Source organism: Hoplias malabaricus, chromosome 4 (genome assembly GCF_029633855.1).
Source record: "Hoplias malabaricus isolate fHopMal1 chromosome 4, fHopMal1.hap1, whole genome shotgun sequence".
Taxonomy (NCBI): domain Eukaryota; kingdom Metazoa; phylum Chordata; class Actinopteri; order Characiformes; family Erythrinidae; genus Hoplias; species Hoplias malabaricus.
The window spans coordinates 55,963,509-56,035,597 of NC_089803.1; the positions used below are offsets into that span (position 1 = coordinate 55,963,509).

Here is a 72,089-nt window from a genome sequence, read left to right on the forward strand (position 1 = left end):
CTACCATGGATCTACATTCACGGTTCATTTTATCAGAGCATTTTGGAGTCCTTCTGTAACTCTGCAAACGTTCTTATCCCCATTTGACTCTGCTTCTAAATGACCAGGACCCCCACTGAGCAGGTATGATGTGAATGGTTGATCATTCTAAGCGCTGAAGTGACACTGACGTGATGGTGATGTGTTAGTGTGTGTTGCACTGGTATGAGTGGATCACTGTGTTGACTCACTGCCCACTGTTAGACACACCTACATCATCAGTGTCATCACTGCAGCACTGGGAATGACCCACCACCCAAATCGCCTTTCCTAATTCACATTTGATGAAACATACTCCTTGCCTTTGTTATAGTCAGTGAGAACTAAGGGTTTATAATCATGTGGTTTGGAGATTGTTGTGCAATGATCTCAATTCTGGAAGGTTCAGCTTCAGTCAAAGTGATTTCCTACTAAATCAATTGCACTACATGGGCAAAAAACAGTGAAGGTTTAAACTGGGTTAGAAATTCCTCTGGGAGCAAACTAACTCATTATGAAAAAGTGTGTTCAGAGTTCAAAACTACATTGTATAGAACATCAAATGCCGTCCATCAATTTTTAATAGCGGCTGTCCAAAGCTTTGGGGTATGCCAGTGATTTAGTTACAGTACACAGCCTCAGTCTATGCTGAACACAAAACAAAACTGTCAATCCTTTCAGAATGACTCCAGGCCATCCAAGTCCTTCATTTAAGTAATGTTAAGAGCAAACAATCAAACTCCTGCTTTGGTATCCACAACACATCCATATCAGAGCATGACAAGGAGTGAAGGTGACATCTAATTTATAGCTCAAGGACCGTGTACAAGCAAATAAACAGGCAGTTCCGCTCCACACGTCCTTTTCAATTTGCCTCTCTTACGGTCCAATGAGTTTAAGAAGAAGAAGAGAAAAGTTGAAGGTGCATAACTATGGTCTAATGTTTTACTAACAGGGAGGATGACTAGGCAACTTCCCTCACTCTTGCCACGCTCACGCCTAAAACCCCCTTAGCACTGAGTTTTAATACTGAAGTAGGGCTGCACAATACACTGCTGTCCAAAGAAAAACATGCATCTCCAATAGAAATGCTCCAAAATTACTTGGAATAAAAACTTTTTCGATGACTTCCATTGAAATCTAAGAAACATTTTTTCCCTATAAAGTTACTATTTCTGAGATATATTATACATATATACCACCATATTTTTTGATTATTATAGCAATGTTGGTCTTTGGAATACTGACTATTTGAGGTTGAATATTGATATAATACATGCAAATAAACATTTTATTCAATTTTTCATTCTGTGCAATGAGTAGGGCTGTTCCACATACTGTTTTTAGGGCTTCGAAGCTTCGGCCGGGATATTCTGTGAATATTCTAATACTTGGGGAGTGGGGTGTTCTGTATTGTTGTCATTAACAAAATCTGCTTTTGATCCCTGCTTTAATATCACTCTCTCCTTGCTACATATGCGTTGCCTCACTTTGTTGTAAGTGTGTTATTTAAGCATGTTAGGCTGATTCATATGAAGTTTTAGGCCTTATTTGCAGAAAGATTTTATGTTGATGAGCCTGAATATAGGTGGAATGGGGAGAGCATTGTTTGTACTGTTGGAGCCTGAATGTGCGTTGCCTTTATTGATACCACATTTATCCAAAAAACTGAATATGCAAATCTCAAAATTAGAAACCGAAAACCTACCCAAAAAACAAATATCTGAATACCCGACTACTTGGGGCCAGCCTTATTTTTCAGAAAACCAGTGCTCAGCGCCCACTTTTAAATTGAGGCTGCACTGCGGCTCCCAGCATAGCTCCGCTCGCAGAGTCGTTGTGGACTCATTCGCCAACTCATGCATACATGGTGCCACTTATAGCGCATAGTGTACATAAATAAGCCAGAGCTTTGTGGACGTGTCCTAATTTAAGGTGTAAAGCTGACAAAATGTAGCTTTGCCACACTTCGTTGTAAGTAGGTTGCTGTAGCATGTCCGGCTGTTTTAGGCTTCGTTCAAGATTTTTATGTTGACAAGGTGGAGTGGAGGGTTGCCTTTATTGCCACATTTATCCAAAAAAAATTAATATCTGACTCTACATATTATAAACCGTATTCCTACCCAACGAATGAATATCTGAATAGCAATAGGCATCCGAATCAATGTTGTAGATCAACATAAAGCAGCCTTATGTTCACTGTTTTTTTAAATTAATTAATTTAATTAATTTAACATCTTTCTCCCCAACTGATTCATTACAATTTCCACACACTAGCTAGATCTTCCATTATCACACATTTCTACCAAACTGAGAATCTAAAGTCCAGCACATGCTTCCTCTGAGATATGTGAAGCCAACCACCACTTCTTTCTGACCTGCTGCTAACACAATGCCACTGGAGAGCTCAACACACTCTGAGGAGAAAGATAAACACAGTTAGGTTACGTCATCTAAGTGATGACTGCTCTGACTGACACCGTACTGTGTAATATAGAAAGGAGGGAAGGTCAGTCTACCCAACCAGAGACTCTAGAAATCCCAGCCCTGGATGACTAAGGAGTAGTCAGGGTTTAAGCTTGTCCCAAGCCTTACAGAGTTGTGTCACTAAAGGCCTATTGTGTGTTATTGTCTTATTTGTTCAAATTTGATCCAAAAACATGATTTGAACCTTTTCAGAATAAAATTATTGATTACATTCATTAACATTATTTACATCAGTTTGAACATGAAAACAAGTTGAAAAAGGTTTTCAGTTCTCACCAACATCAAATGAAAGCTTCTTAAACGTATGAATTGAGATATATTCATATTCTATATATGCTTAAACCTGTTCATGGTTGTGGAGGGTCTGAATCCTACCCAGAATCACTGTGTTCAAGAGAGACACACCTTGGACAGCGTGCCTTGGACCTTGGACATCACACTCACAATTCTTAGCAATTTTGCGTAGCCAAACCAACAATCAACCTGTGTTCTTAGACTGTGGGAGGTAACTGGAGCACCCAGAAGATACAAATACTCTTTGACCCAAGGCAAGTATGGGGACACAGGGACCCTGAAGCTGTGTGGCAGCAACATTAGCATTAGATATATGACTCCAACTTTGGTGCTGGAAGAATATTCTCATAAAGCCAAAAACAATGGTATTGAAGACACTTATTTCCAAGGTTAGAAGGGCACTGTGCACGTCCCACTGAAATAAACAGATCCTACCACTAGTTCATTCCAGGCCTTGCACCATTTCCATTCCCTAAACCTTGTGCTGCTAAAGCTCTATTTGGGAAGCTCAAACTTTAGTAGAAATTTAAAATATCGGTGCGTCTTATTCCACCCAATATCATTCAGCCCTACATAGAAGGTATAAAATAATACCCTCAAGCAAGAATACAAGAGGAGAGCTATGTACAAAATACATCTGAACACATCATTCATTTTTCTCAGGCAGGTGTTGTCACAGCTCGACTTCAAAAAAGGCAAACGTTTCAAACTTCGTAGGACTCCGTGCCCTGTCTGCGGCTGTGGGCTCGTTTTCTGATCTTATTAACCGCCGCTCGCTGTCATTACATCTCTGCGCTGCTGCTTCCAGGTAAAGCGAGATTAAACAGTATGCTGTGCCCTTGTAAAGCAGCGAAGATTTCTGGCGGAATAGGTCTTTAAATATTTAAGGAGAGAGTACAGCAACACATGGCTGAGAGAACACAATGCTAATCCACAACCTGGTAATCGTTTACGTTTCATTTGCTCTGTTGGTTTCGCAGTTAATACGCTTTCTAAAATCCAAAGTTCGGAAAAAGCATGCGTAAATAGAATCCTCTGTCGGGTGGGCGTGTTGTCAGGGGCCCTACATCAACACCGTGCTCTAAAATCAAAATGAAGGAGAGGCAATTCTGATCATTTCCATGTGAAATTGCAGGATTCATGCTGACTTTGTGAATCTGACTGATGTGGAAATAAACAGTGTCATCTCCACCTCTTTGCTGACATTTGGCTAAATGCTCATTTTGTTCTGCAAATTGGAGGTTTGTGGTTAAAGACCCCGATTCGGAATTTGGAGATGAATTACACGAAAATAAATATGAAGTAAAAAACACCCATGGCCTGTGTCACAGTCAATTAAGCTCCCCAGGTAATGACCCCATTTGCATTGTAAAGCGTCCCCACGCATGCAAGCATTAGCGGGGACAGGACCTGGGAAGATTAATTGAGAGTGACATTACTTGAACTCTATTTTTTCCTCCTCCTTCCTTGTCCTTCTTGTCTGTGTTTTGCTCACCCGACTGATGGATCCCGCGCTATTATTCTAATACCACGCTACAGGCCTGCGCATCGGAAGTCCTTCAAACTTTGACAAGTAGAAGAGGACGGAGTGATACATTATGCATCGGATGTTGGCTGAGGACTTCCTTCCTTTGTGAAGTTAAGCCTAGATTTATTAAGAAATGAATGAGGAACTGACGCTCAGGACTCCCCACACTGAAGGAGCTGGGTCTGTATGTACAGCAACAGTATTAGCTCTAACCTTATGTTTGTACTCAGAGATCCTTGAAAATGACCTTGTAAAGTATCACAGTGCATTATCGTTTCTTTCACATGCAGGGTCTCTATCTTGATTAGAAGCAAAGGGTGTACAGTAAGGTCATTATTTCCCCAGCTTTTGTGCACCATACATCACTGTATTAGTTGCTTAATTGCCACATTATACAACCAGGAACAAAATGTTAACTCATATCTATAACACGCTCATGCAAATGGCTGCCTGTGATGCAAGTGTGGTGTAACCAAGCCCATTGAACATGCCTTAGAGAAGCACCAGCAAAGATGTCATTTGTGTCTGGTGGCTGAGGGCATTGAGTGACATTCATTTCCTTCAGAGGAGGGCGAGAGAGAGAGAGAGAGAGAGAAGCAGGGTGGGGGTGGTCAGAGCCCACTAATGACCTATTTAATACTGTAAAGGAAATGACCCGAAGTTCGAAGAGTGCTGCCTCTGTCCAACCATAAAATAAATAAATAAATAAATAAATTTATTCCGAAACAATAGGACCACCTTAATTGTGACATTACAAGCGGCGACACAGAGAGGAACAGAGGGGGACTGATTAAAATGAAGAGAGGTGGGTGACTTTGTGAAAAGGTCACTGCACACTTACCTGGACTTTTCACTCTCCACCTCTTTCCCTTTCTGGAAAAAGGAAAAAAAATGAAATAATAATAATAAGAGGAAGAAAGAGGGGAAAATCTCATGATTAGAGTCTGTCAATATTTTCGCCACCGCCATTAGTGAAATAAGATGGTAATTTCCTGGCAGGATGTGTCAGAGCAGAAAATGATGACAGGAAAAGGGGATGAGTGCCAGCTGTTGGCAAAAGGCAGCACAGGTGGAGCAATGTCAGGGTTAATTGAGAGGTTAACAGGGGGGGGAGATGTCTGGCAAAGGTCAAAAACGACCACCATGCAGCACACAGAGGCTGCAGACTTCTTGCCTGTGTAGTGAGGACGGCCATATTGCAGGGCTCATTTCAATAGAGAATCAAAGAGAAAGTCACTGTTGAGTGACAAAAGCAAAACTCTCAATTCATAAAAGGGCTAATAAATAAATAGTAAATATAAATCAATATTGATTCATCAGTACCAGCAAATATATCTACAATATAGTTGAGAGACCCTTGCTTCTGGGTTCTTGAGTGAAGTGTCTGGTCCTAGAGTACAATATAATATACATCTATCATTAATATTATACATCTATCATTTTTCTCACCAGTGAATTGAAATCCAATAAACAATGTCTGACATTTGGGTAGCACTGTGTAAGCATAAAAATTCTATGTTCTACATGTTTATATAATTATGTGCAGATGTTCACTCTTATTACAGCAGCAGGCCAGTAAATTTGACCACAAAACATAATTATGGTTGAAACAGAAACATTTTATGTACTGTGGTGCAAATTAAAAATGTTATTTATGACTTAGAAAGACCCTGCTACTTTTTCCATGTACGCTTGCTGACTGACTGATAGTTGTCCATAATAACTGAGAAGAGTGTCATGTTTTATTAAGGAGTTAAATAAGTTATATTTACATACATAACCAACAAGTACAGAGGGCTTGGCTTTACATATGTTTTATTCAGTTTTACACTGAAAAGAGAAAACTGTAGTGTTGCTGTTCCGACAGCAAGCAAAGCCTGATACATCTCAGCAAGTTCAAGTCTCACTGAGGATCAACAGAGTAATAGAAAGGAAAAGGAAAATTTTCCTAAAATGTTGTAGCACAAAGATTACTGTCAAATATCACCTAATGCACTCCAACAAAGTAAATGATTTTACAACTCTATCAGAAAACTGAGCACGGGTTGTGCGTAGAGTACAACAGGGCAAAAGACAAATATGCAAAAGCTTAGAAAATAATTATTCACATTTCTTGCAATTTTCTTTTTTATAGCTCTTTCATCCAGTTTGAGTAACACTTTGTTCATTAGAATCATTTTAAAAGTCATTTTGAAAATGTTTGCAGATTGTCTTTGCAGCTGTGCTGTATTCCTCCAAGCACGTGATATACTGTGAACATTATGAGGGTTTCCAATCATACAGTAAAGTGGACGGAGTATACAATAAGCACCAGATTACAATACGTGTCCTCGGAATGCATTTTGTAGCAAACACAAATTAGCATCTTGAGCAAACAAACATTTGACCATTTTCCAAGAGTTGTACCCTGCATTGGCTCAGAGCTGAAACAGGACAGGTGAGAAGCTTGAGGTTGAATAAAGCTGTTTATAGCAGCCAATGTTGTCATGTCTTAATTCCAATCTCATTCCTATTTAAGAAGTGCAGTTTGGCAAGTATTCAAATAAACACTATGGCAGAGATGAATAAAAAGTCAAAAAAATAATAATTCACAAATACAAATGAAGTACCAAACATACTTTCACAAACATACTAATGAAAGCAAAACTGGTCGTCAGCCTCACACACCTGCTTTATATAATTTGATCTAGAGTAAGTAAATGTGACCTCAAAGGCTCAAGAAGATGGATTTTTTTTTTTTTCCTTTTTTTTTTAAATGATAATACTTCCAGTATATTCAGTTTATGGAAGACCAGAAGGTGCTTTGGTATAACACTGACAGAGGTTAAACAAGTAAGCTTTATAGTAGTTAAACTGAAGACAGTGTGTAAGAAAACTGTAAATCTAGGGTCTGTCTAACAATTAAGAAAATACAGTAAAATGTGTCGATTCAAAGTAATGAATGAGTGTTACTGGGAGTAGGTCTTGTTATTTGGGACTGCACCCAACCACAATGTTCTGCAGGGCAGGTATTCAGCTCTAATACGTGAAGGACGTACACTGGCAAATGTGTCTGGAAGAATATTACATGGGGAAATTGATACTTTTATAGATGACAAATTAACTAATTGGCAGTAACACACATGTCAATCTCTGATATGCTGGTCTTGGGCAAAAATACTTGAGACAGTAAAGTGTTACATTTCTATTTTCAATATTGGTAAGATAAATCACTTTTAGACATTTTCCACAAATCATAACACTTTCATTTCTTGCGTACAGTACCAGTCAAATGTTTGGACACATTCTCTTTAGTCATTAGTGGAATAGTGATAGTCACTGTATAGAACTGTGTACCAGCCCCTACCTCTGCACAACACAAGTTATGGTCTCAAACACATTAAGAAGGGAGCAGTTCTATAAATGAACTCTTGATGAGGCCACAGCTGTTCACTGAAAACCATTCCATGTGACGAGCTCATGAAGCTGATGGAGAGAAAGCAGAAAGTGTGCAAAGCTGTCATCAAAGCAAATGGTGGCTACTTAGAAGAATATAAAGTATAAAACATATTTCAGTTTGTTTAACCCTTTTTTGTTTATATCAGTTTTTTGTGTTCCTTCATAGTTTTAATGTCTTTCATATTCATTTACAATGTAGAAAATATTAAAAACCAAAGAAAAAACATTGAATGAGAAGATGTCCAAACTATTGACTGGTACTGAACATTCACAATATGTGGGAAATGGACCAAACCCAAGGAAACCCTCCCTGAGTGGGTGTGTCCAAACATTTGACTGGCACCGTATGTGTTGACTATTTATCTAAATTTGATGAAAAACACATCGTATGATAATATGGACCTGTAATAAAAGCAAGATACAGTAGACAATGCTTAAAGAATGCCTTACAAAAAAGGCCATCTGTGGTAAACAGTCCAAAATAAGACTCCCATATAACACCCACAAAACCTTGACCTCTGACAGTGTGAAAGAGCCATGTCTCTAGAAATTACAGTGTTGTACAGAGCAGAACTAAGACATATGAAGCCTGTCCTCATATTTAAGATATCTGCATTCCATAAATCTATTTACAATCCTATAGTAAGTAAGACTTGAAGACTTCTGGGAAAAAAAATGCTAAAATGGTGATTTTTCTTTTAAATGATAAAGGACAGATTGTCCAATAATACTTTTTCAAAGTAAAATAGCTAATAGCATATCTAACAGTCAGTCATGAAAACACTGAAATATTAAGTCTTAATTGTAACGTATTTCATCCTTTTAAGTTTGGAAAGCATCTGCTTTGACTAGTTTGATGAGACATTTTTCACTGGAGAAAGTGATTCTCACACAAACACACACACACACACGAATCACATACAAAAACACATATATATAGAAAAACATATACAGGCTTTAGATGTAGATGATCAGGATTTATGTGGGGAAGCAGATACCGCAGCACTCCATGCAGATTTCCAAGCAGTCGGAAGACTCACAGCAGGCATCCATAATGCCACAGTCCATATCGCAGGGGCAGTTACAGTCGTCTCCCAGGTCATCTGCACAGCAGCAGCAGCAGCAGGCTTCTGACGTGCAGGTGCCACAAGATGCCTGAGCCACCACCATGTTGCACAGACTGAGGAACTCGCAGAACAGGCAAGCCAGGATACAGTGCACACAGCAGTCTGCTCAAACAGCACCAGACACAGGGACACACACACAAAACACAACAGATGAACCAAAAGAATTTTAAATGGACAAAAGAGACATCTGTCCAGATTAAACATACAGTAACCTTCTATAAGAATCCAATATATTTAGAAGACAACCAACAATTTGTGCAGCAACAGATGACCTACTGTCTCTGACGTTACATCTAAAAGGTGGACCCAGGAGGTAAGTGTGTCTAACGGAGTGGACAGTGAGTTGACTGTGTTTAAAAACTCAAGCAGCACTGCTGTGTCTGATCCACTCATACTAGTCAATACACCACCATGAAAGCGTCACTGCAGTGCTAAGAATGAGCCACCACCCTTATCATACCTGCTCTGTTGGGGTCCTGCCCCCAACTACAAAGTGCTCCTGTATGGCCAGTGGAGCTGATAAAATGGAAAATAAGTGTAGGTGTTCCTAATCCACTGATCTTTCAATGTAAACACAGCACAAAAGTAAGGAAATTTGTGTTTGGAAGATTATTGCTTTGTTGTAGCAATGCTTCTTGGCAATAAATCATATACCTTTGGAAAGCCTGTGAATTTCCCTTTTAAATGGTGTCTCATTTGTAAGGAACATGCATTTGTGGGATGAGCAGTAGAGCTAAGTATGTGAAAAATTTGCTAAATCCTCTCTGCCAATGCCAAACAGCTTATTCTGCCATTGACAGTTTGTAATTTGGTGGACTGGATGATTGAAGTTTGAAGAAACAAGACATATTGGCAATTTAACAATTTATTCATTTAACAAACAGGAGCCTCAGTAGCATGTGGAAGAACCATACACAGCCACAACAGCCTGGCACCTCCTCTTTGTGTTGCGCACCAGCCTGGTCACACACTACTGTGGGATTTAAATCCCATTCTTCAGCCAGCATTTCTCGCAAGTCTGCCAACGTGGTTGTGTTGGTCACTCTGGCACGAACAGCATGTCCAAGCTTATCCCACAAGTGTTCAATGGGGTTGAGGCCAGGACTGCTGGCACACCATTCCATCCTCTCCACTCCCAAATTCTGGAGGTAGTCTCTGATAAACCCCGCTCTGTGGGGGCGAGCTTTGTCATCTTGAAGGGTAAAGTTCGGTCCAAGACTGTGGAGATATGGGATTGCCACTTGTTGCAGAATTTCATTTCGATATCTCTCCGCATTGAGATTGCCTCAGTGATGACAAGCCTAGTTTTTCCGGTGAAGAAAATGCCGCCCCACACCATCACACAAAATAAGCTGTTTGGCATTGGCAGAGAGGATTTGGCAAACTTTTCATGGGCACAGCCCACACATACTCAGCTCTACTGCTCATCCCACAAATGCATGTGACTTACAAATGTGGCACCATTTAAAAGGGAAATTAACAGGTTTCCAACGGTATAAGATTTATTTCCAAAAAGCAATCTACCAAACACAAATGTCCTTACATTTTGCGCTATGTTCATATAAAATCAACATTCAAGAGGTTTAAATAAGAAAAATCCAAACAGCAGACTCTCAACAGAAAATCTGACCCACATTTGTATATCCAGTAATGAGTTATAGACACAAGAATTTATTATTAATTTTTCATTACTGGTCATATTAGATGACTTAATCACAACATAACTGTATGGGTGGGTGTTTAAGAGATTAGGGAAAGAAACAGCTATACAGGGAGAACAGAGGGGAGGAATCAGAGAAATTCAGAAGAATGAATTCCACTTTTGGGTTGATTAGCAGCTTTGTGAATAATGGGGTCATCATCATGCAAAAGCACAGGCTTGATCACGAAAAGCTGATTAGCAGTGTCCAAGATTTTCACTGGCAAATTGCTGCACTAATGCTTCCATTTCTCTCAATCCTGATTAACATTTAACCTTTTACACAACCTCTTATAGGACTGTTGTGCACGACTACAAATTACTGTTGTTTAAGATGACACAGATACTCTGCTTTTCTGTAGAATCTGCTTTCAATTTGCTTTTATTCAGTTTCCAGTGTGATGGTGGCACCCAATGTGCTTTCTAATATATATATATATATATATATATATATATATATACACACAAATATAAACATTAAACCTTTAAACTTGACATAGAAAAGCAGTCATTTCTACCATTTAATCAGCTGTTCTGTTAGCCATGGAATGTTTCAACACTCTTCTTGCATCTATAATTTTAATGAGGTTTAGAATGTATTTAATTTTTACAAATCTCCAAGTCACATTATATCACTACTCTCATAACATTAAATAAGCACTCTTCAATCCAAATTGATTAGTGGTCATGAATGTTTTTTTTGGGGTTAGATGCGCAGACAGTTTTGTAGTTAGTAATTAGCCAAAGGCTAGTAAGATCGCAGGGTAGTAAAATAAATCTATTCTCAGCTTTGTAGGGGGGAAAAAAAGGCTTGTGTTTTCCTAAACAGAGAATAAGCAAAAAAGATGACTCCTAAAGCATTTCATCAGAGGCACATCGCACAGGGTGCTAAAAGTAGTATCTAAGAGACTAGCAGAGCACCCTGCCAGCCTGGACACAGCCTACTCTTTACAACTGCAATTAACTGGGAGCCAAATGAATGGACTTGATGCATAATTTGGGGGAACAAGCTTGATATGCATTAGTATCATTCCAAACAGTAAATTTGCATGGCTTTCATCAGTACACGGTGAGCTGTCAGGGAGAGACCTCAGTCTGATTGGAGCTGCTAAGAGAGGAAAGCACAGCCTTAAGACTGCTGAATGCTCATGTTTGTTTAATCAAAGTGAGTTTTTGTAGGCGGCAGAGCTGACCAGCAGTGCAGCAACCCAGCCTGGACACTGTTTGAACTTAAAAACGTGTTGGCATGCAGATCTACTGTAGACTAAAAATGCAACATCAGTGAGAAGATTTAAACAGTGCCTGACATTTACTATCTAGCATTACACTTTGACAGCATGATAGACCTGGAGCTTTGTTTTAACCATGTTTGGTCTATTAAAGCACTTAGAGCTATTCGGTCATACAGAGTGCAAATCAGACCCTACTACACCTCCTTAATTTAATTTGAAGTCAAAAAAGAGTCATTTGATAAAGGTTACTGATGAACTTTAGGTGGTTTTCCAGAGTTTTAGAAGACTTCAATTTCTTATATATCTTTGAAATAGAGTTTGGTATTGTCTGAATTTTCCACTTATATTTATTTGACTGTATTATATTTAAATGCTACAGCCATCACATGTATATAAGGTTCAATGAGCAATACATCTTCACTGCATCTTAACCACTGTGAAGCATTTGTCCAGAAGAACTTGCTACTGAGTTTTTTTTAACTAATAATTTCTACATACAGATTTATACAGTACTTTATGCATTCCCTTGGATGTATAATTTATCAGCGGCGATTACTAAGAATCTTAAAGAATGAGCAGCTGGGTAATGTACACAGGAGACATGCAGACTCGTCTCCATCGCAAAACTGACATCACCTCTAGGAGAGTGTCCATGCTTAATGTCAGCCATCGCTGAGGACGCCCAGAATCTGAGAGGGCCAAAAATCCAAAGCACCTCAGAGGAAATAGTGTAAGACATCTGGAAAAGCCCAAAGGCCAACATCAAAAAGAGGAGCAGCATGACATAAAACAAGCTGGAATAGGCTCAGACCAGTGAGCTGTGCAAAAACATTCAAATGAAGAAAGACTGAGTGCTGCCTCAGAGACCAAATGAGATGGATAGAGAGAGTGAAGGAGAGAGAGTGAGCGAGAGATGGAGAGATATATTAGCTTTGCTTAATGCGTAGTCAATAAAAACTTGTGCTGTATAGTATGCATAAAGAATCATGCTTCGATATGACAAAACACTGGCAGACACTCAAGAACTGTATGTAGGGTATCTGAAGATACATAATCATGCCAAATGATATCAATCGTATGCAACACACATTTCTTCAGAGAAGCACAGAGCACTTATTAGAAAAATGCTGTGCGTTTTGCATAGAACTGAAATTTTCGTGATTATAGGGTTTTTCATTTGAATATTTGAAATATCATTGAAATAAGTAAGATATATATATATATATATATATATATATATATTAAAAATTGGACAGGAATTTAAACATGACCCATGTTTTTAACCCAATGTTCAATGCTGTATTTATTGTGTATTTACTGAGAAGATAAATACCTTTCTTTATATGGCAATTCTTTCTTCTGTAACGCAACATAAACGAATACTTAATTTCTCCAAAATAACAGCATCACTAAAGTAATCCATATTTCAACATTTTATAAATGTTTACATATCCGCATCAGGTTTGGATCTGCACAAAATAATATTTAACATCAGCCTTCACTTCCCCCTTGATTTAGTGCTCCTAGTACAGTGATAATAATTAAGAAGTGACATACTGTGAGGCCTAGTAAAAGCAGCAAGAAATGTTTGGTTGAATCAAGGGGTTGAAAAGATGAAAAAAAAAACATACAAAATGCCTACTAATAACCACAGCAGCTTTTAAGTACAGTCTGTTGCCTTAATTAAATTTGTCAGAAGAACAGCAATAAGCACATGTTTACAACACAAACACACTATCATTCAAGGTCCTAACCCACCCACGGAACAAAAGATCTCTCAATTAGATGTCTTTCCAGCAGCGCTGCTGTTATCACAGTCGAGTATTAGTGCCAGAGACGCGAGCCAAGAATACAAAAAGCAGAATACCCCAAGCGGAGTTCTTGTAAAGCTTTATTCTTTGGCTTTCCAGGCTGTTTAGAAGCTAATTTCACAGGCAAACAGATTATGGTAATCCGTGTAAACATTAAAACACAAGAGCGTGCTGTTTTCCAGAGGGAAATAAATACTTGAGAGTGAATATATTGATTTAGAACACTATTCTACAAATAACAGAAACAAAAGCTGTAATGAGGCAGACTTATTGAACTGATTTTTTTTCATGCTCACCAATTAAGGATTTAAAAGCATGGTGCTGTTGAAAGAGTCACACTTCTGTCAAATCAATAGGGACATAATATGCAAACCATTTTTTTTTCAAGCATCATCAAACTGCTTAGTTTGAAACCGGTAACGAAGAGCCACTCTTTTACACCTATACAGAAAAAACAACACTTAACATGTTTGAATATTATTTCATAGTGATTAAGTCTCAATTCTCAACTTGAACTAGTGATGCATTAAACTCTCAGTAATGCTCTGCAGAAAAACAGAACCTACATTAGTTTTGCATGCATAAATAGCGTTTAAAAAATATATAAAAAAGCCTACAATCTCAACACATGCTGTACAGGTTTGAGAAGTGTTAGTATAAAAGCTATAAATCTAGAAAAACAAAGGCCGGTATGAAGACAGAAGAGCACAGGGAGAAAGAGCAGATGTCTTTGTGTGATCAGAGGAGGATGGGCTGCAATAGGCAGAGGTGTAGGCTGCAGAGCCGGAGAGCAGCTCTTAATGAGGGGACACTTTGAGATAGGAGCGCGAGGGCCCATGCAGAGGTGGGGTTGACACATGGCAGACCCCCCACTCTTCACAGCCTTGTTAAAAGGTCACACCTTGGTGACCATTACTAATGCACCAGTGAGATCCTTCATTACTGCATTCACCTTATCATCGTATCTGACAACGTGCAAGGTGCTTTTTGGATTATCAAAGACCTTTGGCGCTCTTACCTTATGCTTGTGGGTAACAACATGCGGCCAGAAAAATTTAAATCCAGGATGATGTTTGTAATGGAACTTACAAAATGTCATTGATAAATGCATAATAAAATGTTGATTACGGCTGTGGTTTACTTTGTGGGAAGTGGTTCCTGAATGGGGTGGGGGGATAAAACCATAGAAGTTGGTGTATGTGTGTGTGTGCAGTGCTATTTACCCTCTGGAGAGGAGCCGGGTTTGTGTGAACCCGTGGAACTGCCTTTGCTCCTCCTGCTGCTGTCGCTGTTGACGGACAAGCTGGAGCGAAGCTTCTTTTGCATGCGCTGAGAGACGGGAGAAGAGTGTTTTCTGCACTGCGAGGGGGAAGTAGCTGTGACGGCTGCTGCAGATTGTGAGCCCCCGCGGGGCATTCTGTGACCATTACTTAGCCCTGCATGAAGGCCATTGTGCAGCCTGGAAGCGTCTCCTTCACTGGGCTGCTGAATGCACACGGCTGGGTGAGGCAGTGGCTGAGGTTGGGCTAGAAGAGTCGGAGAGAGTGGAGTGGAGAGAGAGAGAGGGAGATTGTTATGTCAGAGTTTTCAGATTCAAGAGTATAACATATTTAAATTTCAATCTTGAAAAACTGCTGGACATGACATCAATGATTCAATCTACTCCTCGTTTCATTAAGAGACGTCAACAAGTATTCAGGTATACAGGTATCAAAGATTAATAAACAAACACTTTGTACAACGAAAAACACAATGTACACATCATCCCACACAGGCTTTCACTGTTGAGACCAATGTTTCTGGCACAGACACTACTTTACCACAACAAACTGTAGTACTACTAGGATAAAGTTCTGATCTCCGTATGAATCCATTACCATATACTTATGAAATATAAAATGGCAAATTTCATTACCATTCAGTTTGACAATACTGGATATTTAAAACACAAATACACAGTAGGACAACATATATGCACGTAAATAAATAAAATAAAATAAAAAAATGGTGTCTTAAATATATATCTTATTTTAAACATTTCAGCTAAGAGTTTGCCTCTAGAACATTTTTGGGAAATTTTCTAATTGTGATTTTTGTGACAGGTTCCATTTGTAAATTGATTTGTGATATAATTTTTAAAAAGTCATGCTTCGTTTCAATATTTACATCATTAGAGATTTAATGTATTATCACATGAGATGCCAGCAAAATATGAATAGCTGATCTCTAAACAAATGCGCTATATTCTCTCTCGTGTGGTCAGCAGGAGAGTACATGTTTTAATTCAGCGGCTCTTCGGCTGAAATTCATCATTTATGAAATGCATGCGGAGACTCTGGTACTACTTCACATCACACCTTTTTTTCCATGTACAGTTCTGGAAAGGTAAATTGAACAAATTATGTTTGGGATGGATCTTATTAATCGAGCATGCAGAGAAGTCGTAGAAATCCATCTTTGGTCGCAGCTCTAACAGACACCACATCTTTAGTGAGGTGGTATATTATGGCATTTGCTACCTCATGGTGCTGCGAGACAATTTCATAGGAGTAACACTAGCAAACGACTGTGAAATAGTTTGTTGACTGGACTGGGCTGGGCTGGGCTGGATGCAGGCACCTTAGGCCAACTCTGACTGACATCTAACTGATGAAGGGTACAAGTGGCCTACCACATAGAATTGTTTGTCAGATTCACTGCATAAGATTCTATAAACCTTTGATTTTTTTTCTATTCACACTGTTTCAAATTATGATTTGATTTAAAATTGGTTAAGAAATCTAGTTTTATTTTTGCAATTAAAAGGTCTGTAATACTGATATTGTTAAAGGCTTCAATATACATTGGGGCCCTCGAAGCACTGAATTATTGCTAGTATTACTGTTATTTATTTATTTTTGGGGGGTTGGTGAGCTGGGCACAAAGGCACAAACATAAATAATTTTTGTAAAACATAATGCAGGCCAGTCATTTCAAACCAAATCAAGTAGCCAGTAGTGTTATAAAACCTATAAAATAATCACAGCATGTGGCAATATAGAATTTTCCCCAGGACTATAGAGTTGCGAAGCCAAAAGCTGAAAGAGAGGACATGTTGGCTATGATCTATTATCAGAGAGGTCAGTCCATCTTAGAGGTTTGACTTCTTTCCTGTCTCTCCTCATCATAAAGCCTGTGCTGCCTTTCTGCGCTGGCTCGTACAGTCTTCACACGTGTGACAGGCGTGAGGAGGCCGCCCTATCTGATGAAACAGGAGCAGTGGCATTTTCAGCAGCGAGAGCTCCTGCGCATTCAGCTCTACTGGGAGCACTGCTTCCCTCTCCATCTGCATCAGAGAAGGAGCCGCTCCATACTCACTTATTGAGCTCCTTTGAATTATTCATCTCTTTTTTTTTTCCTGTACATTTCTGGGTTTCACTGTTTTTCTTTCCTCGATCTCTGCATTTTGCCTCATGTTCTTGTGTAAGGCAGCACCCCACGCAATTGTAATCACAGACCAACTTTTGTGACAGCTTGCAGTGAAGCGTTAATTTGCAAAACACCTGAACTTTCCAGAGCGGACATGAAAAGTCAGTTCAGGGATTTTTTCCCCTCTTTCTTTTCTTGATTTTTTTTTTTTTGTCAGAACACCAACAAGTGCAATTATTGTTAACAAGAGGGAAAAATCCAGCCTACTGCTTTTTAACAACACATCACCGAGGGAGATCTCTGACAGGAATGTAAATGTAAAACAATGCAATTAAACACAGGCAGTGTCTGGCTCTTCATCCTGCGGCCAATCTACATGCATGCTCTCCCAAACAAACAGACATTTGGGGCCAACCTTCTGTATGCATGTGCAAGCCAGGAATGTCCAACAGAGAGTGTGTTCAATGAGCTCCTGCATAATATTCCATGCATTTTAGTTATTCCTGTTTTAAATTAACTTCAAAGTCTCTGGAAAACAGTTCTAACTGGTTTGACACACCAAACTGACCACTATTTTTCCCCTTACTGATACAGGCAAACCACAATCAGGGGTTGCTCAAATAAAAGCTTGGTATCTAGAGACTCACTACGCTAAAAAATACTGCTTTTTTTGTCATATACTGTATATACAAGATAGAAACTTATTCGCCTTGGCAACATATCAACATATATCATTTGAAACACTATCAAAACAGTTTGAAGAACAGATTTAAGACCCCAAAGCTTCTAACCATTGGATTTGTTAAATTCAGCACACCAGCCCTCCTGATATTATTGAATAAAGCATTGATTTAGCCTAACAAGGAAAAATATGCCAACTAAATACAATAACAGGCTTTCGGTATTATTTGTAGATATTATACTGTGTTAGGATATAGTTAACAATTATAGTGCTATAACGGTCCTGAATCTCCTCAACCTACAGTTCACTGCATGTGATGTAAACTAAGGTATTCTACCCGTGGCCACAAAAGCAGCAGCATTAGCATTTCTGTAATAGCAGCAAACTGTCGTGAAATTTCAGAAACCCTTGTGTCTTTTGAAATCTCCAGTGTGGTAGTTTTTCAGGCTTGCTGTTAAACATGAAGATGGAAATTGCTTTTTATCAGTGATACAATTATCCAGAAGTGTCGCGCAAAAGCAGTTTATGCATCGGGACATATGTTGAATATGGCAGCTCATCTTCACAGGCATCACAACAAACACACCGATCTGGGAAGTAAGAGAAAACTACGACCCCCACTGCACAGCAAACTCTTCCCACAGTATTCAGTGCCAACCTCTCCCATACTTCAGATCATCCATTACATCCACATTGTTCAAACTGGATAAGCAATTTGTCTGTGTGTTTCTCAACTATTGGGGACATTCATTCTGCACAAAGAGTTGCAATCTATTATTACATTGATAATTTCATTTTTTTTTTATCAGATTTAAAATTTGCTTCCAATCTGAACTGTAAAACCATCTGAACTATGGCCCAAAATTGTGGTTTGATCCAATCCATGAATACCACCAAAAATACAAAATATATTGTCGCTGTCCAAAAAATATCACATCATTTGAACACAGCAGCTGTCCTTCACATTGTGGGAAATCTTCATGATGAATGGACCATTACTGGGAATAAATCTTTTTACATTGACATCCAATGAATGCTAAAAAAGGTTTTTTTTCCTTCTCCTGTTAAAGTTACTATTTTTGGAGATTCATTGGACAGTGCCGATTTATTACATATATACCACACAAACACACACATTTCCAACTCATCCATCTACGTCTGAACCAGGCCACACGCCCAGAGATATTTCCCCCTGCTTTTAAAAAGTCAATCTTTCAATTTACAACGCACAAATAGTTATTAGGAAACCACCACATAAAAGTAAATGGCAGTTTCCAGTTCGCAGTTCCAAGTACGACCTAAAAAGTACAAGTCTTTGCAATGCCTCAGCCAAGAAACAGGTTGCATACACATACACACACACACTTTCATATAATATTAAGCAATGTAAGCACAGAGAAAATATACAGTACAAACAAAGGAACTATGTAAAATGGATATCAATAAAGGCTTGAATATGTGACACCCAGAAGCAATGTAAAAAGGGCAAGGCCTGAAACAAGCTTCACCTACATGAAACATGAATAATGTCTTAAGCTTTAAAGTATAATAGGTGATTAAAATTGAAGAGATGCAGCTAACCAGAAAAACATGTAGTATGCTGAAAACTGTGATTGTATACAAGCTGACAGGCTGCATTAAAACACCATGTTATGGTGGAGGATGTGGAAGGAGGGGGAAAAACAGCTCAAATTGGACTTCTAACTGCTCTGTTTCCAACACATCAACAACTGTTGAGAGTGTACATTTGTAGTTGAATAATACATGGTATTCCTCTACACACTCTGTCAAACACATCACAGGCAAACTGGGGGTGAGTGCTTCTTGACTGTCTAAGCAGCATCCCAATTTGGTCCCCTGTATCTGACAGGCTGAAATATCCTGGGAGCATTTTTAAAAGGCCAGTGTTTGATGGATTCATGAAGAACACACAAATATAATTGCCATTTGTCACCGTGTGTTCGGTGGATACCCCACACAGGGACCGTGCAGCGAGGCGCCAGGAGAGAGCCACCAGTGCGGCAGCACCGCTCTCTATGTAAAACTGTGGATAAACACCCCTCGCTTTTGTGTCACAGAAAATAGCTCCGCTGGAAGAATTCAAAATTGTACCCCAAAGACACAGAGGGAGAGCGTCACAGACCTCCCAAGAACGAATATGTATGAACATCAACGGCCAGGAGCGGCATAAACAAGTCTGTTTAAAAAAAAAAAAAAATGGTCAGGTGGGAGGATGTAGGAGCGAGGTGAGACGAGGCAGGCACACACATTCATTTGCACTAGTCTCAGTGGAAAGTCTAGGGTAAAAAGAGTGCAGCACTGGAGAGGAGGGGGATTGGTAAATCCCTATATTTTAGCATTTATTTGGTATTACATCCTGTGTGTGGATTTTGCTGAAACTATTAGAATACTCATCGAAAGTAACATCCAGAGAGATATCATTCAGAAAAAAAGATATTCACTTTCTCATAATTGTTCACACAATGTCATGGAAAACCAAGAAGAGTATTCTGCTCTGATTATTCCTAGAACTCAAGAGTTAAGCATGTTTCAGTACCATATACATCACAGGTTATAGGTCATTTTGCTATAAAATTGAAAAGTAATTACATAACGATATATTTAATTAAATATTTAGATATGGAAGAGATTACCTTTACATTCAGCAATTCACATTTCCCTCATTTGTTTTGATGGCTTACAAATGTCAAACTGAAAGTGTGGTACATTCACTGTGAATTCTCTGCGTGTTTAAAAGAGCTACACAAGCAGAATAGTTCTTACTGAAATCAATAATGTTGTATTCACTGCTGAGAACTGCACAATCCATCACAGAAAAAAAGTTTCTACATTAGCGAACATTTCTACCATCACAGTGTCTTTCAAAGACACTGCTTTCAAAAAAGTGACCTTCAAAGTAATGCATTGACATATGCAAATGCATAACCTCAGAATACCTTTATTTGTATACAGACATCCAAAAACTATTTATTTCTTTGATTGAAACGTCTGGGAGAAATTGGGAATTGAAGAGCAGCACATAGCCAATAGGAATTTTTATGTCCTCCTTTTGGTGATGTTTCTCATAATATTGCAATAATATAAATACTTCATTAATGCTCCTGTGGGCCTAGTTCCCTGATTGAAATGCTAATTTGTAAATGTGCAGTGACCTACCCACATAGCTGCCGTCTTCTACAGAAACAGCCCGGGGTGGCATTTCTCCTCCAAACAAACACCTATGGCACGCTCACCTTTCAATCCAAAGGGATATACTTTTTCATTAGATACTATATACCGCCTGTCTATATTTATAGTAACAAAAGTAGGGGAATTATGGTGCAGAAAATGTAGAATGAATATTATTACACATGAAAATTTCCTTCGGCACATCAAAGCTCATTTATGGGCCGACCTTCCGACTCTGTGGCAAGGACTTCTTTTATAGAGCTGTGGCTTTAGAAGAGGAGGGAAAAGCTATTTCTGTCACGACAAACTGTCTCCGTCACTGTCAAAAACAAACTAAAACCGGACACTCACTGTCATATCTTAAAATTAATTGTATCTATTATTATTATATTACTGTTAATGTTAATTATCATTTGATAATGCCTCCAGATGTCCTATTCCCATTTTGAATACAAAAATATTCAGATATTAATCATGTTGTTGGCGTGTCAGTTAAAGGTAATATTGACGATTCTGGGAAACTACTATTTTCTTGTTTAAGTTCAGAAGCTCCGGGTCTTTTAAGGTGGAATTGCAATCATAAACATCATGTATAATTTGGAAGACCCACAGTCCCTTCCTACAACGTTTTTTTTTTTTATGCTTTAATTCTTAATGCTAAGAGCATTCTTCCATGTTTGGAGTCAGAACAATAGAAATATTTTAGACAAACCTGTGATAAGTCAATTCCAGCAGGTCCACATTTCCGACTCACAAAATCTCATTTATGAGAAACACTTCAAATCTTATTCCACTCCCACCACCACCAGATGAGGCCGTCAGTATTACTCAGCTGTTTTTGGCCCACGGAATATTTTTAATTCTCTGTGACAATCATTTAAATTTGGTTCTTCAAATGAAACCTGCTGTAGAGGTCTGACACTTGAGAAGGTGTTTGAAATTCTAAGTCAGCCTCATTCACAACCACTCAGTCAGTCTCTCTCTCTCTCTCTCTCTCTCTCTCTCTCTCTAACAATGACAAGGAGAGTCGGGCGTCTGGGATTTACTAATTTCAAATTTGGTAATTTGGCTGCTGATTGAGTGGAAAAAAATAACCCCTTCGGACCTTGTTCTGCTTAATTACATTTTACAGTGGAGAAAGCAACTTGAAAGACAAGAGCAGGGATTCTTGTGGAAGAAGTCTTTTGCTGCTCCAGGGGAAGTGGAGGCAATCATCAATCATTCTTTGATTTCCTAACTGTATTTACTATGATTAACATGTCTAACTGCTATAGAAATCATTACCTCCTTCAATGAGAGAGAATTTGTGTCAAATGACATTCATATTGAGAGAAATCACTTTTGGTTTTCAAGAGCCAGAAACCAGGCTCTGAAGTCTCTTTTTTGTTGTGCCATCATCATCGTCATCATCATCATTACGATGCTAACTGAAGAGGCTCCAAGAACACGCTGGGACAAAAGTCGATAAGAGCATAGTATTCAATGTTTTCCTTTCACCTTAATTCTTCTTTCATTCTCAGTCCCCTTTCTTCCAATGTGTTTCCATCCCTGAGGGAAGAGAGGAATGCAGTAAATGCAGAACTTCTTCATGACTGCAGTTATAAAGTGCACATCTTGTACAGATTTAGCCCTTTTACACAGCTACCACATTTTCTCAAAAGATCAATTATGACGTGACTCAGACCAGGCCTGGGGCCAGCTGCCAGGCTGTATGCTCCGAGTGTGCTCCACCCTGCCTCCTGAACGACTCAAAACAAAAACCCAGCAACACAGACTTGAGATCGGAGGAGAGCGGGAGGAGGGATGTATTTTCAGTTTCAGTTACATAGATGACTCACAGATTCCACCAAAAATTTCATACAGAGTTTTGGCCTTGCAGAAAACAAGCTGAGCTGAAAAGTCCAACTGTGCTGGGCATGTACTGAAAGCCTCACAAACAATAGCAAGCATAACGTGTCAGAGGCCAAAAAAGAAAAAGTGAAAAAAGAAAGGAAAAAAAAAAAAAAAAAAAACAATGCTGAGAGCAGGAGAACTGGGGAAGAAGTATTTCTCCCCAATCCACAAGGGCCTGGAGAGTTCATAAAAAATATCTATAGACATGGTTCCTTTATTTGCTCAGTATCAATCTCTAACATTAACAGCACTAATGTGACAGCTGTGGGTCAGTGAGCTCTGGCATTGGGGTGCCAATCAAGACCTTAAGCCTGAAAATCAGGCTAAAGGACAGAGGTGCTCGTCTGCCTCTGAGTAGCTTTTTAACGGGAGACGGCCGTATCGATTTTTAGCCGTGGCAGGGAGCTCCGTCTGTGCTGGGGCTGAATGGAGCCAGTCTTCGGCTCCCTGGTCACCCCCCAGTGATCAGAGGCCTGACGGAATGACCTAGCACAGAGGCAGTGAACCTGCAAACACAGAGGGCCAGAGGGGGCCACATCACCAGAGATCCTGGTAATAGAAAAGGGGTTTAACCTTAATGTTGAAGCCAAAACCCTGTTAGAAGGCCAGTAATCCCCCCTGCTCTACTCTCATTTGAAGTGTTTTTCTGTGTTTTTTTTTTCCCCTCACTGAAAGGCACCATCCCACAATGTTGTGAGAAGAGGATTTGTGATGCTGCTAAGGACAGCGCAGCTAGCCGCTTCTGTAAAGCTTTGGAAGAGCTTTAAGATCACAAAGAATACAAGATTTTCGAATAGATGCTACACAAAACCAGAGTGGACCACAGATCTACACTGCATCTTCACAGCCAAATGTCTCTTTAAAATGTTTAACTTAACAGCTTAAATATACATTTCTCCTAGTCACCACAGACAATGGGCTTATATAAATACTGAGCAGTTGTTGAGAAAAGTCAAACAACATACTGTGATTATGGTGTAGAAAATGTTCATGGACACAAGCGCCAGATAAATGAACAATATCCAACACACAGAAATTCTTTGAAAGAGCCTTAGCATTAGTAAAATGCTAATTAAAATGCTTGAATTTTTCCATATGAATTGTATCTACATTCAAGACAATGAAGAAATAATTATCACAGAGGTAGAACCACAATGGCCATTTTAATCAACCCCTGAGCTAGCATTTCACCCTATTTATACCGTTTTTGATTCCATGACCCACTGCGAAGTAATCACTTGAAAATTAGCCTTCTGTTCTAATGGGTCCTTGCTTTGTAGACACATGATCAGACATAAAATTAGCATCACGTGTAACAAGAATGAAGCCATTATTTAAGACTAGAATTATCAAAATAGGGTGTTAAAACCTTTGGAATGTAGTGCTATTACAGTTCTGTAAAATACAGTATTTAACTCATTTTACATTTTAAATGCAGGTTGCAGCTCGGCTTAGTCACTTGATTTTAAAATCTTTAAAGAGCCATTTTCTTGCTTCAAAAGAGTTAACAAATATAACAGTTCAGTTTTTAAAACAATTTTGTTAAAAAAATCAATCAGCTTGCTCTGCATTTAATTACTTATACTATAAACTCTAAGATAAGGTTAGCAGAGCTGTGCAGTAGTTGTGGGAGAGCAGGGTGCAAGCAGGGTGAAGCCAGATATATTGATGGCATGTCCATTAAAACACAGGAGGACAAATAAACATGCAGAGACCAAGGCAAATTGTTCTGCATTAAAGTTGAAACATGACAATTGTCCAGCCTTGGAATGAGAAAGTGGTTAATGAGGATGAGAATGTGAAAGAGGTGGAGTATGAGAATCTGGTTAAGAATGGGTTTTTAATCAAGGACTCATGGACTTTGGAGTTCATACTTGATCCCCTGGAATTTCCAACAAGAGCTGCCTAAAGAAAGTCATTGTGAACCAGAAAAACTCTCAGATCAAAATATGAAATGCATTAGTCGCCATGTTAGAACATATAACATTACCATGATGCATATAAAATAACCCCTACAGCCAAATACCACTGTGGCTTTACCAAAAACTCCATCCAGAAACTGGTCAGAAAAAAAAAAAAAATAACATGTCAGAACTAGGGACATATTACATCTCATTGGCATTTCACACAACACATTGACAGCAAAAATGCCCATTTCAAATATTCTTTTTAACTATCTTGGGGAACCATAGGTTCATTCTAGAGGTTTCCAAAAGTGCCAAAAGTCTCAACTGAATAAACATAATTGTATTTTCAATTAAACAAAACAAAATAATTATTTAGCCAGATTGTATGAATGCAGAATATGAGCTTTGAGAAGGTACAGCACATTATTTTGAGAAGGTACAGCACATTTCCTGAAACACAGTACTCACTGGAGGATGGTGATGGTGATTTAATGTATTACATCACAGCTTTGCGACACATGTAAACACACTGAAATACTCTTTTATTAGAGACCAACTTAACTAGTTGAATAATTGGCTAACTAAAAAATAAAGGAGGAAAAAATAGGAGGCAATAAACAACAACAAAAAAAGTCCAGTATGAGATACATAATGTGTGGCAATTTGCCCATTACTGAGAGGAAGTCCTCCATCTTGAACATTTGAGCCATCCCACCCCATACAGAGAGTGTGAGAGAATCCCATCCAGTAGGAAATTAAAATGGAAATAAGATAAACTACCATAAAGTGGACAGTCAAGTGATTTGCTATTGATTTCCTGTTCTACTGCAAGACATGAGAATTCTAATTATCGCATCGTACAATCTGATTGGTGAACTTCCCACACCAATCACTGCAGTGTCTACCACTCCGACTCTCATTCTCCGTACCTCAGGCACTGTGTCAGACCAAGCTAAAGCTCTTTCCATCATCATCAATTTGCCTGACAGCCCCTTTTACATTTTACAACCTGACACATATGCTGAGGCCCATCTTCAATGCAGACATTTGGCTTCTATCATCATTATATGAAGAGTCTCAAAAGTAGTGCAGTAACATTCCCAAAGGAGTTCCATCTAACTCCAGTGTCTTATGCATGGCTGTGCAATCTGGGACAGAATGTGATCAATCACAGCACAGATTAAAGCAGCCTCCAGAAACCAATCTTGACATGCAAGACAAACCCTGTGGCAGGTCACTGCTATACGACACCTGCTGTTGATATAAAACACATTTGTTTAGAAGAACTCATCTCCACTGCTTTACATTCTTCAGGAACAACTATCCTTTGGTTCCACAAATAAACAAGAAGAAAGTGAACATAAGACAGACAAAACAAAATGAGCAAGGAGAGAGTAAGCTGGAAATTTGAACAGCTTAGGAACAAAGAGCTGTTGTGTCAGATGCAAGCAATCCTGCAACACTGACATGGATGGAAGCAATCAGTTGCTGTTAGTAGTAAGAGAGTCCAAATGCCTTTGAGGAAACAGAGAAATTACATAAAGAAAAATGGCTCTTAGATTTCAGTTAGTGAAGGGGTGAAGGGATTTTATATTTACAAAAGTGAAGACTCTATTCATTGATGCCAGAGGGACTTTAACTACAGCCTGTGGAGGTTTGAGCACATCTGTATGTAAGGATGATGTCAGAGACCATCAGTGCCAAGTCTATGTGCAAAAGATTTAACTGAGACAGATACTCTCTGGCAATCCATCTTGCACGGAACAGACTTCTAGCACTAAGCTGCCCTCCACACAATGGAACAGTGGGATGTGGGTGTGTTAATTTTCCCTTCCAAAAACAAGTGGTGAGAAAATTCCAATCACGACCTTTGTTTCAAATCTTTGTTTTCTTAATTATTTCCAGAACTGAAGAATGAAAAATGTTTTCCATCTGAGCTTACTGATTTGCATGGAACATGAGCAAAAACACTGCAAAGCTTTAAAATACAACCAACCTAACATTATATTAACATGCTCTGTTACAACCACAAAATATCTGAAACTACAGTATGCTGTTATTCAGCTAACACTTTGTTCAAGCCTCTAAAATGTGTGCCATTCTGCCAGGTAAGAAGCTTTCCAATTCAAGTTCTCAACCATGATTCGCATATCCAGGCCAGTCGAGGCCAAACCACAATGGGATATCCTTGCTCACACAGGGCTCTTAGCAAAAGCTTTGGCAGGATAACCACAGGGAGAAATGTCAACTATTATCCAACTCAACAGCAGAATGAAGAAGCAGGTTAAGTTCAATCCAGCTGCTTAAGGTCATCATCAAAGAAAACAGCACTGTTTTGCAGTATTTAAAATTATCTGGCAAATGACGAATACACAGTGTAGATCTTAGCATACATCCATAATTTGCATAATCAAACTCAACGCATGACAGAGACATAGCCTGAGGGAAAGAGTATCAGAACTCATGTAAATAGATGTGGAAAAGTTTTAAATCAATTACTAGCAAACTGTGTAAAGATTAAAACTACTTCAATTTGTTTTTCTTGACGAAAAAAAAGGAAAAAAAAAAACACTACTGCCTGTTCTCAGCTGCATAAGTATTGTCAAAGATGCTGACAAACTTGCATATCCAGGCTGATAATTTCCTACAAGATCTGATCACAAAATTTGCATGCTTTGTAGTTTATGGGCACAGTATCTTTTCACAATGGACAGAAACGCGCAGAATCTGCTTATTACACGCAATGTATTTGACTGATAACAAACCTTTATCTTCCCATGCATTTTGACAGTGTGGATCTTCAGCCACAGTTTACCACAACTACAAATTTGCTAACGGCTGCAACTTTCCACAAAATTAAATCATGAACGTATTATAAGGCCATGTTCCTGTTAAGTGAAAAAAATATTTGAATATTCTTGTTTTAAGATGCAAAGCACCTCATGGAAGTGGCTTATAACTCAATTATTCACTCACATACATACTGACTCAATCATGGTTAGGAAATTCATCATCAGGGATGCTATTTCTCAGCTATGAAACTTTGTATACTTTATCCACAATACAGTTGTGTTTAATGTAAACTGAAACAAAACATTTGCATAATAAAAGTGCACATGAGACTAAGTTTGTGGTTCTTTGGTTTAGGATTTGTCAGTTGATGTTTTCAGTTTTGTTATGACCAACTAGTGTGGAAAATACCTAACTGTTTTCAGTTTGTCATTTCTAGATGTTTTTGTTTTTAATCAGATTTTTTTATTCCTTTCTCAAAAAGCAAAAGCTGAACAAGGTCAAAACATAATTAATCATCCAGTTCAGGTCCGAAGCCTTCTAAAAATCACTGGGAGCAAGGTAGGAACACGCTGTGGAGGGGGCGCCAGTCTTTTACACGGCAACACACTCACACATTCACTCACACCTATGGACACTTTTGCGTTGCCAAACCACCTACCAACATGTGTTTTTGGACCGTGGGAGGAAACCGGAGCACACAGAGGAAACCCACGTGGACACGGGGAGAACTCCTCACAGATAGTCACCTGGACCAGGACTTGGACCCTAAACCCCAGAATCCTGGAGCTGTGTGAACGTGACACTACTTGCTGCCCCACCGTGCCGTCCTACACCCTTCCAATATGACATTAATAAATGTAATACAGAATGAGCAATCATTAAAACAATAAATACATCCATTCGCAATAAATGATCTTCAATGTATTCCACTTAAAAACTGCAGTGCAATAAGCATGAGTTTCACTAAGTTATCGTATTTTAAAAAATCGGCACTTACTTCTTACAAGGTCACCAGGTGTGTTGTTTTCCTCCAAAACATCCCCTTTTTCTTCAGTGGAGTGTTCTCCAGAAGACGGAGGTCTGTTTGTCTCTGTAGCATCGGATGATTTATCGGCTTCATTTTGACAAGCATCTGTGAAAATAAAAAATTCAGCTGAACCACAAAATGCACTCGCCAAATAACATTCATTCAAGCAAATGCCATAACTGCACAAAATGTACTCATTGAGTAGAAGGCAGCCAGGAATTCAAAAACAGAGGTCCAGTTTAAAGAATGACTTTCTTCAGCATCTATATAAGAAAGGGTTGGCTTAATTTGCCAGATAAAACAGATTCCTTTGGTAAATTGTTTCACAACAGCGTGGGCTGATCACGTAAAACCTAGGCCAGAATTCTGGATCTCATTTTCTCGACTCTGCTCCCGGGTGTGAGATACCTGCCAAAGTTTTTACAAGCATAAAGACAGCATTCATCTAAACTGGAAAAAGTATGTGGGCAAAACCTGCCTGATAGACATAGAAAAGGACAAGGCAACTTCAAAACAGTTATAAGAGTCCTAAATTACACAAAGTCAGCAATGAGACATAACGCTCAGTATTTACAACCATTCAACCATAACATTGTGGCCATCGCCTTGTTTTTACACTCTTTGTGCATTTTCTCAGCTCCACTGATCATACAGAAGCACTTTATAGTTCAACAATTACAGACTCCCCATTTTCTCACCCCATTTTACCCTGTTCCTCAATGGTCAGGACCTCTATCAGATCACCACAGAGCAGGAATGATTTGGGTGGTGGATCATTCTCAGCGTGGCAGTGACACTGTGGTGGAGGTGGTGTGTTAGTGTGTGTAGTGCTGGTACAAGTGGATCAGACACAACAGTGCTCCTGGAGTTTTAAACCCTATGTCCACTCACTGTACAATCTAATCAACACACCCACCTTGTAGATGTAAAGTCAGAAGCTCATCTGTTGCTGCAAACTTTGTGTTGGTCATCCTCTATTCCTTCCTCACAGGACACTGTTGGCTGGATGTTATTGGTTGGTGGACAATTTCCAAAACCCAGTAATATGATCCAGTAGTGTCTGACCCTCTCCTATAAGCACAAATTATGCTAACACACCATCATTACATCAGTGTCACTGCAGCGCTGAGAATGATCCCCCATGCAAACGCCTGCTACATGGTGGTCCACTATGGGTCCTGACCATTGAAGATCAGTGTGAAATGGGGCTGACAAAATAAGCAAAATATGCAAAAAAAATTGTCTGTAATTTTAGAACTACAAAATGCTCCTCTTTCAGTGGTGCTGAGAAAATGGAAAAGGATGTGGTCGATCGTTGTAAAATGATACTTATTAATAAACTGACCATAGGACATATATTAATCAGTTTCAGTTCAAAATGGCGCTATCGACCAACAACACTTACAGTAGTTTATGTCATCCCTCAGTCAGTGATATTGAAAGATCTGTAAATTAGGCACTTGCAAACTGTTTGTCACATTACGAGCAAGTGGCCATGTTTACACTTCCTCAAGCCGGAACTGCATATCATGCCTTTGATTTATTCAGTGTTGCAATGAATGCAGTCCTGTTTCTCTTCATGCCATCCTTTTGGGTCAACTGCTTAAGTGAGGAGAATGAAGTGTCTATGAGTCAGCATCAGCCTGTCTTCTTTCCTGGCAGCATTTGTTTTAGTTTTGTTTCCCAGAGCACTGCTCATTACACAAGACAAAGTGAAAAGACTGACATGCTACAGTAGCTTTAGCTTCAGAGATGGATATGGCTTTATAAAGGCCCAGGGCTGATTTATGGAAAGCCGTTATTCAGACTGTGACTTCCTGAATCGATGCACATTTACAGTACAGGCGACTTGTGATGCATCACAGTATTTAGTGATTACAGTTTGAAATAAATTGGTCTATTCTCAGCATATACAGTCCCCTGAGAGGGAAATCCAGTCTTAACTGCAAGGCTTTGAAGGTCCTGCGAAAATCCATTTGCCAGCCATGCCTGTGATTGCTTACTTTGTCCTACTTTGCTATTTTTTGACAGTACTGTAATGATGCTTGGTATAAATAGGACGGTTAATGGTTCAGTGCCTTAAAAAAAAGGGCCAAGCTTATTTTACGTGTGATAATCTCACAAGCAACTAGAAACTTAATTAAAAACTATAATTGGCAGTGGTTCCTGCTAATAGACGCCAAAGCCCCCCCCAATCCTTACTGAAAAAATAATGAAAGCGTTATCACCCTTTATGGAAACTACCCAAACATGCTTTGATGAAATCATTTTTAAGAGTTACTATTTAGTTGTTTACTGACAATTTACAGAGCCTTCTTGGTCTAATTTATATGGAGGAACAATAATATATTCCTCAATAACACAATATCAACAAAAAAATAAATGAATAAATAAAAAAGAAAGATATTAAATTTTGGTATGGTTTTATAGTTGTCTATTTTTCTTTTTATTTAAGCATGTATTCCTCAGTTAATTTGTCCCTGTATTTATGTTTTTACCATCTACATTCTAATTTAATTATTTTATTAATTTGTTTTAATTTATTTATTTCTGTATTATAATTAGGAGGTATGTGTTTCAGGATTAGGCTAAACAATAAAGGCCAGTGGACAATTAGTTAGGTCTAGTGATGATAAGTCCAGTTCTAATGAATCAGAGTTCTTACAGGCAGTTCGTGAGAGAAGCAATTGTTTGACCGTTATCTGAATTTTACAGGGAAATATGACAAACCACTTCCTAAATAGATAGATAAAGCAAAATGGAGCAAGTTACAGTCTCCACATGAAAGAGTGAATAATCTGCACATTCACTCAGATCAACCAAGAGGTGTCTCTGCTCTCTGTTGCCTGTATGCAGCCATTAGTGTACCATCGTTTCTATAGCAACCAGTGGTAGAGCAAGACATGCACAGTCAATCTATAGAGCCCAAGGTAGTTTGATTGCTAAGCCTGAATCTGAAAAACATTCCCGCTGAGTATGTTACGGACTCAAAAATAGAGAAATAAGTAAAGAAATATCCAAAAATAAATATATATAAAGGAATTCAATATTTTTAAAAATTCTAAAGAAAATAGTTTTAAAAAGCGTAAGATGTTTTTAAATACAAATGCAAAAATCAACAGATACAAGCATATATAAAGTATTTGAAAAATACACAAAAAAATAAAAGATATAAAACCTCATCTTCTAGATTCTTTTTTTAGAAATTCATGCATGAATTTACATACAGAAAAGTAAATTATAAATGTGCTATAACGACAAAACTAGCTCCAAACCTCAAATGGAGGAAAAATTGCTTAAAACCACTCTCAGACAAAAGTATTGTAATGTATGTGAAATAATGAAGAAAACTTATTTTGCAAAATGTACAGAAGTTTCAGGACAAAATACCTCTTAACTACAGAGTAACTTTAAGTAATTGCAGTGTAACCGTTCCTGCGTCAATCAGTAAGGGGTAGTCAGGCTTAATTTAGAGATGACTTGAAGCAATTCATTTAAGAGCTCAAACTATTTACAGGGGACATATTACTATTCCACAAGTTAAACCAGTTCCCTGGGGTCTTAATAAAATGTCTGGGACATGCTTTGGTCAAAATAGCACATGGATCAAACAAGCCCTTTTCTTACCCTATCTAAAACAGCCCTCTTCAGTCAGTTTCAGCCCCTGTTCAGAACAAGCCTCTATTTCCTTTCAAGAGAAAGGACCCCAGCAGTGAGGTGAGAGGAGCAGAAAAGCTAGCTTTTAGTCACTTTCACTTTGTTCTATGTCTACTCTGTTCTTGTTTTCACCATATTTAGTCAGTACGCTTACTGCAAGCTTACTGAATTTGTTTTGCTCTGTTTACTCACTCCTTTGCGAGAGAGGTTTCCTACCCTCTTCCAAAGTTACATAGCACAGTTTCTGCAGTGCTGAGCCCAGGGCTCTATTCTCCGTAATATAGGTCAGTGAAGCATAACAATGATTATGAAGCTGTAACGTTAAGGTAAATATACTACCTAGTGTTGCTTTAAGAATCAAATGACAGATTTTAAAAATCAGACACAGCTCTAATCATCAGTGTAAATAAAAAAGTAAGGCATAATTATATGTTACTAAACTACAAAATAGCACTAGAGTAAATTAACTTTTCAACGTAGCTATAAAGCTACACTTAGGACCTGTTCATATAAAAGTGTTTTCCATATTCCACAGGTTTCCACAAGTCAGCATGCTGTGAAAGGAGACTGGATATGTAGCATACATTTGTTAGAGAAGGTGTAGACTAGACCTTGTGTGAAGTTTACAAAGCTCTTTCTCACTCACCTTGAGAGTTGTCCAGGAGCAGAGTCCTCTCTTGCTGCAGCTCCTTCTCTGGCCCTACAGGCCCCTCCGGAGGAAAACCCGTCTCCGCGGACATGAGCCGGTCGTCTTCTTCTTCAGATACTGTACACACCCGAGCAGAGGGGGAAAAAACACACACAGAGGCTCCCTCCCTTTTGCCTCAGCCGTCGACCCTGTCAGAAAAGCGCTAAGTGTGAAGTTTGTGCAGATATAGGAGTGTATAAACAGCAAGAAGCAGCTTTAGTGAACGAAATTCACTTGGACCACCAATTCTCTGAGGAGAGAAAGTGACGTCAGCCTACAAAATGTCGTTAAAACCTGGTGGAAAGTTTTCTTCTCCCCTCCTCCCGAAAAATGCAACAGAGTACGCTAACAAACAAACTCTTACAAACTCCGCTTTATGTTGACAAATCACCTCTTCTGGTCTGCTTTTCGAGCAAAACTGTACAATACTTGCTGGCACTGCCTGGGAGTCTTTACCTTTCAGACATGTCAACTTCTCCACTTCACTCTTCAAGTGTAATTTGTCTCCATCCTTTTCTTTCCAAAGTACAAAGAAAACAGCCGTGTCCCGTTATTCCTCTCGCTCACGCCAGCACAAGGAAGACAAAGAAGAAGTACTTTACCGCGAAGCAGGGTTTAAAACCCCAGGAAAAGTAAAATGAAGCGAGGACAAGCACTAATTTGTGGAGCTCCGTCTCTGCAGCTCCAAAAAAGTTGAACTGAAACATTTTTCATCACATCCGGATTCCTCCCGCTGTCTCAGCTGCACACGTGCGCGCGCGGAGAAGCCATTTTACACTGTTTATAGGTTTGTTTGTTTGTTTTATTTTTTAACCGGGGAGTTAATGTTTACTATTCATTACCCCCATCAAAATGGGACCAATGGTATTACATAAAACCTTTTATTCTTTTTTTGAAAACCCCAGAATAGTTCCACCAAAGCCACTCACCAGAACGTAAATAATCTCTATACAGAACAATAAGTTGTTAATCTTGTTAACATGTCCATGTAGTAACACCAAAGTCAAGCATTTCCCCTTTAAAAAACTGCAGCGTTCCAAATACAATCTCAAACAGGCAGATTCAGACAGACAGTGTTTCTTACATCATTCACCTAAGGGACAGATCCCTTCAACTTGTATGGCAGAGCTTTCAAGCTGTAGGCAATGGAGGGATAATATGATTAAATTAGATTATAATAATATAGATAAATATGGAAATTTATGCAAAAATATATCACATGTACATTTGGAGACCAGGGTTATGTATGTATGTATTAAATTATGAACAAATACCCCACATATACATAAGACATAGCATGCACTGGGATGCTGCTGGGGTTTTTAATCTCTGTGTCCATTCACTGCCCTCTTTATAGGCACACCTACGTTGTTGATCCACCCTGTAGATAAAGTCAGTAGCTCACATGGTACTGCGACATTTGTGTTGATCATCCTATAATCATTCATCAGTGGTCAGTGGATGCTGCCCATGATACTGTTGGCTTGATGATTTTGGTTGGTGGACTGTTCTAAGTGTAGCAGTGACACTGAAGGGTTTAAAACTCCACCAGCAGCACTACTGTGTCTGATCCCTTCATACACAGCACAACATATATTTACATACCACCACATCAAATGCAGTGCAGTGATGGTCCTGAGCACTGAAGGACAGGGTAAAAGTGAGCAAACAATGTTTGCAGAGCAACTAATAGATTGTGGTCTACAACTGTCAAATTACTAAGTGCTCCACCATACTGAGAGAATGGAGAGTAAGTGTAGAAACAAGGAGGTGGTCATATGTTGTTGTTTCATTTTTTACTTTTTTTTTAAATTATGTCCTTTCATATAAAAATTGTATTAAAAGTTAAAAAAGCTGGTGGAATAAATACAAATTTCAGGTCATTGTAGTTGTTTATCCATCACAGTTCCAATAGAAAATCCTTTTAGTTTACACATTTGTCTACTTAGTGATTCATTCATTATCTGTAACCGCTTATACAGTTCAGGGTCGCAGTGTAACACACCCTGGAGGGGGCGCCAGTCCTTGTTGCGTTTGTTTCCCTAATACCAGCATTTTAGAGAGATTTACCACAGACTTAAACCCTCCCCATAAGTGTGGGAAAAGCTGGTTCATTTTCAATGTTCATTTGATTACAAAAAAAAATAAAATAAATATAAATAAATAAATAAATAATGGCAAACGCTATTTCATACTACAACACACAATTTTAATACAAAACCATCTCAAATATAGAGTAAGGAACCACAGTTATATATTTCTACACATTTAGTTATAAATGGCATTGACAGCTGGAAAACTATCACAAAGAAAACTGTGCTGTTTTTTTATTTGATATTTTTTAAAACTCTGCAGAAAAGTTTGGTGCGTTACTCTGGTCTATGTTACAGTCACTAATAACTGCAGTTTAAAATTCCCTGTATTTTTTCCATATAACTGTTTTTTTTTCTCTCTTTGCCCACAACTTTAAACTGTGCTTATCCAGAGTTGGCCTGGGGTGCAGCGGTGAAGCAGTCCTCTATACTCAGTTGTAGTAGCTTTAGTGAGGATGAAGTCCATAAGCATGGAAGTGGGTGATTGATGTGAAATATGCCCTCCTCATTGACTGGGTGAACTCCATTTTCTGCTCCTAATGCAGAAATCACTCCAGGTCTGTGGCATAATGATTTACGATGAATCTGTGTCAATGTTGAACTCACAAACCCCACATAATCCATCTTGCAGCAATGCGCCATTCTCCGTTTTAGGAGTGTTGAATCTATTACCACACTGATTGGTAATAACTCTCTGCCTCCATGCCCCCTTTGGATGGTAATTACTTAGATACCAATATTCTTTGGGACCCCACACCAGAGGTAAAAGTCAGCCTCGGCGGGGGGCTTTAACCTGACCCCATGCTTCCAGAATTATCTGTTTAAAAAATCGCCACGAAAAGCCCAACGGTCGCTGTGCACACCAGCAGACTGCTGCACAAGCAAAAGGGCATCAGAATCCCACCCCCCAGCTGCTTGAGTGGCACAGTTTGACGCGAGTAAATGAAAGACTCCCATTTGAATATTTCACTAGGTGACGCTTCCAGTGGAAGGGGTTCGGATGATTTGCTGTGAATTCCACAGTGACACTGCTGACAAACATTTATCGTGTGTTAAATCATGTGCCTCTGAGCCTGAATAAAGGCGCCGTAACAGCCGCGTCGGTGTCGTGTCAGCGACGTGTCACGAGTGCATCTGTCGCAGGCACATCTCAGAAGAGACGGCGGGAAACGTCTCAATTGGCTCCTGTTTGTTTGGCAGCACGCCCGATTGTTGAAGGAGGAGTTGCCGGAGCATTGTGGGTAATCCTCTGTGGTGGCGTATCTCCAAACACTGTGGTGCGTGCATGCGGGAAAACTGAATGTCACCACTCCAGCACTGCTGACAAAAAGCCACCAACCGTGATTCTGTAAATATTTGAACTATCACAGCAAGCGTGAAATGTACTACATGGCTGGTGACATTACCTGTCACATGATAGCAGTGACACTGACCATGCTTACAAATACAGATTTCTTAGCTTGGTGTAGACAGATAACTGCTTTAGAAACGTCAACATGTTGTTGTTTTATATATATATATATATTTACATCATTATTTTTAAAGAGCAATTCATTAAAACAACACCAAATCCCATACTTTTGTGGAATTGCTTCAAAGACAACACTGGATTTGAATTGTTAATTGTGTATAAACACACATATATGCTTTTTGTCCAAGTTTGGACACAATTACTCGTAGAATAGTTTACCTTACTTTTAATATTTCTACATTCTGAACAATGATTAAATCAACGTGCACAACAAGGTAAGCAAATGTAATACAGATCATACCTTGTTTCTTGTCCCCCTTGTAATCACTGCAACATATTGCTGAAGAAAAGAAAGGCCTCAGAGACCTTCTGTAATGTTCTGTTTCAGTCAGAAATACTGAAAAATAGATTATGTTTAGTGTACAATACCAGATTTGAGGCTAATACGCCTTTAGGTCACACCATCAATGTCACACATTTACACAGTGAATAGATCTAATACAGTCTTAGTCATACCTAGAACACCTACTGGTGCGGCCACCTCATTTTTGTAGCAGCTTGATTTGAGATTTGGCCCTTTTTCTTCAAACTCCTGGCTTGGGTTTTCAGAATCAAAATTCTAGCAGTCAATTATGGCTGTTATTCAAAGAGGAGAACAAATTGCTCCAAAGCAGGCAGGCAGGGGAGGAGGCTTTAAACCTGGTGCTCACAAAGAGGAGCAGAGGGCCCCTTGTGGCGCATGGCGTCTCGCTCTTTCTATGTTCTTACCATTTGGTTTTTGTTATGGAATTAAAATTTCACACCAAACGGGGCAGGGGGAAAAAGCAGTGGAATAGGAAACCTGTAATTAGCACTAATGAGCTTATTCTTCGGCTCTGTGATTGGAATAAAAATGGGAAACTTAGCGATCCGTTCCTCGTCTCGACTTTAATGGCTGGCGAAATAAAGGTGTCACTTTGAACCGTGGCATAGCCACAATGCACATCAGTAACTGATCAAGTCTTCAAAAGAAAGCTGGCCAAAGTCTCGGCTGAATGAGAAGAACTTAATAAGTCCGGCTTTGAAGCCGAGAGCAAGGCCCGTGCCCCCCAAGCGGAGCGTGAAAGCTGGACGAACCCTGGCGACCTGCATGATTAATGGCGGTGAGGTTATTTTTTACACCTTTTTAGCACGGCCTCTGATCAATGGGTTCACTCTTTTCTTCACCACGCTGCTGTGAGACAGACAAAAGGCCCAGGCCTGACATCGGAAGTGACATTATCAGGTTTGAGTGAACATGGCACGGCTAAATACTGTAAACTCATTTCAAACAGCCTCATGTCACACGCAAATTGGCTTAATTGCTGATGGAAATGAAAACAAGTGCCACTCTCCCTCTGAAGGGGAAAGAAAGACGGAGAGAACAGAACCGGTGGAGTGATTTTGCTTGTGCTTGTGCTTTCACACACATCTGGAGGCAACTGCGGAATGGCTGAAATATGCACGTATAATCAGTAGCAAATGTCCGGGCTGACTTGTTTCAGCTTCATAAATATGTATCTCTCAGAATGAAAGGAATGTTTTCTGCGCAGGGTCTGTGGGTTGATAAGTAACTAAAACATACTTAAATTGTTAAAAAAGAAGAAGAAGAAGAAGAAGAAGAAGAAGGTAGCTGGGCCAAAAACAGAAAAAAACACTGCCGGCCACATGAGACACTAAAATAATAATAAAAAAAAAAAAGAAATCGCTGGATAACACGTTCTGAAAAGAGGAAGCAGAGATCAGAGTGCTGACCCATGTGCTGACTGCATGGCCCTGTTGACATTTCAGTAAAACCACAAAGACGTCAGATTATGCAGTCCATCACAGTCCTGCTCCTTCACGTTAAAGGCAGCACGGCTCTTCTAAAAGAGGCACAGACACACACAGAGAGAGAGAGAGGTCACAATGTCACCAACATATATGCATTATGGTACAAAGCCAGACAACAGCATCTAAATATCACTGCAAAACATATCTGCATATCTCTTAACCCTTAACTTAACAAAACCCTTGATAAGAGGCGCCATACACACATCTGCTGTTTTCAAAGTGCATTTTTAAACATCCATTTCAAAATATTGTTTTAGGATGATGAGGGTTTCCTGTAACTGAACCTTTGGTTTTACTTTCTGAATGTCTACATATCGCCACTGTCCAAAGAAACACATGTATCTCTAAAAATAACACATAAGTTTATAGCAGAAGGAACAAAACTTTCTTAACTTTAAATGGATGCCAAGACAAAAGCATTTCATCCCGAGTAATTCTGGAGCATATCTACTTGGTCCATTCATCGTGAACCTCTTACACAGAGTGAAACACAACTGCTGGGTTCAAACGATGGAGTAAAACAGATTGACATTTGTTTACTGCACAGAACTTGGTGAGTCACACTTGAAAGTTTAGATGAACTGCTGTGTTGTGGGGTTGGGGTGAATAGTACCTCACTATCATTTAAAGGAACAGCTGCTCACACTGGCCGTTCTGATAATGGCTGTTTAGAGAGGGGGAGAATGTTGTGGCACTTGATACTTTTGGTATTTTGACCAAAGCATGTCACAGACATTTCATTAAGACCCCACTGTGTTGGCTTGTGGAAAAGGGGTATTACATATGCATTTTAACATAAGTAAAGTTAGATTAGAACCAATCCAGACCTGTTTCTTCTTTCTCTCTCACACTCCATTTCTCTTTCTCTTCTGCAAAGACGGAAATTTTAAACATGTTTACTCATCTGATACCAGTGTAAACTCTTACTTATAACCTCAGAAGCATTTATTCTTACTCCCGTTAGCAGCCAACTGTGTCTGTGCAGTGCAGTGAAGTGGACAATGCTTTTTTCAGGGCTATGCAGTACCCAGTACCCTCACTGTCCTGCAGCAAGCATACACACTTAAGCACTGAGTCCTGTTAGTTCACCCTTGGGTAAGTACGGATCAGTGAACACACATACACATACACATATATACACACACACACACACACAAACACACACTGGTGGGCAGCCTTCATGCATTATTAAATATAGCAAGAGAACACTAGCATTTTTTTTCACCCACTCTGATTAATTTAATGCCTTAAGTCTGAGATTAGGCTTCAGCCTACAGTAGGTCGTAATTAAATATTGAAAACGTGGAAGTGCCGAAATACTCGATTCTTCTCTTAAAAGAATCAGAGTTTTAATTTACGTAGATTTAATTTAATCTACGTGGCACGGGGTAAAGGCAGTGAGCCAGGCCTTGGCCACGGAGCAGTGCTAAAACTAACCCCCGTTCCAATTTCTGGAATGGCAGTCAAATATTTATCCAGTTGATGAAGCAAACGCAGTGTGCTGCACTGACAATAATTAAAGTCCAGCCCAGGCTGAGGTGAACACCAATATCATGGCTAATAGCTTGCTTTAATCCGGCCTGGCCCGGCCTTGTGGCTTCCTTGTAGCTCTCTCTTTCTCCCTCTCTCTTTCTGAGAAGTGTTGGACACGGTTTGTGTGAAGTGTATTTACTTGATGATAAATACAGTGTGTGTGAAAGCTGACATTTAGCTGGAGAGCTTGTTTCCGGCCAGAGCGCCTGTTAGAGAAGATGATTAAAACACGCAAAGCACAGTTTAAACGGCTGTTTACTAAAATCAGCTCATCTGCTCAAGAACTGAGGCTCAGACGGAGCCTGACAAATGAGAGAGGAATCTTCTAACTCATCATCCGAGTAAAACCTTCGCCTCTTCTTCCAAAGATCAAGCGCTGCTCAGACTTAAACAGTGCGATCGTCCAAACACAGAGCAAAGAATAACAGTAAATCTCAGCACTGGGGGTCTGAATAAGAAATTAAAGGAATAGTCCAACATAATTTCTGTCTGTCAGGTATATATATAATATTACATTTTATATTAATATTAAATTTAACATGTTTTCCTGTATTTACAAATGTGCTGGCCCTATCATTAGCAGTTTGCACTTTCAAATGAATGTACAACTAGTCATCAGCTCCCCTTTTCTCTCTGATCAATGTGGTCAGATTTGACCTGGGGGTGGTGGGAGTGGAGGGTGTTCAACATTTAAGCATTTTGGACGAGAATGCAAACTGCCCAGATATTTCACATCAGCTGACATAAACTACCCACCCATAGAGCAAGGGCAGTTGTGTTTCCAGCCTTAGACAGCTGAACATTACCTGGATGTGATCCTGTGATCTCTTAGTGAGAGAGAAGAACATATTTTTTAAACACTGTATAAATGAGAGATACATTAAGACTCCTGCCTTAAAGGGAAAAAGAAAGCCTAACATACCAGGCCAAGACAGTTTGTTTTTTACTCTTATACAGACACTGGTGCTTTGTATACATATGAGATTGCTTTTGAGCATGCAAACAGACTGGAGAGCTAGCAAATGGTGAGGAAACATCTGAATTTTATAAAAAAGTGTTTTTTATTTGCCTTTAAGATTACATCAGAAGAAATTTGCTATCATTACACGGTCCTGAAACAATTAATAGTTTGTCTGTTTTTATACGGTTTCTTACAACTTTTCCACAGAACAATGCTCTCTGGTGTTATATTCATTACGCCAACAGTTGGCAATGGACATTATGATCTTATCTGAAGGCAAGTGTGAATTTTTTTCTTTTTATTTCAGTCAGTGGAGTATTGTTTATTTCTGAAGTACACTGAAATGAATTGGCATTACTGTCCATGGTAGCTTTTCCTCTTACAACATGGTTGACCTGAATGACACAAACACTTGAATTAGGTGTTTTTAACACACTGAACTAATGCAAAGTAGAATATTACCTTAGCACCTGAAGATATCTAACTTCCCGTGCCTCTGTGTGTGTGTGTGTGATAGATGAAGAGAAAGAGAGAGATTTATACTTGAGTACCCCATTTTGAGAGGCCTTGCTCTAGAAATTCAGCTAATTGATGTCAACTTCTCTTTTAGATTACATAATCAGCATTTAACAAAAAAAAACCTGAAGCTTTTATTAGGATTTTATTACAGAAATAAGGCTTGCTTTTAATTTTCGGTAAGAAAGAAGTTGGTGGAGTATACCTTTTTGCCAGTTATTGATTATGAAGATGTGCTGTACATGAATGCTTCCGCTCAATGTCTTCATATGTTGGATAGTGTGTATCATTAAGCCACACAAAGTGTGGTCCTCTTACACATAATAGTGTGTTATATTAAAAAATGAATTGGGCTTCATTGGCTGCACGTCGTCTCAGTCACTGGTATGTTTTTATATACTAAACCATTATTTGTAAACTTCCTGTTTATTTGTCTTTTTTCTTTTAAGTGAAGCAAGGAACCCACCCTCATCATTCTCTTGATGTGCTGTGAGTTCTTGTTCCCAAAGTTCGGATTGGATAGGGAAAAAACGCTTTCAGGTTTTCTGCACCATTTGCCTGTTATAATTTACAAAATGAACTTAAGATTTAAAACCTTGTGCCGTCGAATAGTTTTAAGGCTTTGGTGAAGTCCATTGAGTCCAGACTGTCATTGTGTAGATGTATTTGTCCGAAAATATTTGTGTGTTTATTATTATGCTGTCATTTTTGCCCTGGTCTCCCTTGTAAAAGAGATCAGTGACCTCAATGGGACTCTCCTGGTTAAATAAAGGTAAATAATATTAGGACAAAGCAGATTGCAGGGCCCCAATCTCTCTCCATCTAATATCTGGGATTAATATCAATATATAAAAACAAAATGTGGGAAAAGGCTTGAGATAAATGATACCTTAATGATAGATCATTTCCATCTCTCCTTTTCTTTCTTTCTTCCTCTTAACCCTCCCTCTCTCGCTCTCTATTTCCCTCTGAGTATGATAAATTAGTAAAAGGGAAAAGGTAGCTGTTGTTATCAAAGCGTGCGCTGCCCTTCTTTGGATGGATGAGTGTGAATGCATGTACTTTTCTTTTCCTTTCACCTGACACAGATGCATGAACGAATAAGCCTCTGTGTGTGTGTGTGTGTGTGTATGTGTGTGTGCATGCTCTAAATTTAATGGTATTTTTTGACTTTTTTTGCCTTACATTTGGACGCGCTCTTCTAAATGTCAGCTCTAAGCCGGGGACTAGCAGTATTACGGCAATGATTGGGAGCTGTGTGTGGAAACAAGTCATCACTGGTGAAAAGGAGGATTTCACAAATCACTGATCAAAGTTGTCTAATTATGTAAATCATGAATTCTCCAAATGTCAGCATCAGCAAAGCGGATTAGAATTTGCCAAGGTAAATGATAAATCACCAATCAAGTAGACATACCAACACTAATTTAGCTCATAAAACTAAACGCCCTCGGTTATTTCACTGCTACTGCCATCAAATAAACAGGCAAGTGTTTGGAATTTATTAAGATACATACGGCATGTCAAAACACTCTAACAGCTTTGTTATTTGTTCTCCATTTTTATTCATGAATTTTCAGAATTCAAATATAACAGCTGTCCTTTATAGTCTATGACTGTTCAATGGTATATAGATTTCAATGGTAAATTATAACCATTTATTACAAGTGTTACATAATCTCCATAGTGAAGAGCTGGCAATGGAACGTGACAGTATGCAGCAGCTGCTCAGGTGCTCAAATTCACCTTGCTCAATGCTAAGTGTCAGCTAGAGAGGCATCTAATTAAGCATTTAAATCAGTTTTCAGTATTTTTATTAAATGTTAAATTCTGTCTAAACTTATTGTGGACGGAGGGACCTGGAGGTTGTGGGTTCATGTCCCGCTCCGGGTGACTGTCTGTGAGGAGTTTGCTGTGCTCTCCCTGTGTCCGCGTGGGTTTCCTCCAGGTGCTCCTGTTTCCTCCTATGGCCCGAAAACACACGTCGGTAGGCGGATTGGCGACTCAAAAATTGTTCGTAGGTGTGAGTGTGTGGCGCCCTGGCACCCCCTCTAAGGTGTATTCCTGCTTTGCACCCAGTGATTCCAGGGTAGGCTCCGGACCCACCGCGGCCATGAACTGGATAAGCAGTTACAAACAATGAATGAATGAATTAACAAACTTATTGTGTACGAATTTCTGGACCATAAATTCATTCATTGATTCATACATTGTATGTAACAACTTATTCAGTTCAGGGTCAAGGTGGGTCCAGAACCCAGAATCATTAGGCGCAAGGCAGGAACACACCCTAGATGAAGCGCCAGTCCATCACAGGGCACCTCACACTCACGCCTACTTTGGCGAAATTGCTGCACATTGGTGCCACGTCTATGACTTTAGACGCCACGCTGTACAAATTCATAAGATTTAAGATAAATTAAATCTAACAAATACAGCTGTTTTATTTAAAACCACAAACTCTGCTAAATTTTATGTTACGAAGGTCTCCTGTGACTGAATGCAACCAGATCCTCACAATTTCCCAACATCTATTAGACAACATTCCCAGATTGGTCAAGGCTAATGTTGTGGAGGAAAATAATGTGAGGATAAACACTCTGTAGACATCCTTGATTTTGTAAGGAATGCTGGATCAGCAGATGTGACCAGACTTAATATAATGTATTTCCCCACTTTCCTACAAAGGTACCATGTCACAGATAGGAGTTCTTGTTATGATAGTGATGTTATTGGGTATATAAAATAGTAAAATAACATTTTAGCTGCTGGTACCTATACCCATCATTGTGGCTGGTTCTTTGGCCTGACAGCCTCCATGCTGGAAAACGTCTGGCCTACATCAGCAAGGCCTGTGAAATCTTATCAGCAATCAGGAGGCCTCATAGGAAATGGCCTATCCTCTATAAGAAGCGACATTACACATGACAAAACAGCTTCTGGGAGATACTATCAGAATGTGCTCTGACAACGAGCAGTGTGTGTGTGTGTGTGTGTGTGTGTGTGTGTGTGTGTTGCATTGTTTGGCATTTATCTCTGCTGCCTTGGAATGTAAATTTGGCTAAGCTTGTTTAACAGAGTGTTCGCAAGCCAAGATCTCAGCCTGTTTTCTGTTTTCTTCAGAAGTGCAGGCCACCCTAGTCGAGCTGTAGAGCCCAGGGCCTAAGAGAACAGTGTTCATGTTCATTGATCTCTGATATTGATCTCTGACCCTTAACAAATAATATACAATCAAATAACACAATCAAGAGTGCTTACCCATGACACCAGACAGCCTGTTAAATCTATAGCAGGAGCTGACACCCTATGTCGGGTGTGTATGTACTGTACTGGTTGTACTAGTAAAGTCATTTTAAGGTTAATGAAATATGGCGCTTATCAGTGGGGAGGCTATTCCCTGATTTAATATAACGCAGTCAAACTCATCTGAAAGCTCAATTCCCTGTGGTAAGATATTGGGAGAGATGCAAATGCATAAGGCTCCAATTCAGCACGACACTACCAGGGGCCCTGAGCCAACACTGCCATCATTAACTCTGAATAAACGCTGTTTATCTACCAAACATCAATTTGAGATACACATCTGGAGATTGGCTTAGAGATTTCGGTGCTGAAATATATGCTGAAATGGTAGATAGACAGGCATAGAATTAGACCAGTATATGGTAGTGTTGTTGATGGCACATTGATGGCAAAAGTGCACATTAATTACACTCTGTTTTCTCACCATTTGCTAGCTCACTGGTCTGTTGGCATACTGCACATATGTCTGGTATTGGACTTTCTTTGGAGGCATTTGGACAGTTGAGAGACCTCTGAACATTGAAAAGCATGAATAGAGTTGAGGACGTTGTACTATTCCTGTCCCATGTATGGGCAATGTTGACACATTTTTGCTTTTTTTCATATGTATTACTGAAATATGATTTATTACAGATGTACAACCAAACCCTTTGAGTTACAAATGAGTTTTACTGGCAATTTAAACTATTTAAAAAACGCTTTAGACAAATTAAACCACAAAAAAGAGTGCAGTCGGCTTCTAAATCAAACATATCTCTCCACCTTAACAGATGCAGAGTTAGTTTTGCTGTGAGAGCAGTAATCGTCTATATTGGTTTTAAATGAGCTCAATGGCTTTAGTGGTACACTACAAGCTTCAAATGGAAGAAACTAAGTTTTCCATGTTCAGATGTTTGTGGTTAATATAAAATGGCCCAAATATTCATTTAGAACCAAATCCAGCTATTTATAAAGAGGAATAGAGGAATATTTCCCTCTTTTTTTGACAATGTATTGTCCTTTGAGCCCCAGGCCTGCCATAAATATGTTAACCCTGTGTTAACTTTTGGAACTCTCAAACAAACTGAACTCTTGGTTCATATTATATATATATATATATATATATATATATATATATATATATACATTAACACAGAGACCCATTGGAATTTTACACTTCTTCATTGTCCATGTTTGTGTGGGATCTCTGGTAGCATCATAAATAAAAAATCAGATTCTCTCTCTCTCTCCAGCCGACCATGCTGTTCCTCACACAGGCCATGGAACACACTGGAACTTGAGACAGAACAAAACATTAGGTATTACATCCCATTTGCATATCATTAGCAAGATGGGGGCCGCCACCCCCTATGGGTTATTCCCTTATAAATATATTTAAATATATAAATATCATGAATACATTAATTGATATTGCCCTCACATCCTCGCTAAAAGCATCCAGGCTCTTTATCATTGTATCGCTGGCTCTCTCGGGACAAGGCAACATACATGCAGACGCCAAATGGATAGACAGACAGACAGACTGCCACATGCGCGCGCACACACACACACACATACACGTCTGTGGTGTGTTTTTTTTTTCCTCCTTCTGCTTGAATCTGAGCTAGAACACTGTAAGTTTTCTTTTTCTTGTTTTCACGGTTCACCGCAAAGAGCAATTACATCAGTGTCTGCAGGCCTGAAGACGTTAGCATCGCCAGGGGCAAACACCTGGCTGTGGTTACAACAGTGGTGGAGGGGCACAGGCCAGATGTGTGCGTGTGTGTGTGTGTTTATATACGAGTATGTGTGTGAGCCACTCTGATCTCCTCCTTACACACAACCTCAGAGAAGCCCTCATCCACTCCCATCACATCCTATTAATATTCTGATCCTTCAGTGAGGAAGGCTGAGGCCACCTGCGTTTCACTCTCAGCTTTCAGTGTTCTTCACATCAGCTGCTTTCTGACCACTGCCTCAAATGCTGGGGCAAAAACAATACCCCCAAAATGTTACAGTCTATTCACATAAGCTGGGTCTCAGATTAAGAACTGCTGTTCAAAGCAAGAAATGTATTCACATGGAGATGAAATTGGACATGGATTTGGGAATAAAGTGTATAGTATTTTTCATTTTCCTGCACTAACAGAAGGCTTTACTCCAGCTGTTGAAATATTAGAGGAACATTAAACAGGAGCATTAAAGGAACACTAAGTATGAGATGGTGTTTTTGCTCCAGGCGTTCCCCTAGAGTTAGAGTGTATGCTAATTTTACAGCACTGTTCTGAAATCAGGGGAAAGAGTAAAGGGTTGGTGGCTGGTGTCCTACCCTCCTCCAAAATATACATAATGCAGTTTCTGCAGTGCTGAGCCATGATTAGCAAAGACAGAGGCTCAACTCTCTCTATTATAGGTCAATGGAGCTTCACAATGATTCTGAAACTGTAATTTTAAATTAAAAATGCTACCACGTGTTACATTGGGGTTGGGTCGTGGGGACAAGGAATGAGGGGCAGGGAAGTAGGTAAGTGCAGATTTATTGACAACGTGAAGGAAACAAACATAAACATGGGAATGGTAACAGGGCTACACAAGACTGCTACACAGAGGACTAGGAGGCTAAGCACTAAACACAGAGGCTAAATACTAAATGCTAAAGACTAAACACAGAGGTTAAACACTAAATGCTACAGGCTAAACACTAAACGCTAAAGGCTAAACACTAAATGCTAAAGGCTAAACACTAAATGCTAAAGATTAAACACAGAAGCTAAACGCTAAAGGCTAAACACTAAATGCTAAAGATTAAACACAGAGGCTAAACACTAAACGCTAAAGGCTAAACACTAAACGCTAAAGGCTAAACACAAAATGCAAAGGCTAAACACAGAACAAGGGTCTAGAACCTGAACATGGGGCCAAACATTGAACAGTGTTGCTAAACAAGGACACGTGACAATAAACAGAACAAACACAGCAACCTTGCACCAGAAACATGGACTGAAGACTGACAGTGACCCACAAGGGTATCACATGCCCAGTGAGTACATGACAGATGATCACATGACTGGGGAACAATCACATGAAAAAGGAAGCATAACCAGGAAACAATACAAAACAGAACTCAAAACCAGGCACATGTTATACCTAGTGTTAGCTTAAAGAGGTTGATGGCGATCAATAAAAAAATGCACACCTGCTCACCCCAAAGGATGATGTTCCATCACTCCAGTGAAGTCCACTCCTCCACGTCACACTGTTTATCCCTCTAGCACACATTAGGCATTGATTATAAAGATGCTATGTTCTTGTGCAGCTGCTCCATTTCATTTCATTCTTTTATACGGAGATTATACAAGCTGTGTGTGCACAGTGGGTGAACCTTAAAGTAGCGAAAATTACACATTTTAAGGGGTGTACCCACATTTGTCTATGTAGTGTATTTAACCCATTGCAGCTTGCTGTGTATAGAGGCTACGTGATCATACGTGACCCTTCACTCTGACACTTCACTACGTGACCCTTCACTCCCCTAAATCATCATGTGCTGCTGACCTTGTCACTGGCACTGGTTCACAGGTTGGCCTTCCTTGGATGGCTTTTTTTTGGGGAACACTCAACAAGATCAGATGTTTGGGAGATGCTCTGTCCAAAATATTATAAACACCATAATTTGCCCCTTTATCAAATCCTAGGACTGACATTTCATTTGCTGCCTTATATATCCCACCCCTCAACGGAGGCCATTGTGATGAGGTAAACTTCACCTGTCAGTAGTTTTAATCTTGGGGTTTGCCAGTGTATATGCAGCATTTGCCACTATTATGTCATTTTCAAATATTATGTTTAGGCAGGTTGTGTTACTGTCACACAGCTTCCAGGTCCTGGGGTTGTGGGTTCAAGCCCCAGAGTCTGGCATGTTCTCCCTGTGTCCGCGTGGGTTGCCTCCGGGTGCTCCAGCTTCCTCCCACACATTGGTAGGTGTATTGGTTACTCAAAAGTGTATATAGATGTGAGTGTGTGTTGCACTGCAACAGACTGGTGACCCCTCCTTGCACCCAGTGACTCCAGGTAGGTTCCGGTCCAACCGCAACCCTGAATAAGGCATGTTTAGACTTCACTGTGGATAGTAAATAAAATGGTTATATTTGTGACCTCAGCATCTTGTACACACTCCTTCCCCAATAGCTTTTACCTTGAAAATACAAACATGAGATCTGTCATTCTCTGACCAACTAGACATATTTTTATGATTCTTTTAAACGCTATTGTAAAGAAATCATAGATATAGTTTTCTATAAAAGTACCAAAGTACTCCACATTGCATTGTTTACATCTTAGGGATTAAATTATTGAGAGGTTTATTTTTCAATAATATATACTGAGTCCCCCTTTAATCAACACTAGGGGCTTTAGCTGTGCATGGAGAAGACTCTCTGAAATAACAAAGACACCAAGCTTTGAAGAATGCCGTTGTTTATTTATCAGTGCCTTAAGGGCAACTAAAGAAAAGAATACTTGAGGATGACCCCTGAATGACAGCAGTCTTTTATCATGTGAACTCAGACTGACCAATCCCACGTAGGCTCACACCATTACTTGTTGCTGGAGGAGAGCTGCTGCATATCGCTTAGCCAATTAACGGCAGAATAAACCCAAACAGATTTCAACTGATAAATCTTTAATGATACGAGGGATTTTACACAAACGCACACTTGACAGTACTAAATTAAAGTAAATACAGCGCATGATTAAAATTCCCCTGGCTGTGGGAAGATAAATGTTTGAATAATTTATCAGATTTAATTGACACGACTGTGATGTTGTAAACAGAAATGTTTTGATGTTCATAATACATTTTGACATGAAGAGAATTTTAGTGCGGGGGATGGATCTATGAAGGGCGCAACGTAAAGTGTGACAGCCAGAAGCATGTGAAAGCTGGTGTGTGTGTGTGTGTGTGTGTGTGTGTATGTGTGATAGGGGGGTGACTAATTTATACTCCAGCCATGATTTCTGTAATGAACTTTCAGTGCTCTGTATTTACATTTTGCTGGAGCTTAGTGTAGGCAAAGCAGGGTGATGCCACCGGGTGTCTTATAATAAGTAATATGAGGGAAAAAAAAGTGAGAGTAGAGGAGTGGAGAGAGGCATGTGTATGTGAGTGTGTATGGTGGAGTCTTCTACAAACACACAGGTACACAAACCTCAGAGCCAGCCTGGGGCTAAAACACTTCACTTTGACCCTGATAAGTCAGTGCTAAACAAGGATGTAATTACAGCAGGTGAGTGATTTCACCATTAAACACATTTACTCACTGATCCAGGACCAGGGTGAAGCACCACCACACACATTTTGTATGAGTGGATCAGATACAGCGGTGCTCCTGGAGTTTTTAGACCCTGTGCATTAGCTGAGCTGATGCTGCACAGTCTGTATTGGTCGTATTCTAGTCCTTTTGAAGTTTTTGGTTGTTGGACTATTCTCCTTCCAGCAGAGATTCTAAGGTATTTAAGTACTCCAGCACCACCAGGTTATTGTCAATATTGTGCCATTGTCAATGAGTTTAAGCCAGCTGCCAAATAATATCTGCTCAGTTGTGGTGCTGTGAGGGTCCTGATATATAAATAACACACCCACACATGCAGTAATATATCTGGAAATAAACTCTTTTTTTTTTGGACTATAAATATTTTATCAGTGTACAGAGACTCTGAATTTCGTGAATGATCCGCACTTCCACCACAGGGCATGCTGACCAGCTCCTCGGTCAGATAAGAAGCATTTGCTCATCTCTTGCTCCTCTTCTGCCCACTAACCCCCACCTCTGCTATCTGTAAACACAGCTCACTCTCAGCTCTAAATGAATCCATCAAAGTTTGATGGAATGGCGTCCGTGGCCTGCAGTGCTGTACGCCATGATACAATGTACAAGTGCATTCATGAATAGAAAAGAAGCAGCTTGCTGTTTGCCAGCACTGTTGACTGAATGTTTAAACACAATGTTCTGATGTGACGCCAGGCTAAGACTCGTCTCGCCAGAGACAGACAACACAGAGGCGTGAGAACGAGCTCTTCTGCTGTCTCTCGAGCATCCTCTCAGGGGCAAGAGCAGACGAAACAGAGCGGAAACGCAGCCTTGACCTCAGTTACAGATTTCAGCAGAGAAACACAGAAAAAAGTGACAGTGTTGTGGGTTCATTTGACTGAAGAACTTAGCAACAAAGTGTGTTCCCAAACTAGGCTGCACCCAACACACACACACACACATACACTGCTGGTAACTATCAAGACAAATGTAGAGCTAATTTGAAAAATATACCATTTAAAACAAGTACATCTGATTATCATCTCTTTACTCTTTGGATGTTTCACTGGAGTACAATCCTTTATTTGTTGTACTTTCTAATCCTCTTTATCTATTTATTCATTTTTTTTTTTTAATGCAAAGCACATCAATGTAATGGCATACACCCTCACTCAGTCACAGATTTAGGGCATTTTCACACCAGTAGTTCATTTGCTCTGGTGAGAATCCGTTAATAAGTTCATAATTTTGGAGCATTTTCCCATTGGTTTAGTTGGGTTTCACACAAACGCCTCACTGCAAACCACATGAGAATATTCTCTCCGCTGATTGGTCAGACCTGACTGAGGCGGGAGCAAGCAAGTAAACACAGGAAGAAGGTCCTGTCTCCTGGGCTCGCGTGTGTTTCTGTTCTATTTCTGTGTTTAGTGGCTGAAGTTTAGCCAGTTTAACAAGTATTACCTGCTCTGCTGTATCTAGTACACAAAGCACACGTGGCTATGGGAGCTCTTTAGCTCAGACCTGCTGCATGCATCTGATAGTTGGGTCAGATCCAGGTCGTATCACATTCTCACCAGAAATAACGTTTCTGTTTCGGAGTAAGCCCGTTTAGGACCTGATTGAGACCACCTCCTCTCAGTGGTGTCGTTACAGTTGTTTGGGTGCGATTAATTTCTTTCACACCTGCCCAAAGGAACCGCACCGAGGAGTTGAGTTTTACCGGATTTTATTTCTCAGATACCCTCATATAAGCTTTACCTCAGTGATATTGTCCTTGGCTAGGACTCCCGCAGTCACACGAAATACCACCAACCTTCAATCTCATGCTTTTTCCAAGTCATATGAAGCCTACTAAAACTTCAGCACACATAGGGGAGGTCTACTAAATGTCCAGATCCGCTATAACAACATGCTAATATACATCCATGCTGATGGGCCATAGTCAGTGTGCTTGAGATGAGGGCTGAGTTTGACTTATTCTGCCCTTTCAGAGTGTTCAGAGAGGCACATTTTGCTCTCTTGGATTCCACATCATGATTGCATCAACAGTGATCAAACCAGTGCTAAAACAATAGGGTGTGTCCAATCTCCATGAAGTTTTTCTTCATGAAATGTCCTTTGGGAAGGTACTAGGCCTATAACGTTCATTCATTTATTCATTCAGTCAGTCAGTCAGTCATTCAATGTCTGATACCGGTTAATCAGTGCAGGGTTGCAGTGGGAACACACCCTGAAGTGGGGGCCAGTCCTTTGCAGGACAACACATACTTATACATTCACTCCCATCTAGAAACACTTTTGAGTAGCCAATCCAATTACCAACGTGTGTTTTCGGACCATGGGAGGAAACTGGAGCACCCAGGGGAAACCCATGCAGACACGGAGAGAACACATGCCTATAACAACAATGGTTAAATAATATATTTATAAATAAAAATTGCATGATGTCAATGGCTGTGCATGGCTTTGCACAGTTATAAGATGCACTTCAAAGGCCAGGCCAGACATCTCCCTTTTTACAGAGCGCTGTATTAACATCCAATCGATAAACAAGTAGCTGAGGCGGAAGGTAATCAGGAAATGCCACAAATGGGTCGACAATGTATCAAAGCACTGCGCTCGGAGGCAAAAACCATAAAGCTCTAACAAGCAGTTTATTACCAGTAGCTGTTACTGACATTAGTCAAAAAAAAAAAAAAAAGCCCAAGAAAGATAAAATGGAATAAGCAATGCAGTGCAGGAGATGGGCCCACGGGCGGCTTGTTCCTCACATGCTTTTGATAACTGCACGTCTCCTCTTTGATATGATAACAAACATAAATTGTTTAAAAGCATCAAATGCGCAGAGAGCCTGGTGCCGGTCAGAAACACAGGTCACAAGCATGCGCCGGACACTGCAGGTGACAGCCAGCAGAGGCCTGCTGGAAGTGATGAGATCTGCTCTGTGCCTGATCCTGAATCAGTTTCGTTAAGCCACATAGCACACTGCTTGATCAGTGAATTTATTCAGCTATAGCTACAGCTGATTCCAGACCAGAACCCACTTTACTACTACCTTTAAAATCATCTCCACTCTCTCGCTCTTCACATTCACTCTTTCTCAAACTGACCCTTGACTCTCTCTCTCTCTCTCTCTCTCTCTCTCTCTCTCTCTCTCTCTCTCTCTCTCGCAGTGTTAGAGGTTAAAATGTGGACACTAGGGCAGATTGAGGACATGTTCAGGGGGCTGTTTGTTTCAGACTGAGCTAAATGGAAGAAGCAGATATTAAATATCTGTCGTTGTGTGTGTGTGTGTGTGTGTGTGTGTGTGTGTGTGTGTGTACCTGTGTGCAGTGTGCATGTGGGGTGAATCGTGTCTCTTCACCCTGGGGTATATTGAGAAGATGCTACGACGAGGGAAAAAAAATCTCATCCAAATAATTTTCTTGCCCCATGGGCAGTTACATGCAAATAAGAGATCAAACGCGTGTAGGGTGGAAAAAAGGAGATTGGTGTGAATATCATCAGACCGGAGTGACGGGTGAACTACATGGAGGAGAAAAAGGAGTAGGATGCTGATCTCCACTGACCATACAGGAGAGAGAGAGAGAGAGAGAGAGAGAAGCAGAGCGAAGCAGGACTGTATTGAATACAGATAAAGTGTATAAAACTCACTCAACACTTTTCTGGCTTTACATGCAGGAGAGAAAACATTGTGCTTTTGATCTTCCCTCTCTTTTCTCTCTCTCTCTCTCTCTCTCTCACACACACACACACACACATATATGACTAGCAAAGGCAGCCTATGAAAGTACATAATACAAATGCAGGACATACATAGGCAGTGATCACTAATCCTGCTCCTGGAGCTCAACCTTCTTGTGGAAAATGTGGTGAAAGTATATTATTGAGATCACCATAATATATTAATCTTCAATAATAATAAAAAAAAAGACCATAAGAAGTAGATTTTTAAATATAAATTTTTTTCATTCATTCATTCATTCATTTTTTCATTTTAGTTTCATTAAATAAGGAGAAGACATAAATATAAACATAAAATTAAAAAAAATGAGCTGTTGGTTCGATCGTCTGTTTCTAATGATTCAATAATTGCAGTTGTTTTTATTCATTTGATTTCGGTGTATTTTTCTTTCTCTGCTTCAAGACAGTTTCCTCTAGTGTTTAGAGGAATGTCTAATGGAAAAACCTGTGGATTTATCAGGGATTTTGGGAACAGATCCATCAGCTGGTTGGGTTTGAGATCAGGGGTGTGGGGGAGTAAAAGAGGGTCATTGGTATATACACATATATAAGATCCAAGTTACACCACTGCTCATGGTCACTGCATCTTTCATCTTTCATCCATGTTCCACGCACAGGAGGGGGGTACTCAGTGTGTGTGTGTGTTTTTGTATGTGTGTGTGTGTGTATAAAAAAAAGCACTAGCAGATGAGAACAGGCCCAGCACCAGGTTGCCGTGACTACTGCTAATGGTCCATATCACATGACCTTGACCAGCGTTCTTCAGCACCTTCCATTATAACATCATCAACCTCTGCCTGGATCTAAAGCCATATCACAGAGCTGTAAACTTCAGTGAGGTTCTGTTTCACACCAGCATTCCACCGTAAACACGTAGAGAGGAATGGTGCTCCCATTGTGAATTGAAAACTTAACGATTCATATTCGGATCATTCAGTTTGAGGTGCAGAAATCTTACTGACAGTGAAGAGCTGGGCATTAATGTTACCCGCTGTAACACTGTGAAAGGCCATTTATTCATGTCTGAGGAGATCTGTAGTTTTAAATCTTCACATTCATTAAGACACATCGGTCAGCACTGTGGTCAGTACAGCAACCTGTGCAAAAAAATAAATAAATAAAAAATCAGCTTCATCCAAATTTATTCACACCTCCAGGCTGAAGAAGGAATATTCACCATTACCCATAATTTCTCTTTTTTCTCTTTCTATTCCCCATTTTACCTCCCCTCCTCCCTCTCTCTCTCTCTCTCTTTCTCTCTCTCTCTCAAAATCTCTCTCTCTCTCTCTCTCTCTTTCTCTCTCTCTCTCTCTCTCTCTTTCTCTCTCTCTCTCTCTCTCTCTCTTTCTCTCTCTCTCTCTCTCTCTCTCTCTCTCTCTCTCTCACTGCTTCTTACTTTTACCTATTTCTCTCCCCTCTTCTCTGTCTCTCTTTCTTTCTTTTTTTCTGTTTCTTACTCTCCTCATTCACTCCTCTCTCTCTCAGTCTCTTTCTGTTTCTGCATTTCTCTTCTTTTTTATTTCTCGCTCGCCCTGGTTTCTCTGCCTTCCTTATATTATCTTTTGTCTTCTTTTCTTTTACTATTTCTCCATTTCTATCTCTCTGTGTCTCATTCTTTCCCCCACATTCACTCTCTCTCTCTCTCTCTCTCTCTCTCTCTCTCTCTCTCTGATTCAACCCTCCCTCTCTCTCGTGCCTCATTATTGCCAATCATTTGAATGTGAGTGGCCAGTGTCACCTGCTCTGTAATCTGATTACTTCATGCAGGAATTAGTATGTATATTTAATGTAGGGTGTTTTTTTTTTCTTTCTTTCTTTCTTTCTTGTTCTTTCCAGGTCTTGATGAGAGAGCAGCGGCAGTGAGGAAGAGGAGGAAAGGTTGTCTGGCGGATATGCCAGCCTCACACTAATAAATGACAGCTGATTTATGCATCTGTATTCTTTTATTTATAAAAAAAAAATAGCAAGCCAGCCCGATATTCCGATATTAATAATACAAGTGGATCCACTTTGATTAGGCCTGTGCAGAGAGGCGCGCATATTCAGCATTACAATTAAATCTTCTGATGTGAAATGGGGATGACACGCTAATGAAGCGCGCCAGCGAGCCTGAACCGAGACTGTCCAACATCATTACGGGAAATCTTAGATGAAGAGTAATTATACGAGGAACACTGAAATGTCATTAAAAATCTTCAGTAAGTGATTTAACCCACTATTTCTCTCTCTCTCTCTGTCTCTCTCTCTCTTGCCCCTTACACTTTCCTCTCTCTTTATTGCCCCCTCTATCTTTCCCCTCTCATTATTCCCCTCCCTCCCTCTATCTCTCTCTTTCCCTCTTGCCCCTTCTCTGCCCACGCCCCCCCCGCCTCTCTCCAGGACCTCTATCCGCTGTGCTGTGCAGAAAGTTCCTCTTCAGAAGTTTCCTCCTGATGAAAGTTGTAAGCCCCTGAATGTTGGGAGATTTCTTCAGACAGATATAATCAAGCGTCCTAATTTAATTTGGTGCATCAGGACTCAGTGGAGATGATGGTGGTGGTGATGGTGGCGGTATGTAATTGAAATCGTTCTTTAATAAATTCAGATGAACTGGCCATTAGGTCTGGATTGGAGCGCTCCTTCAGCCGTATCAGCCCAGACACTTTCAGACACTCCGTCCTCCATATTCTCATACACGCTAAAGCACTCACTTAGGAGGTCTCTCAGTCTCGCAGTGGGCTACAGAAGTAACTACGGAATATATTAGCATTCATTATAAATTATACAACAATAATCACAGCAACAGTACACAACTGAGTGGACTTCAGTAAACAGTGGAGTCTGAGAGAGAAAGAGGGCAAGATGGTGATGGGGGCGGAGGGGGGGGTGGTTTCTTTAAGAGGGAGCGAGACAGAGAGACCACAGAGATGGAATAAAATTAAGTGAAGAGACTGAGAGAAGCTTAGTGTAAGAGAGAGAGAGAGAGAGAGAGAGAGAGAGAGAGAGAGAGAGAGAGAGGGAATATAATGAGGAAGGGAGAGAAACAGAATGGATGAAGCTAAAAAAAGTGGAAGATAAGAGTGATAAAGAGAGAGAGAGAGAGAGAGAGAGAGAGAGAGAGAGAGAGAAAGAGAGAGAGAGAGAGAATAGAATGGGGAAGGGAGAGAAACAGACTGGATGAAGTTAAAAAAAGTGGAAGATGAGAGTGATAGAGAGAGAGAGAGAGAGAGAATAGAATGAGGAAGGGAGAGAGAGAGAATAGAATGGGGAAGGGAGAGAAACAGACTGGATGAAGCTAAAAAAAGTGGAAGATGAGAGTGATAAAGAGAGAGAGAGAGGGGGGGGGGCAGTAAGAGCAAGTGAAGAAATGTAAAATTGTGTGTGTGTGTGTGTGTGGTAGAAATGTGCCATGGGCTGAAATTTATTGGTGTCAGCGATTTCCGGAGTTTCCACACCTGTTCTAATGGCTTTGTGTTTTACACACAGAGTTTCCCAGAAAAAAAAAAAAAAGTTTTTGTGGAATATTTGCAAGGATTCACTTTATGGACTTTCATTATAAAACATGCAGTTTTATCTTTCATAGTGAAAAGTGGCCTTTCCAGCTTCAGCTCACACACATCTTACGCACCTCATGGAACTTGCTTGTAATTCATTTACTCACTCACTCACTCACTTTCTAACATACTCACTCACATACATTTAGGACCTGCTTCTCTAGGGGGTGCTGTTCAGTTCTTTTTTTCATTAAAGACCCTATGTGTATTTGCTGGTAGACAGCTGGCAGCATCCATTAACACTTTGCCACCATTCCCTCCAGATAATGAGTCTTGCTTAAAGCATGGAGTAATGCATCCTGCTGTAAACAGTGATGTAGATGCAGTGCGTCTTTAGGGCGTGTAATGGAGAGCTGTGCCTGCTTTCTTATCTTAATAAAAAAAAAAAAAAAAACGCTCGTCACTGATCAGACATTAAAGCCTGGCTCTTTGTGACTCTGGAGTGGAGCACATCAGTAACGTGACCAGGAGAAGAGGAGGAGGGAGAGAGCAATGGTGTCCCTGAGGGGTGGAGAGAGAGAGAGAGAGGGAGAGAGAGAGAGCTGTCCAACCCAAACGTGCCTCCCAGCCATGCAATTATTTTTTGCACTGCGTTCCAATATCAACTCGAGAGCAATGCAAATTATTTAAGACATTTTTTTTTCACTCTCTCTCTCTCTCTCTCTCTCTCTCTCTCTCTCTCTCTCTCTCTCTCTTTTTTTTTTTTTTTTCCCAGAGCCGCAATTATAATAATGATGATCTCAATTAGCGTGGCCATCGCCTCTGACTATTTAGTGTCCGATTCCGCTGCCCCGGGGTGCGTCCTGCTGCAGAGACAGACACACTCTGTCAGAGTTGAGAGGAGAGGGACATTTCTGGCCAATGAACCTCTAAACTCAATATCTCATGATAAATCACTGTTCTCCTCTACAACCAGGCTCTGCTGTCAGGCCCAGGCTAAGTCATGTGCTACCGACGGACACAGCTATGGCTTTAAAGGAACACTAAGTAGTGTTTTTACCTTACAATTACAGCTTCTAAATCATTGTGATGCTCCCCTGACCAGTAAGATAGAGAATATAGCCTTTACCATTGTTGCTCTGGGTTCAGCACTGCAGAAACCGCACTATGTATCTTTACGGAGGGTAGGATACTACCCCCACCCCTCTTAATTTCAGCATCATGCTGTAAAAGTGTATTACACCCTGCAACGGTAGGGAGGGCCCAGGAGCATAAATATCTCATTATCATTCATTATCTGTAACTGCTTATCCAATTCAGGGTCACGGTGTGTCCAGAGCCTACCTGGAATCATTGGGCGCAAGGCGGGAATACACCCTGGAGGGGGCGCCAGTCCTTCACAGGGCAACACAGACACACACATTCACTCACACCTACAAACACTTTTGAGTCACCAATCCACCTACCAACGTGTGTTTTTGGACTGTGGGAGGAAACCGGAGCACCCGGAGGAAACCCACGCAGACACGGGGAGAACACACCAACTCCTCACAGACAGTCACCAGGAGCGGGAATCAAACCCACAACCTCCACCATGCCGCCCAGGAACATAAATACCAAATCTTATTTAGTGTTTCATTAATGCTTTAAAGGACCACTCCAAGAATTTGTGACCTTATCTCAACTTACTAAATGTGTACTTGCCCAGCAGATACCAGAGACAATAATTTTAATGTATTACAAAAGAGAACAGTCTAGGGTTCAAAACATACTCAAGGTAGATGTCACAGGGCTGTTTTTGTAGCATCTGCCCATTGGCTTCTTGTATAAGTCTAATTCAACCCAATGGTTTTGTGATTTCTTCTAAAATCAGGGAAATCATTGTTTGTAGCAACGGACCATTCATTAAATACATATCAGATGAGATCTGTTCAAATGTTCACTGATATTAAAGCACCGCCACATAAACTGTGGTGAAATCTTACATCTCTCAGAGAAAATCACGCTCCACTTTCACTTCAGACCTGAATCAATCCACAGGTGTTTCTGTCGATGCTATCACTGTTAGATGATGAGACTCTCTGAGTCTGAGCCTGAAAGGATGTTTACTAGTTACGAAGTTGTTACTGAGGATAGGAAATAGACACAACAGAAGAAAATATGCACATTATTGGAATCAGATGATGCTATTCCACTGCATGGACCCGACTCAACTTTGCTAGGCTCTGCCCTTTTGCTTTTCCACTAGCCAAATCTGCTACCTAGTCCTTGGAAACGAGTACTTACCAAGCTTGTGCTTGGTATGAAGCTAGCGTGTACAGTGAAGTGTAAACATTGCAGAGAGCTGATTGGCCAGAGATACCTGTCATACACAATGAAATGCAGACCTTCCACATGAAATGCAGCGGCCACATTTGTTTTTATCCGACTCACAATGGCAGCTCATAACATTACCCCATGGTGTTTTGAAAAGGTTCAAATGCTCCTTGGGTCAGTGGCAGACAAAAAAATCTAGTGAAAGTTGAACGTGCAACAAGAAAAAACTGTAATTTGTGAGATCTGGTATGCGGAGTCATGTTTAGTCCAATAAATAAGTAAACAGAGCCTAACCTTACCACTGGCATCGTTGTGGTTTTCAAAGCCTGCGGTTCCCATTAGAGATGGCATTTCGCAGGGGGAGAAGTGCTTGTGGAAAAGTGACCAGGTGAAAGTGAGTAGAGCCGTGCCGAGCCGAGTCGAACTGATCCCATGGAGTGGAATAGCACCAAACCTGGCCCCTCTGTTTCAGCAGTGGGCTGTTCCCAGGAACCCCCATGGATACTAAAATCCAAGGACGCTGGATGCATTGATGGATTATTTGTGTGTAATCTATGCTCATCTCCGTGCTACGTACCAAACCTAACACTGTGTAAGTGCTGTAACTACTTATATTACATTGTTTAAGGAACAACAACAAGAAGGAGGGTCTGTACATGGTCAGTCCAGAGGCAACCATCGAAATGGTGAATATTAAAATGTAATGTAATGTAAAAATAGTGTAAATGTTGAGCTGTATGTTGGTTTATTTAACATTGGAGGAGTTCATTCTGTACTCAGCACTGTGCTATTGATCTGCATGGTTAAAATCAGCAGGCTCTTTACTGAGTGAAACTCTTATACAGTAGATGTACCATGATATTATTCTACTTCTATTTACATTTCTTTCTTTCTTTCTTTCTTTCTTTCTTTCTTTCTTTCTTTCTTTCTTTCTTTCTTTCTTTCCCCTCTCAGTCTCACTCACTCAGCCCTTTATCTGCATATTCTCTTTCTTTCTCTCTCTCTCAGTGTTTGTTTCTATTTATTGTCTTTTCCTTCCCTTTCTCCCTCTCACTGTTTCATACTCTCCTCTCTCTGCCTCTCTCTCTCTCTCTCTGCCTCTCTCTCTCTCTCTCTCTCTCTCTCTCTCACTCTCTCTCTCTCTCCTGCACCCCTTTTTAAAGCGCCTTCCTTCCTTCCTCCTTCCTCTTCAGTTCATGTGTGAAAGGCTTGCTCCACTACCCCTTTCTTTTATTCATCGCACTGTAAATAACTCCACTTTATGAAAAGCAGGCAGTGTGACTGGCGGATTCCCCACTAAAGCACAACACATTATTATTTCATGGCCTTTGAAAGAGGGGTCTGTAATGTTGCTCACACTTTAATGTGTGCGCTGCCTCTGATGTTGTGTAGTACACAGCGCCCCTTGTTGCGCGCCGTATGCCATCCCTCACTTGAATTCACAAACACTTCCAAGTGCATAAATAGCACGCAAGAAGAAGACTCGCCCCTGAGACGCGCTGGTGTACTGTACTGAGAAACACCACGGCAGCAGCAGCCACAACAGCAGCCACCCGCCACCGCCTCACTGCCACTGGGCAGAGAGGGGAAGGTGTCAGGGCTACAGAGCTCAGGCTCGTGTCCAATCATCGTCATTTTAATGATTCTAGAGACTTGTTTTTGATGTCTATATGGATTTTTTTTTTGTTTTAGACATTGGTTGCATTTTCTGCTTCTTGTCATTCAAGAAATCCCAAACACATTCACTGAAATACTGAGGTGTGGGTTCTGGTGGGCGGCGGGGTGTTTTTCTCAGAATATTATTGGTTTCTTTGATTGATTTGCAGCTTATCTTTTTTCCACATCCTTTCAGACCCAGTGTTGAGTTGTATTTTCTCTGTGAAAGTGAAACCTGTCAATTGTTTCAGATCTGAAACTTGATTTGAGAGCTTTTTTTTAAGTTGGGAAAAGCTGTGACTTACGTGTTAAAGAAGTGGGCTTGCGACGGGAGGGTCTCTGGATTGATGCCCTCAAATGGCAGGAAAAACAAGGGGAAGGGGGAGTAAAGGAAATTCATGGTAAGGTTCCACGAAATGGATGGAAGATTATGTAATGTCGCCACAATCCAGAGATACTAAATTTATGTGTGTTTGTTGGTTTAAATGGAACATCATTGACTTTGGGGAACGTTTGCGTTCAGAAGCTACTAAAAAGTTATTTGTAATTTAACTTAATTGTTTACAATTACTACAGAAACTTTGTTCATTTATTTATTCATCGTCTGTAACTGCTTATCTAGTTCAGGGTCATGGCGGATCTGGAGCCTAACCAGAATCACTGGGCACAAGGCAGGAACACACCCTTGAGGGGGTGCCAGTACTTCACAGGGCAACACACACTCACACATTCACTCACACTTATGGACAACTTTGTGTCCAATCCATCTACCACCGTGTGTTTTTGGACTGTGGGAGGAAACCGGAGCACCCGGAAGAAACCCATGCGGACACAGGGAGAACACACCAAACTCCTCACCTGGAGCGGGACTTGAAACCACAACCTCCAGATCCCAGGAGCTGTGTGACTGCGACACTACCTGCTGCGCCACTTTCACTCTGAGTATACTTTCATGCAGTAAGCACCTTCCACAATTTTGCATCAGCTCCACCTTAAGTAATCTGAAACAGGAAAACAAATAAATCAACATTACCCACCCACTGAGCAGGAATAGAGCAATCTTTGTTTGTAGGGCTCTCAGCTGTTTCTCTGCAGTGAGCAAAGAAAGAGAAGGCCTAGTCTGTCTGAGGGAGCCATTTTTTAATTTTTTTTTTTTTTTGCTTTTAACTGTTTACTGACACTTGGGCTTTGTAAACACATTAGACTTGTTTAAAATTAAAATCATGAAGACCACCTTTAAAGGTGACAGATATGACCAATGAAAAAAAGCACAATAAAAAAAAAATAATACAATTTTAGGAGACTGTTTTGGTGGTCCAACAGGTATCTAGTTGTTAAGCGTTAAGATCACATAAGGCTCCTATTTTCTCCAGACCTTATATTATCTTCCTCTCCATGCACATGTGGATTAATTCATTAATAACTTCTAAATATGAACACTGTCTTCCTAATTGCTGCTTTGATAGTAAATGAATAAATGAAGGGCCCCTGACTTTGGCAGAGTACTGTACATATACACATTCATACATACATATATATATACACTCAACAAGCACACTGTCAAGCTGCTTAGAGAAGGGTTCTCAGGGACCTGTTAGGCTGCTCTTTGAGGTAAAGTCAAACCCCTTCAGATTTAAGGGTCACAGAGAGAGTGGGCCATCAGTCATGGTGGGACTACAGCGAATGATAATGAGATGAGAGTTTTACACCAGAGACTCGGGCTCAGTCACGTTCGCCCCTCTGACAAGTTTAAGAGCTGCTCTCACCGTCCCTTTTTTGTTCAGCTCCTTGAGATACATCTGTGGTCCGGTCATTTCAATTGCAAAGTGGGACATTAGGACGAGGCGCTTGTTTTTCCTGAGTGCGACTCAAAGTTGAGCGTGAACTGGGGCACTTCAGTTACACTTGATAGACTGGACATAAAATAAACCCCGGTGATTAAAAAGCACCACTTCCCCATTAATCTACAGCCATTAGCAGTTGGCCTGATGACAATCCACCAAACATACACACTGCATATTTCTTTCTTAGTTTTCTGATACTGAATAAAGAGAGTTTACAGCACTCTGATGCTTTACATCCACTCTAACCCTGTGTTTACATCCACTGCACAGACACTCACTCTACTGAACGGCCACCCACACTCTTCTCTCCATTCTTTGCTTTTAAAATCATACATTATATGTAAGTATAAAAAAATGGTTTAATTTAATATTTCCTTTTTTATTATGAAGGTTTATTAAAATGTATTTAATTTTTATTTTGTTAATGTGCTTCACACAGTAAGTGCTGCTGTAACATACATTTCCCTCAGAAAAATTATTAATTACGTGATAGATCATGTAATTATTAATGCGATTGATCAATTAATAACATAGATTGAGCTCTGTCTGTCCATCTTTCTCTCTGTATATATCTACAGTAATGTGCAATAATCGTAGACACCTACGTTATTATACAATTATTGATATTCTCAATACGCATGGTGCTTTTATAAAATTATATATACTTTGGTGTATATATAATATAGAAATATGTTTTTTTTTCTAAATAGTAGTAGATGTGTTGTAAGGAAGTGTAATGAACAAAGTTTGTTTTTCTGATATTGTATCATGCAAATGTCAAATGTTTATGCATTATACTGTGAATATTGTAGTTTATGTCCAACATTCATCTGCAATTTATTGTTTTAATAGGAATTTCCTTTTTTGCTGCAGTAACTGCTTCTAATCTTTCTTTGAAGGCTTTACCGTAGAAGGGTATTTGATAACATTCAGTCAAAATAGCAGTATTCTAATAAGGAACAAAATGTGGACGATTAGCTGTGGTTCACAAACCTCACTCCAGTTCACATCCCAAATGTACTGGACAAACCACAGGTGATGGAAAATTTGTACCCCTCTATTGACACTTAGCATTGAGCCTGGCGAACTATCACACGCAGATTCTTCAGAATGTTCATGTTTTTCTATAGCAATTAGACAAGATGTACATGTATGTTTAATATACAGAGACCCAGTGAGTATCGACCGTGATGATCCTAAACAGAAGCACACTTTTTTCTTCGGTGCAAAATGACAAACTATAGTGTGCTCGGGCTTACTGTAACAGAATACCCTGCACATAAGCCCAGCATATTCAATTATAAATGTGCCCCCCCTCCATGCTACAGCTCTCTACTGCTGGCAGACATCTAAGACTACAAGATGCTGGATGCTGCGCATTATATCAGTTGGATAAACTGCAGCAGTCCCTTCTGCCACGCTTCAAATGCGCTGGTAAACATGTAACACACACCATGGCCCGGCTGGAGGCTGGAGAAGGAAAGAAAAGGAGCAGCAACGAAGGGAAGAAGCGGCGTTATCCCAGGGAGGCAGAGCTCCAGCCCCAAATAGCCTTTCAAGTAAGTTGTGCTGGGCCACGTTCTCCAAAGATCAAAGCCCGTGGCTGGAGAACACGGCCGTGCCCATTAGACCCAGCCCTGGCCGTCCAGGCCAGGCTCCCCAAGTCCTGCTCATCTAAACAACACTCTCCATGCTGGAAGCTGGAACAAAGAACTCGTAACATAGCTATTAAACTTTAATAGTTTTTTTATGTTTTTTTGGCTTTCTCTCCCTCTGTCTTTTCTTTCTGGAGCCACGAGGTTCTGCGATGAATTCCTCTACATTGCATAAAAGCGTAATGCCGGCCTGATTTCCATGGGCCTTTGTAGAATAAAAGATATATGTGTACAAAAAAGTAGGAACTCCCTGATGTTGGAGGTAGACAGTTGCTTTTCAAATCCTAGTTTTGGTCCTTTATTTTATTCAGCAGTGAAAAGCCATGAATACAGAAAATAATAACGCCTGTTACAATTCTCCATCATGATCGCTACTCTCGGCGAAAAAACCTTAACGTATGGACACAGTACACGGTAATGAAAAGTATCAAAAATTAGTTTACCTTGTTTCAAAGGAATATAACAAAAGCCAAATAAGAGAAAAAAAGGTATTCACCAATTACATGTTTTTGCTACTGTCCCAATTTACTGTATACATAGGGGATCATATTCCCGATCATTAAAGAATGATAGTAATAGAAACGATACATGACTCATCGGCCAGACATAATGCTCCATAACGTATGCACAGAGGTACAAGCAATAAATACACACATTAGGTAAAGCCTTACAGCTACGCAACGCAGATGCAGGAAAAAAGCAGGTCTGCTATTCTTAGCAAGCAATGTGAGAACAGTAAAAAGTCATGAACTTCAGAAAAGAAACACTGATCTTTTCAGCTTAGAAAAAACTAAAAAAAAAACAAACAAAAAAAAAAAACAAAACAAAACAAAAAAAAAACTGGTAAATTATTGGGTCCACCAACATTTTTTAAACTTTTTACATAATATGCACAATTATCAAAATACAGACAAAATCATCGTCCCAGAAAAATCCAGACAATCCTAAATCTAGTGGAGGAACAGATTGCTGATCTGGAGGTCTTTCTGGTGTTATGTGCAAGCAACTATTTTAGACATTTTTTAAAATGTTTTTACAAAACCCATGCAAAATCTACAGGTAATATGCATTCTGTGGCTGAGAGTTCCTTTTCTCCATCCTTCCCCACCACCCACCCCCGGAAAACAAAAACAAACAAAAAAACTAACAAAAAAACAAAAAAAAGGATAGCTGAGGTATGCATATTATATGCATTGTACACTTAGGCCATCATCCTGATCTTTTTATTATATGCTTTTATTAACTCTTATTTCCAGTCCACCACATGAGTTTAGACATGCATTTTTAAAACACAATATCCCCTTACAGGTATATTATTATCATTTTTTTTTTTACATAATCATTCTACAAATGTTTCAGGAGAACCTATTACAATGCAAAAAACCTTCCATATCTGGCATTGGGAATGTAAACTAACTGTCTGTTGGCAACGTCTTATGAGCCAGGTGGAGACGTGGTGTAACAGCTTTTGTAGCATTCTAATAAGTCGTGCAATCTGCCATATTTGTTCTGAAATCACCATTGTGAAGAGGTAGAACCTTTTAGAAAGCCTTCTTTTTTTTGGATAAGTGGGAGAACCCCTTTTTTTCTTGCTGCGTCCCTATATTTGGTGTGATAAAATTATTGTGAATGTCTTCAAGTCAATTTGCTGACTCCAGCAAAGGGTAAGGGATAAGCTTTGTTCCTGGATCCAGCTTCTTTTTGAGCTGAACTGGTGTGAGAATCGTGTTGGAGCGTTAGCGCTAAGCTAACAGCCAACCCCTTGGTTTGGCACAAGACTGGAGAACAACGACTGCACAGTATGTTTCCATACATACAAAGTAAATGAACTTTGAATGAAATTTCATGTACAACACGTAGCGTTATCAGTTTCCGACAGTATTTGCTGAGTTGGTATTTGACCAGAATGAGGACCAGGAAAATCAACAGACCAAAAAAACAAATAAAATAAAATAAAGAAACGAAGGGAAAGCAAGAAAAATGAAAAAAAAAAAATAATAATAAAACAATTCTGGACTGAGTGAGCCTTATAACAGCTTTGTGTGCTAGCATCTCTATCCCATACGAGAGGAGGCAGAATTTTGTGTAACTTTGGTTTGACTGAAAACAGAAATGACCTTTAAAGCAACAGCCACTTTTCTAGATGACATTAGCTATGATCAATGCTCGAAACACTCAAACCATTCACATTGCTTTGATACCTAACCTCATCTGCACAGAGTACATACAGTAGTCTTTACAGCTCTGTAAAGCTTCCCAAAACCCAACACTGCACCTACAAAGACCATGGATGGTTCCTTCCAGAACTTTATGGAACAAAGCAAATATCACCTAGAAAAGGTTCTTCTCAACTTTGATATCCTCTTTTACAATGGCTATATTATTTGCTTTTCACAAGATAACCAAGCCATAATCATTTCATATCAACTTGAAATCATGACTTTTTTTGGCTTCACTAGATATCTTAAAGTTTGGTTCCTATGTGTGTTTCTTTCTTTTTCTTTTTTTTTTTCCGGCTTTGACGCGGCTCTGAGAAGAAAACCATAGAGATAGAAGACATGACATATCGGACAGTTCCACTGGACAGTACATTTCACTATGAACCAAACCAATCAGATGATGGGAGACACAAATAATGAATATTAAAAATCAAACAAAATAAAACAATGTATATATCTTACAATAAAAAAAAATTAAATAAAAAATTCACAACACAATTTATTTTCTGCACTTCCACTGATACACAAATGGTTGTTTTGGTCATGATCCACTTATAGCTGCTCTCTACCGCTTCTAGCCAGCCCACATGCCTATAGTGTACCTATGCTCTCTGCTGTTCCCCGGCACAGGGCGGATCCCTATGCACATCGTAAATGTGAGCTTCCCTCGACTGGAATCAAATTAAACATCAAAATCACCTTCTTTAAAATCTTTGTACAGGGCTAAACGACACAATCCCAGAGGTTATTCGAAGGTAGTTAGCGGAAAACAAAGCTTCTCTTTGTACTAGTTAAAGTCACAGAAGGCTGACCACAGAGTCTGGTGGCTTCTGTCTAAGCTATTGGCCATTGATAGTGTTGGCTTTGGTTTATAGCTGTTGCCTGTGACTCTTTGCAGGTAGACAAAGCTTTAGAACAAGGAGGTAAAGAGACTAGTAGAAGAATATGCAGAAATTCTTTTTTTTTTCTTTTTTCTTTTTTCTTTTTCCTCAGCGTGGTGCTTACACAAACAGTTACGTTTCAACTTAGTAATCACATTTCACTTTTCAGCACAAACAGATAAAGAGACACTGGAGACCTACTTTTTTGGACAGCTGCAACAGTCTTGATACCGCAGTTCTGTTATTGGTGTGACTTTTAAAAATGGCATTTACAGTTGGTGGTGTTGAGAACATGGCGGGAAAAAAAAAACAAGCTTTAGGTTAAAAGAAAAAGGAGAAAGAAATACTGTTGTTTTAAGTATTTTAGCAACATACAGGCAGTGACACTAATTTCTGATACTACTCCTGTGCAAATAAAAACTGAGCAACAACTCGAATTGAACCAGCAATTGTATCTAACATCAGCAACTACTGTGGTCTGGATATTCAGAAACTTAAAACTTTTTGGCAGTATATGTGGCCAACAATTTTCTACATGAAAGACTCGAGTTTTTTTGTTTTCTTTTCCGTCCATGAGTCTTGGTGTTTCACTGTGTGAGGTGGCCATGCCATCGGAAAGAAAATCTTGTCCATTTTTTAAATTTGTAGTCATTTTTCAAAAGCAGACATCACATGTCTGTTCTTATATGGTCCTCAAAGGGCTGCGAGAGTTTCTTTGGGCCAGGTTCCCGGATGCTTTCGAAATAAATATTCCTCATTTCCATCTGCTGCCTTTCTGTGGTTTGTGGAGTGGTTAGAGGGGCGGGCCAGTCAGGGGCAGAGACCCAGCAATTCTGGGCGTGGACAACTATCACTCCAGGTCCTCTGATAGGTTGCCCTCCTCCAGCTCTCGGTCTTCCTCCAGCTCTGGACTGTGATTGGCTGTCGTCACCAGTGACATCGGACAGTCATCGTCGTCCATGTTTAGTGGCTCCTCCTTCACGTGAACTGGAGCCCTGGAACAAAAATAATAAGGAAACTATATTTAATACACTGCCCATGTTCCACATTTGACTTTTCTATTTTATTTATTCAGTTTTTTTCATAATTAATTTCACATGGCCACATTCCAACCACTCTTTACCCTTATAATTAAACAGGCTGGTTCTGTTACTATGCCTTTACGACTGATATAGATACATGCCCTCTGTTCTGAATGTATATCCTGTATTGTCCCCAAACAGTCCAAACTGAAATATTAATTATAATCACTTGGAATGGGTGGAAATGAGCTGCTGTAGGGTGACGAGGTAAATATATGTAAATACTGTATTTGTGACATTATAGAAACAACAAATTCAAAATAATCTGTTATTGTGGACGGCGGGTGAATAATTTAAAACTTTAACAATGTTCACATCCTAAATCAAATTTTATTTTTCCAAGAAAACGAAAAGAATGTTAGACATTAAACGACTTCTGTTACTAAATTCAGCTCAGTGCAGGACGGTCACTTGCAGTTCTGAGTTCTCAACCACGATCTACTGGAGCAGTTATGTACTTCACAGGTATGAAGGAGAAGGGCACTGTTTAATATCTGCTCCGTTCACATGCCATTGCAGATATAATCCATAACTAGACTTCATATTCAACAGCCCTATGGTGAATGCACAAGCCAAGAGGTGTTTTTTATTTTATTTTATATTTATTTTATATTTATTTCATTGTTGTATAAATGTAAATAGCAATTAAACTGAGATTAACAGAGCGGTCATAAAAATGCAGAGAGCAATAGCAGTTGATACCTCGACATGTTTGGCATTGAAAAGTTTACTGATGGCACCTGGCTAGAAAAAAAAAAAAATAAAATAAAATAGAGAAGCAGCAACCCCATTATAAATAATGGAGAATTTCTCATCCCTTCACCCCCTGGAGCAAAGGGGGGAGTTGAGCTTTTTTTTTATCTTGTTAATAGAAAGCGCAGGCCTTCGTTAATATGCAGGGGCTGCGGTGGCGCTTCTTGAGAGGGGAGAGAACCTGCAGCTAGGCTTCTACCATTAATCAACTCCAGTCCGTCAGTTCACTCGGACACCATGATCCATGTTTTTAACTCCAAATGGATGAATATCTTTACTGACTGTCAATAAATGGAGAAGGGTGGGAAGAGAAAATAAAATAAAATAAATTAATAAATAAAAACCCACAGTGAGGCAGTGAGTGAGCGGCTTCCCCCCTGCAGAACAGCAGAGAGGAGAGGGTGGAAGTGGGGCTACTAACAAGAATAATAACGCTGTCACACACAAACAAGGCTTAACATGATCCTGGGCCCTTGGCAGGGAAAGGGGTTTGTGCTACCATGATAAATCTGACAAAACCTAATTATTTCTGACACGTTGGATGCATCGGGAAATCCCGCTAGACTAGGAGAGAGTGAGAGGGAGAGAGAGAGAGAGAGAGAGAGAGAGAGAGAGAGAGAGAGAGAGAGAGAGAGAGAGAGAGAGAGAGAGGGGGGCCTTATCAACTAGTCTCTGCATTAGAACATGTCTGGCAGTCATCTCTTGGGCTGCACTCATCAATGGCAGGGGGAACTTTGAATTTGAAAAGAATTTTAAAAGGTACAGATTACTTTAATATTTATAGCAAAATAGATTAATATTCAGATGTGGTAGAGAAGGGCTGCTGGTGCTGGGATGGATGCTGCTGTCTGATGGTGAACCCACTGAGTCAGAGGGAGACGAATACTGTATCATTCAAAAGTTTGGAAGCAACTGCCGGTCAATTTGTTCAGTAAGACTCCTCCAAAATAGGTTTAATTACTACCATCTTTTCAGCAAGACGTATTACTGAATATCTATCTATTTCTCTGAAGTTACAGTTTCTGATATTCAATTTCAAATTTCAGTATTAAATTATGAAGCAGTATTCTCAAAGCTTCTCAACAATAGCTACATGAGCATTATAGCAAAAACACATTCAATTTCTGAAGGTTCTGAAGTAGTTATTTAGACTATGTCTAGACAAGCTGCAGGTTCTCCTTCAAACCTGTAGGCGCCCACCCTGCCCCCAGTGAAATTGCACATATGTACCGATATTTCTGGAGGCCCAAAGAAGGATGCCCCTTTTTGTCCCTATAAGTGTATCTCTCTTTTCTGACTCAATGTATAGCCTTACAGCTCATACACGGAGTGCACTTGTAGCCAATCCATAATTACAGAGGATGCATTATGACTATTTCTACCCGCAGAGTCTGTAAACATGCATTGTAATGACACCTTATCATATGGGGCCATAAAAGCCGTAGCTGACCTGCACCCTGACTCATCTCTCGGCTCTTTAAAAGCCACATAGAGCTCAGAGGAGGTGCTGCCTCTCACATTTATCATGCCATAACAAACAGGTTTGTAGATATGGGCCTAAAGATATTACCCGGAGACAAATGATCCCTGGCCAGGCCAGCGCTGCACTGGCCATTAAGCTCGACACAGGCCTTTAGCCCGCATGTGAAGAAGCATGGCTTACAGCTTTCATTTGCATTCATTAGAAATCAGCCGCACACTTGTGTGGCTTGGAGGAGGGAAGAAAACGATTAGTCCTTTCGCCACTGTATTAAGACATCAGGATGAGTCATTTAGTGGTTAACGAAAGGCTGGCATTAGCAAGCCATGGGCTGGGTCCTATGCCAGTCTGTCTGAGTGAGTGAGTGTGTTTGTTTAAGATGTAATGACTTGTAGAAATGAGCCATTTAAAATAATTAAAACATGCATCTAACGCTGAACATTTTTTATGGTACTCAGTGTCCTAAATTGTGTGAAAACAAGTTACTTCAAATATGTAAATATATATATGCATTTTTCTTATTACAGCCTGCTTGTATTTCTATTCACTTTCTCTTAACCCTGTTTTACAGTAGCTATAGAATGCAGTTTGCATGTTTCTTACTCAAACAAACACAAAGGAAATACATTTCAGAGGTAATTTGTGCAATTTTCCAAATCCGAAGCAAACCGAACTGAGCAAGTGAACATGTACAATGACATGTATAAAGGTTATATTTTATTATGGCCACAATACATTAATTTGTGATAAAATTATCCATGTTGTCTTGGTATATCTGTGTTTATAAAGAGGTGTGAAGATGGGGTCCAAAACCCCTCCTTTTATCACCACTCATTGCTCACTAGCAGCTCAACGCAGAGCTACAACATTTCACAAAAACAAAACAGTGTTGTATTTAATTCAATATGTTATATGAAATATTTTTTTTTATTTTAAATTGTATGCATTATAAATTTCTCAATTAACTTTCAGTTTGCGGACAGAACAGCCACTAGGGGGCCTACAGAGAAAGTACATAATCGCATAGCACACATATGCCTGAAGCTATCTGTAGCTTGACCGATGGTGCAAATCATAACATGTTAAGAAAAA

At 39.8% G+C, this 72,089-nt stretch overlaps 2 protein-coding genes across 5 annotated transcripts in view; both read right to left on the reverse strand.

Moving 5' to 3' along the window:
- Positions 1–6,072: 6,072 nt before the first annotated feature.
- Positions 6,073–33,597, reverse strand: mdfic (MyoD family inhibitor domain containing). The gene is made up of 5 exons (XM_066666793.1): positions 33,335–33,597; positions 32,837–33,027; positions 28,504–28,638; positions 14,858–15,160; positions 6,073–8,994 (listed from the first exon to the last, which is right to left on the reverse strand). The coding sequence occupies exons 2-5, from the start codon at positions 32,928–32,930 to the stop codon at positions 8,744–8,746; spliced, it is 783 nt and encodes a 260-aa protein (XP_066522890.1). The 5' UTR covers positions 32,931–33,027; positions 33,335–33,597; the 3' UTR covers positions 6,073–8,743.
- A 33,697-nt stretch (positions 33,598–67,294) lies between these two features.
- Positions 67,295–72,089, reverse strand: part of foxp2 (forkhead box P2) — a 110,710-nt gene continuing 105,915 nt past the window's right edge. For all 4 annotated transcript variants that reach the window (XM_066667353.1, XM_066667351.1, XM_066667349.1 and 1 more), the window contains one exon: positions 67,295–68,677. In XM_066667353.1, the coding sequence (XP_066523450.1) occupies positions 68,533–68,677 (145 nt within the window). In that variant the 3' untranslated portion in view covers positions 67,295–68,532. The remainder of the gene's footprint in view (positions 68,678–72,089) is intronic.

Coding starts and splice junctions, on each gene's coding strand:
- mdfic (XM_066666793.1), bottom strand. CDS start 32,930: ATGTCCGCGGAGACGGGTTTTCCTCCGGAGGGGCCTGTAGGGCCAGAG. Junction 28,639..32,836: donor GCTCCTGGACAACTCTCAAG/GTGAGTGAGAAA, acceptor TTATTTTCACAG/ATGCTTGTCAAAATGAAGCC. Junction 15,161..28,503: donor ACCTGGTGACCTTGTAAGAA/GTAAGTGCCGAT, acceptor CGACTCTTCTAG/CCCAACCTCAGCCACTGCCT.